This window comes from Hordeum vulgare, chromosome 1H (genome assembly GCF_904849725.1).
Source record: "Hordeum vulgare subsp. vulgare chromosome 1H, MorexV3_pseudomolecules_assembly, whole genome shotgun sequence".
NCBI classification, from domain to species: domain Eukaryota; kingdom Viridiplantae; phylum Streptophyta; class Magnoliopsida; order Poales; family Poaceae; genus Hordeum; species Hordeum vulgare.
In genome coordinates, this window is record NC_058518.1 from 177,292,826 (window position 1) to 177,364,914 (window position 72,089).

The window sequence follows — 72,089 nt, forward strand, 5'->3', positions numbered from 1 at the left end:
CGCACAATAGACCTCACAGCGACGAGACAACTGTCACATGTAAATCCACCCGATCAACACAAATATGCTAATTATGTCTTTTTGTAGCTAAAGGGGCTAATTATGTCATTTTAGAGGAAAACAAGCTAAGAATATAATATTCATGAGCTAACCAAGGTTCTTATGATGTTTTTACCCTAGCTAAGCTAATTATGTCATTTTGGAGGATGATTAGCTAAGTATGTCTTTGTTGGGGGAAATAAGCTACGTAGAAGAAGAAAGATAAGAAGCAAGAAGAGAAGAAGAAGGAGAAGGAGGACAAGGAGAAGGAGGAGGAGATGAATGAGAAGGAGGAGGAGGAGAAGAAGAAGGATAAGAAGAAGGAGAAGAAGGAGGAGAGAATAAGGAGAAGAAGGAGGGAGAAGAAGAAGGTGAAGAAGGAGGAGAGAAGAAGGAGAAGAAGGAGGGCTCCTTCTCCGCCTCCTCCTTGTCCTTTTTCTTCTCTTCTTCTTTTCATTTTTCCTCTTTCTTCTCCTCTTCTCCTCTTCTTCTTCTTCTTCTTCTTCTCCTCCTCCTCCTCCTCCTCCTCTTCTCCTCTTCTTCCTCCTCCTCTTCTTCTTCTTCCTCTTATTTCTATTTCTATTTTTCTTTATCCTCTTCTTCTACTTATTCTTCTTTTCTTCTTTTTTCTCTTCTTCTCCTTCTTATTTTTTTATTCTTCTCTTCTTCTTCTCTTCTTCTTTTCTTCTTCTCCTTCTTATTTTTTCCTTCTCCTCCTCTTCTTCTTCTTCTTCTTCTTCTCCTTCTCCTTCTTATTTTTTTCTTCTCCTCTTCTTCTTCTTCTTCTTCTTCTCCTCCTCCTCCTCCTCCTTCAACCATTACAACTACTACTACTACAACAACTACTACAACAACTACAATAACAACAACAACTACTACAACAACAATAAAAAATCAACTTTGTAGTTATAATCCAATTCGAAAAAACTAAATAACAACAAGTTAATTTTCCCATGGGGGTGGGGGTGTGGGGGTGTGGGGGCTCGCAGGTAGGGGCGGCTATGTCGTCGTGGCCGTCGGAGCCGGCGGTGTTGGGGCTGCGGGGCGGCGCCGGGGGCGGTGGGGCGGCGCTGCCAGAGGGCTGTGGGGCTCCGGGGCAGCGCCGGGGGCGGTGGGGAGGCGGCGGCAGGGCTGTGGGGCACCGGGGCGACGCGACGATGGTGGCGGCGGTGGGCGTCGGGGGAGATGAGTGAAAGAGAGTGGCCGTTGAGGGAGAGATAGGGCCGGGGTGGATCGGGACGGCCGTTACAGAAGTCCGGCGCTTTGCCGTCTGCTGGCGGACGACAAATGCTCTATACTCTTTGTCGTCTGCCTCCGGACTCTTTGCCATCTGCTAGCAGACGGCAAAGAAGCGACTGTAGTTTGACCTAACATTGCCTCGGCCAGGTGGGCCCAGTCCAAAGCTTTGCCGTCTGTTGTCCTAATCTTTGCCGTCCGCGGCTGACGGCAAAGAAGTGACAGATGGCAAAGACATTCTATGCCACCAGCCAGTTCTTTGCCGTCAGCTTTTTGCCAGCTGACGGCAAATACTCTCTTTGCCATCAGCCAGCAAACGACACAGATTTGGCAGACGGCAAAAAACTCAATTCCAATAGTGCTACCAAGTACCCATCACAAACATACCTCTTGCATTTACTTTATTTGCCATTTGCCTCTGATTTTGCTCTCCCCCACTTCACCAATTTTCCGTTTGATTCGCCATTTTCTTGCCGGATCTCTTTTTGTCTACATGTGTTACCATTTGCCTTCTATTTGCTTGCATCTTTGCTTGCTAAAAATCTATTGATATGGATCCTCATCCACTTGATAATCTTTTCAAAAGGCCAAATTATGATGAACCAATTGCTAGTGAGTTGAGTGCACTTGATTATCTCTATGAAGTTTTGTTTGAAGACCATGAATCTGATAATTTTGATAAAGTGTGGAAAGAAAAAATTTACAAAGTGATTCATGATAGCTCCTTGATTGAAAAGCATGATTGCAATGACGTTACTCTAAATTCTATTAATGTCAGTTATGTTAAAGATATGCAAAACTACAAGCTTGTGGATGATAATTTTCTCATGTCCATTACTCATTGTAATGATCATAATTGGGGTGATAATGCTTCTTCTGATCTTGATAATTTATTTAATACTCTTATTGAAAGTGGGTTTGGAAGAGTGTCAACTCTAGGCATTATTGATCCCACTATTTTGGAGAGTGTTCAATCTTAGGAATTTTTTGATAGAAGTGGGTTTGGAGAGGTCATGACTTTAGTTAATGATAATCCCCCTATTTTGGAAGAGTGTCAAATTTGCATGCATGTGGACCATGAAGAGAAAAATTTATTTGATAGTTATATTGTTGAATTCCTCTCTGTGAGGGAGGAACATATTCTTGTAGGGATTGCAATAATATCAAGTTTCCTCTCTATGTGTTTAAAGTTTTGATGTTATGCTTGTTTTGCCTTCCTATGCTAGTTGATGCTTGTTCCCATAACTTGTTTTCTCAAAAAATACCTTTTCATAGGAAGTGGGTTGGACTTAAATATGCTTGCCATGTGATTCATGATGCTCTTTTTCATATCTCAATTACTACATTTTATGCAAGCATCATTGAAATCATCATGCATAGCTAGGGGCGTTAAACAATAGCGCTTGTTGGGAGGCTACCCAAATTTTTTTTTTGCTTCTGTTTTTGAGTCCTGCACACATTATTTCCTCTGTAATAATTGTGTTTTATTATTTTAATTAGTGTTTGAGCGAAGTAAGTCCTTTGGGATGGTCTACGGTGTTTGCATGTTGACTTTCCTGAAAAACAGAAACTTTCATTCGAAGTCCAGGAATTTCATAAATTCAATGGAACGTGCATTTGATCTAAACATTTTACGCAATATTGGTTTAAAAATTTCCCAGATCTTTCTATTTTTTCATAATTTTTGCTGTTAGATAAGTGTTCGGAGTAAACAGATTCCTACAACCTGTTCTGTTTTTGACAGATTCTGTTTTCTTTGTGGTGTTTGCTTATTTTGATGAATCTATGGGTTGTATCGGGGGGTATGAACCATGAATAAGTTAGAATACAGTAAATATTACATCAATATAAATAAATAATGAGTTCACAACAGTACCTAAGTGGTGATTCATTTTCTTATACTAACGGATCTCATGATTTTTCTGGTGAGTTTTGTGTTGTGAAGTTTTCACGTTTTGGGTAAAGATTTGATGGACTACGGAATAAGGAGTGGCAAGAGCCTAAGCTTGAGGATGCCCAAGGAACCCCAAGACATATTCAAGGATACCAAAGAGCCTAAGCTTTGGAACCCCTCTTTCGTCTTCAAGCCATCGGTAAATTCACTTGATGCTATATTTTTATTCACCACATGATATGTGTTTTGCTTTGAGCGTCTTGTATGATATGGGTCTTTACATTTTAGTTTGCCACAATCATCCTTGCTGCACACATATTTGAGAGAGAGAAACGCCGAATCCTGAATTTATTAGAATACTCTTTGTGCTTCACTTATATCTTTTGAGCTAGGCCATGTTGCTCTAGTACTTCACTTTTATATTTTAGAGCACGGCGGTGTTTAGTTTTATAGGAATTATTAAACTCTTGTACTTCACTTATAATATTTTGAGAGTTCTTTAAACATCATGGTAATTGGTTTAGGTTATGAATTTAGTCCTAATATAATAGGCATCCAAGAGGGGTATAATAAAACCTTCCATATTAAGTGCATTGAATATGATGAGAAGTTTGATTCCTTGCATATAGTTTTTAGATATGAAGATGGTAATATGAGAGTCATGCTAGTAAGTAATTGCGAATTAGAAGAAATACTTGTGTTAAAGCTTGTGATTCATATAGCATGCACGTATGGTGAACCGATATGTGATGAAGTCGGAGCTTGATTTGTTTAATGATTATCAACCTTTGTGAGGAGGTCGGGATCACGCGATGGTTAATTCCTACCAACCCTCCCCCTAGGAGCATGCATCTAATACTTTGCTCCGATAGCTAATATGCTTTTTCAATAAGTATGTGAGTTCTTTATGACTAATGTTAAGTTCATGGATTATACACACTCTCACCCTTCCAACTTTGCTAGCCTCTCTAGTACCGCGCAACTTTCGCCGGTACATTAAACCCACCTTCCTCAAAATAGTCACCATACATTTTCCTCAGAACAGTCACCATATCTACCTATTATGGCATTTGCATAGCCATTCCGAGAAATATTGTCATGCAACACCACCGTCTTGTTTTTATGACACACACATCACTTCCATATTGCTTATAGAGTCATACATTGTTATAGATATGGAGTTGTAATCTTTGAGTTGTGAGTAAATAAAAGTGTGATGATTTGCATTATTAGAGCATCGTCCCGTGTGGGAAAAAAGGATGATGGAAGCTATGATTCCCTCACAAGTTGGGATGAGTCTCCCGACTTCATAAAAAATTAAAAGAGGCCAGCGAAGCCCATAAAAAATAAAAGAGGCCATAGAAGCCCATTCAAAAAAAGAAAAAAAAGGAACAAAAAAAAAGAGAGAAAGAGAGAAAGGACAATGCTGCTATCTTTTTCTACACTTGTGCTTCAAAGTAGCACCATGTTCTTCATAGAGAGTCTCCTATTTTATCACTTTCATATAACTAGTGGCATTACATATTTTGCACAACCATTTAGTTTTCTTTTTGTGATTTTTACACTTATAGCTCTAGTGCATTTGTTGCATGACAATCTCTACTCACTCACATTAATATCTATTGATGGGCATCTCCATAGCTCATTGATATGCCTAGTTGATGTGAGACTATCTTCTTTCTTTCTTTTTGCAAACTCCACCACACTCTATTCCACCTATAGTGCTATATCCATGGCTCACACTCATGTATTGCGTGAGAGTTGAAAAGGTTTGAGAACATAAAAGGTATGAAATAATTGCTTGATTTTCACCGGGGTTGTGCATGATTTAGATACTTTGTGTGGTGAAGATGGAGCATAGCCAAACCATATGATTTTGTAGGGATAATGTTCTAAGACCATGTTATTTTGAAAGGAAGCAATTACCTTATTAGTATGCTTGAAGTATTATTGTTTTTGAGTCTTACGGATCTGAATATTCATGCCACATTAGAGAATATTATATGGATAAATATGTTAGGTAGCATTCCACATCAAAAAATCTGTTTTTACCATTTATCTACTTGAGGACGAGTAGGAATTAAGCTTGGGGATGCTTGATACGTCTCCAACGTATCTATAATTTTTTATTGTTCCATGCTATTATATTATATATTTTGGATGTTTCATATGCATTAATATGTTGTTTATATTATTTTTGGGACTAACCTATTAATCTAGAGCCTAGTGCAAGTTTCTGTTTTTTTTCCACGTTTTTGAATATTGTAGATAAGGAATATTAAACGAAGTCCAAATGGAACAAAATCTCTGGAAAGATTTTTCTTGGTCCAGAAGACACCCAGGAGACTTGGATTATGGGGCAAGGCACTTGTCGGGAAGCCACAAGCCTGCGGGGCGCGGCCTAGGGGGGTGGTCGCACCCCTGGCTTGTAGGGAAACAAGGACCCATTTCTTGGCCTATATCACCAAAAAGGACCCATGAACATACTTTTACGCCGCCGGGAGCCTCTGTTCCCGAGAGATCCAATCTAGGAGCCTTTTCCAGTAATCTGCTAGAGAGGGAATTTATCATGGAGGGCATCTACATCAACTCCATTGCCCCTCCGATGATGTGTGAGTAGTTCACCACAGACCTACGGGTCCATAGCTAGTAGCTAGATGGCTTCTTCTCTCTCTTTGATATTCAATACCGTGTTGTTCATGATCTTCATGGAGATCTATCAAATGTAATACTCTTTTGCGGTGTGTTTGTCGAGATCCGATGAATTGTGAGTTTATGTTCAGATTATCTATGAATATTATTTGAGTCTCATCTGAATTCTTATATGCATGATTTCATATATTTGCAAGTCTCTTAAAATTATTGGTTTGGTTTGCCAACTAGATTGGTAATTCTTGCAATGGGAGAAGTGCTTAGTTTTGGGTTCAATCTTGCGGTGTCCTCACCTAGTGACAGTAGGGGTAGCGAGGCACGTATTGTATTGTTGCCATCAAGGGTAAAAATATGGGGGTTTCATCATATTGCCTGAATTTATCCGTTTACATCATGTCATCGTACTTTATGCATTACTCTGTTCTTCATGAAGTTAATACTCTAGATGCAGGCAGGAGTCGGTCAATGTGTGGAGTAATAGTAGTAGAGGAGAATCATTTCTGTCTACTTGTTACGGACGTGATGCCTATATGCATAATCATTGCCTTAGATATCTTCATAATTATTTTCTTTTCTATCAATTGCTCGACAGTAATTTGTTCACCAACCGTATTATTTTCCTTTATGAGAGAAGTATCTAGTGAAACCTATGTCCCCCGGGTGTATTTTCCATATTATATTTTCAGATCTATAAACCAAAAATCAAAAATATTTTACTGCAATTTATTTACTTTTGTTTCCTCAATATTTTATATCTATCTTCATCAGATCTCATCCTTGCAAATAACCATGAAGGAATTGACAACCCCTTTATAGCGTTGGATGCAAGAGTTTGATTATTTTTGTAGGTACTACTATTGGGGCCTTGCTTGTTCCTCCTACTGGATTTATACTTTAGTTCTCAACAAATTGAGGAAAATATACTTATCTACTTCGCTGCATCACCCTTTCCTCTTCAAGGAAAAACCAACGCAAGATCAAGAGGTAGAAGAAGGCGCATGAGCTTGGCGAAGACATGGCCGGACGAACAGCTTGAACCGGCCGTGATCCACGGTGCCCGCTGCCAACGCCATGTTACGATACTCCGACGAAGAGAAGACCACCAGAAAGTCCTCCGGGTGAAACTTGTGGATAGAGAAGCTGTGATCAAGAATGTGCAGCTCCACAGCAATTGCTTCTGCCGCCTCGGCGCAGGACACCATAGGCCAAGAGCCACCGACATAAGCAACTACCGCCAGCTATAGGCACCGCGCCAGGTCCTTCATCTCAAGAGACTAACCCAAAACGCAGATGCCTCCCATGGCCACGGACGGAGCCATAGCCTGTCTAGACCCCACATGTACGATGATCACCAGAACCGGCGAGGGGCCCTCCCTCGAAGAGACCTGTCTAGTAGCCGGCGACAGCCTGTACGCAAGTCCGGCAGACACCGACGTAGAGAAAGTCCACACCATGTTGCCAACTACCTCGCGCCTGAGGTCCTCCTCTGATATTGGGCTTCTTGGCCGCTTCTGGTCCGACGAGATGTGACCTTCCAGCCCACACCGAATGCAAAGCGGCTTGAACTTGTAGTCATCCCTGTGGTGTCCCTCACGAAAGCACTTGAAGCATAGCCTAACGAGATCTGTAGGGATTTCCTTGCGTCCTGGCGAGAACGCTGGCGAGTGCTACCATGAACCAGCCGCCGTCGCTTGCTTGTGAAGCGCCTTGTGCTTGTGCCACAGAGCCCTGCGCGAAGGGTCACGATTCCTCCAAGGCGCCGCCGCACCCGCCGCTGTCTCAGGGGCATGAACCGAAGGCGCGCCGCTGGCCACGGTCGAGGAACAAGCCGAACCAGACGAGCCTAAGAGGCCGAGCCCTGACACAACGGGATGGAGGCGCGAGAAGATCGACACTATGCTGTCAGGGTCGGACGCCATGGCCGCAGGGACCAGAGGTCGGCTGAACCGTGAGGTGGGCGCCGGGGCCTGGGTTGTTAGTTGTGTAAACCTGCGCATGTTTAGTCGTCAGGTTAGCTTTCAGTTAGAGCAAATAAAACGCCTGCTGCACGAGCTTGTTTGTGCACTGGCCGGTCCGTTGCTTTTGCTAGGTTAGTTAGTTGTTAGTCAGCTTGTTTTCCAAGTTAGTTAGTTAGGGCAGCAGCCGTGCACGCATCATGGGATGGCACGAGTTCATGCGAGCATGGTGGCATCATGGGAAGTGGCGAGCGGGCGTGGGATGGCACGCCGTGAAGCTCGGATCACTACCCCGTTTTCCCTGTAATTAGTACCTTAAATAACGAAGAAGAAGAACAGAAAAGTACCAAGTTTTTCACAACGCAAACCACCTCTCTCTATCTGAATTCAGTGCAAGTTGTTGTCGCCGGCTGACAATTGGCATCACAGCTAGTGTTCGCGCAGCCCCGGGAGTGCCATGGACGGCAGCAACAAGGATGGAGAGGCAGTGGAGAAGGGGGGCGCAAGTCGCCAACGAGGTCGCCGTCACGAATGTTGTCGACGCGACCATGCGGAAGGAGCGTGATTCGGAGGGGCGGCAAGGAGGTCGTCGTCCACGAGCCCGTGATCCGCAACGCCGGCGCAAGCTCCCACATCGTCTACCCCACACTAACATCGACAAACTACATCGATCCCACATCACCTTGTGGGCGCAGGTGATGAAAATCAACCTGCGCGCACAAGGCCTCTCGGAGGCCATGTCCGGCATGGGAGAGCCGGGAGATCACGAGGACATGGCGGCCCTGTCGGCATTGATCTGAGCAGTGCCACCGGAGCTGGTCCCCATCCTCACCTCCAAGGCCACCTCCGCAGAGGCGTGGGAGGGTGTCAAGCTGATGAAGATGGGGGTGCACCGTGCGCGCAACGTGACGACGCAGCGCCTCCGCAGGGAGTTCGAAGCACTGGCATTGAAGGACGGCGAGATGCTCGAAAGCTTTGCCATCCGCGCCACGAATGTCGCCAACAATCTGTGATCCCTGGGAGACAAGTGGAGGAGGTAAAAATAGTAGAAAAAATCCTCAATGCAGTACCCCCTAAATACTCGCAGATAGCCTGCTCGATCGAGACGTTGCTCGATCTCGAGGAGCAGTCTGCAGAGGAGCTGATCGGCCGTCTCACCTCTGCTGAAAAGCGGTACGGGGACGGCTCGTCGGAGGGAATAGGATCCCAGCTCCTCCTCATGGAGGAAGAATGGATCGCGCGCGGGAGGAGGATGAAGGAGCAGGGCTCTAACTCCGGCGGCGGCAGCGGGAAGAAGGGCCGGGGCAAGCAGCAGAACGGCAAGGGTAGCTCAGACCGTGATATGTCACAGGTCAAGTGCTACAACTGCAACAAGTATGCAGGGCACATCGTGCGGGACTGCAAAGAGCCACGGCGAGAACGCAAAGGGCAGCAGCAGCAGCCATGTGCACAAGCACACCTCGTTCTGGTCGGCGAAGAGGAGAAAGCCGCCCTCCTCATCCGCACCTACAACATCAGCGATGACAACGGACCGTCACTGATGATGGCGCAAGTGAACGCACCAACGACGCAGCTGAACGGGGACGGCACGCATGGTGAACAGGTGGACAAGCCCGCCCTCCTCGCTAACGATCCACGCCATGACGACGCCTGGTTCCTCGACACAGGGGCGAGCAACCACATGATAGGGCATCTCTTTGCCTTCTCGGAGCTGGACACCACCATCACGGGCACGGTGAAGTTCGGGGACGGGTCGTTGGTGGAGATAAAAGGGCACGGGACCATGCTCTTCGGCTGCGTGAACGGTGATCACCTCGCCCTGGCCGACATCTACCACATCCCTCGTCTTCGCAGCGGCATCATCAGCCTCAGGCAGCTTGAGGAAAGCGGCTGCAAGATCACGATCCATGGCGGGTACTGCTACTGCAACAAAAGACCTTCCAACGGCGCAAGAAATAGGATTGTTGCTTGATACTCCTCAGCAACGGCACCAGGAATCCTTATGCTACGGCTATGCATTAAGGGACTTCCTAGGCAAATATGCAAATGATTTCACCTGTGGCCTTGGAGCCTTGCGTTGGTGTTCCCTCGAAGCGGAAAGGGTGATTTAGCACAACAGTGGTAAGTATTTCCCTTAGTTTGACAACCAAGGTATCGATCCAGTGAAAGAGTATCTCAAGAGCCTGCATAAACACAAAAATCTTGCTCCCAACGCTATGAAGGGGTTGTCAATCCCTTATAGATTGTTCGCCAAGTGAGAACTGAAAGCAGCAAAGTAACAAAGCAAAGTAAAAGCGAAAGTGTTAACGATAGATGTGAATAGAACCGGGGGCCGTAGTGTTTGTTGGAAATATGCCCTAGAGGCAATAATAAAATGGTTATGATCATATTTCCTTGTTCATGATAATCGTCTATCGTTCATGCTATAATTGTATTAACAGGAAACAGTAATACATGTGTGAATGAATAGATCACAATGTGTCCCTAGCAAGCCTCTAGTTGGCTAGCTCGTTCGTCAATAGATGATCATGGTTTCCTGATCATGGGCATTAGATGTCATTGATAACGGGATCACATCATTGGGAGAATGATGTGATGGACAAGACCCAATCCTAAGCCTAGCACTAGATCGTATTGTTCGTATGCTAATGCTTTTCTAAGGTCAAGTATCTTTTCCTTCGACCGTGAGATTGTGCAACTCCCGGATACCGTAGGAGTGCTTTGGGTGTATCAAACGTCACAACGTAACTGGGTGACTATAAAGGTGCACTACGGGTACCTCCGAAAGTGTCTATTGGGTTGGCACGAATCGAGATCGGGATTTGTCACTCCGTGTGACGGAGAGGTATCTCTGGGCCCACTCGGTAGAACATCATCATGAGCTCAATGTGACTAAGGAGCTAGTCACTCGATGATGTGCTACGGAACAAGTAAAGAGACTTACCCGTAACGAGATTGAACAAGGTATAGGTATACCGACGATCGAATCTCGGGCAAGTTCTATACCGACAGACAAAGGGAATCGTATACGGGATTGATTGAATCCTTGACATCGTGGTTCATCCGATGAGATCATCGTGGAGCTAGTGGGAGCCACCATGGGTATCCAGACCCTGCTGATGGTTATTGGCCAGAGAGGTGTCTCCGTCATGTCTGCCTGTCTCCCGAACACGTAGGGTCTACACACTTAAGGTTCGATGACGCTAGGGTTATAGGGAATTGTTGTACGAGGTTACCGAAATTTGTTCGGAGTCTCGGATGAGATCCCGGACGTCACGAGGAGCTCTGGAATGGTCCGGAGGTAAAGATTGATATATAGGACGGATGGTTTTGGACACCGGAAGTGTTTCGGGCGTCACCAGTAATGTACCGGGACCACCGGGACCACCGGAGGTGGCCTCGGGGGACCACCGAAGGGGGGCAACGACCCCGGGAGGCTATATGGGCTAAGTGGGGGAAGGGAACCAGCCCCTAGGTGGTCTGGTGCGCCCCCCACCCAGCCCATGCGCACCAGAGAAGGGGGGAGGGGGAAACCCTAAGCGCAGATGAGGCCCAAGGCCCACCTAGGGCACGCCCCCCTCTTTCCCTGCCCTGGCCGCCGCCCCCTCCCATCTGGTGGCTGCTGCACCCCCTAGGGGGGAACCCTAGGGGTGGCGCACCCCCCTCCCCCTCCTCCTATAAATATAGAGGGGTTTTGGCCTTTGGAGAACAGACTTTTCCCTCTCCTCGGCGCAGCCTTGCTCTTCTTCCTCCTCCTCTCCACCGGTGCTTGGCGAAGCCCTGCCGGGAGACCTCGTCTCTCCACCGACACCATGCCGTCGTGTTGCTGGACTTCTTCCCCAACCTCTCCCGCCTCCTTGCTGGATCAAGGTGCGGGAGACGTCTCCGGGCTGCACGTGTGTTGAACGCGGAGGTGCCGTTGTTCGGCACTAGATCGGAATCGCTCCGAGTACGACTCCATCAACCGTGTTCTAGCAACGCTTCCGCTTAGCGATCTTCAAAGGTACGAAGATGCTCTTACCCCTATGTCGTTGCTGGTCACTCCATGGGAAGATCTGAACATGCGTAGGAAAATTTTGAATTTATGCTACGTTACCCAAAAGTGGCATCCGAGCCAGGTTTTCTATGCGTAGATTCTATGCACGAGTAGAACACAAAAGTTGTGGGCGATGGTTTGTCAATTTGCTTGCCGTTACTAGTATTATTCTTTTCCGGCGGTATTGTGGGATGAAGCGGCCCGGACCGACCTTACACGTACGCTTACGTGAGACTGGTTCCACCGACACACATGCACATCGTGCATAAAGGTGGCTAGCGGGTGTCTGTCTCTCCTACTCTAGTCGGATTGGATTTGATGAAAAGGGTCCTTATGAAGGGTAAATAGCTTTGGCATATCATTGTTGTGGCTGTCACGTAGGTAAGAAGGCGTTCTTGCTAGAAACCCAAATCAGCCACGTAAAACTTGCAACAACAATTAGAGGACGTCTAACTTGTTTTTGCAGGGTTTGACATGTGATGTGATATGGCCAAAGTTGTGATGTTGCATGTATGATGTATGAGATGATCATGTTATTGTAATAGGTTTCACGACTTGCATGTCGATGAGTATGACAACTGGCAGGAGCCATAGGAGTTGTCTTAATTTATTGTATGAGATGCAACGCCATGTGCTTACTACTTTTACTTCATTGCTAAAGGTTAGCCATAGTAGTAGTGATAGTAGTAGTTGGCGTGACGACTTCACGGAGACACGATGATGGAGATCATGATGATGGAGATCATGGTGTCACGCCGGTGACGATGATGATCATGCGATGCCTGAAGATGGAGATCGAAAGAGCAAAGATGATAATGGCCATATCATGTCACTATGATTGCATTGTGATGTTTATCATGTTTTACATCTTATTGCTTAAAACGATGGTAGCATAATAAGATGATCCCTCTTAAAATTTCGAGAACGTATTCCCCTAAGTGTGCACCGTTGCGAAGGTTCGTTGTCTCGAAGCACCACGTGATGATCGGGTGTGATAGATTCTAACGTTCGCATACAATGGGTGTAAGCCAGATTTACACACGCGAAACACCTAGGTTGACTCGACGAGCTTAGCATGTACAGACATGACCTCAAATACAAGAGACCGAAAGGTCGAACATGAGTCGTATGGTTGAATACGATCAGCATGAAGTTGCTCACCATGGTGACTAGTCCGTCTCACGTGATGATCGGACACGGGTTAGTCAACATGGATCATGTATCACTTAGATGACTAGAGGGATGTCGATTTAAGTGGGAGTTCCTACTTAATTTGATTACATGAACTTAATTGTCATGAACTTAGTCTAAAAGTTGTCTTTACAAATATTGTAGATGTCCAACGTCAACCTCAACTTCAACGCTTTCCTAGAGAAAAACAAGCTGAAAGATGATGGTAGCAACTATGCGGACTGGGTTCGCAACCTGAAGCTCATCCTTGAAGCAGCTAAAAAGGCTTATGTCCTTAATGCGCTGCTAGGTGACCCTCCCGCTCCCGCAGCAGCCCAGGACATTCTAAATGTCTGGCAAGCGCGGAGTGATGACTACTCTCTGGTCAGGTGTGGCATGTTATACAGTTTATAAACGGGGCTCCAAAGACGTTTTGAGCAACACGGGGCATATGAGATGTTCCAAGAGCTGAAGCTAGTTTTTCAAGCTCATGCCCGTGTCGAGAGATATGAAGTCTCCGACATGTTCTTCAGCTGTAAGATGGAGGAGAACAGTTCTGTCAGTGAGCACATACTCAAAATGTCTGGGTTACACGGTCGTCTGACTTCACTTGGAGTCGAACTTCCGGATGATGCTATCATTGACAGAATCCTCCAGTCTCTCCCACCAAGCTACAAAGGCTTTGTGCTTAACTACAACATGCAAGGGATGGAGAAGACCATTCCCGAGTTGTACTCGATGCTCAAGACTGCAGAAGTAGAAATCAAGAAGGAGCATCAAGTGTTGATGGTCAACAAGACCACTAGTTTCAAGATAGGCAGGGGTAAGAAGAACTTCAAGAAAGACTGCAAAGCTGTTGCCGTGCCCGGTAAGCCAGATGCCGGGAAGAATAAAAAGAACGGACCCAAGCCTGAGACTGAGTGCTTCTATTGCAAGGGAAAGGGTCACTGGAAGCGGAACTGCCCCAAATACTTAGCGGACAAGAAGGCCGACAACGTTAAAGGTATATGTGATATACATGTTATTGATGTGTACTTTACTAGCGCTCGTAGTAGCTCCTGGGTATTTGATACCGGTGCTGTTGCTCACATTTGCAACTCAAAGAAGGAACTGCGGAATAAGCAGAGACTGGCCAAGGACGAGGTGACGATGCGCGTCGGGAATGGTTCAAAAGTCGATGTGATCGCCGTCGGCACGCTACCTCTACATCTACCATCGGTATTAGTTTTAAACCTTAATAATTGTTATTCAGTACCAGCTTTAAGCATGAACATTGTATCAGGGTCTTGCTTAATGCGAGACGGCTACTCATTTAAGTCAGAGAATAATGGTTATTCTATTTATATGAGTGATATGTTTTATGGTCATGCTCCGCTGGTGAATGGTTTATTCTTGATGAATCTCGATCGTAATGTTACACATATTCATAGTGTGAGTACCAAAAGATGCAAAGTTGATAATGATAGTCCCACATACTTGTGGCACTGCCGCCTTGGTCATATCGGCGTTAAGCGCATGAAGAAGCTCCATACTGATGGACTATTAGAGTCTCTTGACTTTGAATCATTTGACACATGCGAACCGTGCCTCATGGGCAAGATGACTAAGACTCCATTCTCAGGAATAATGGAGAGAGCAACCGACTTATTGGAAATAATACATATTGATGTGTGTGGTCCAATGAACGTTGAAGCTCGCGGTGGTTATCGTTATGTTCTCACTCTCACCGATGATTTGAGTAGGTATGGGTATATCTACTTGATGAAGCACAAATCTGAGACGTTTGAAAAGTTCAAGGAATTTCAGAGTGAGGTTGAGAATCAACGTGACAGAAAAATTAAATGTCTACGATCTGATCGTGGAGGAGAATATTTGAGTCACGAGTTTGGCACACGCCTAAGAAAGTGTGGAATCGTTTCACAACTGACGCCGCCTGACACACCGCAGCGCAACGGCGTGTCTGAACGTCGTAATCACACTTTATTAGATATGGTGCGATATATGGTGTCTCTCACCGACTTACCGCTATCATTTTGGGGATACGCATTAGAAACTGCAGCATTCACTTTAAATAGGGCACCGTCTAAATCCGTTGAGACGACACCGTATGAACTATGGTTTGGCAAGAAACCTAAGTTGTCGTTTCTTAAAGTTTGGGGCTGCGATGCTTATGTGAAGAAACTTCAACCAGAAAAGCTCGGACCCAAAGCGGAGAAATGCGTATTCATAGGATACCCTAAGGAAACTATTGGGTATACCTTCTATCTTCGATCCGAAGGTAAAACCTTTGTTTCCAAGAACGGATCCTTTCTAGAGAAAGAGTTTCTCTCGAAAGAAGTAAGTGGGAGGAAGGTCGAACTTGATGAGGTGATTACACCCCCTCTCGAACAGGAAAGTAGCGCAGCGCAGGAAGTTGTTCATGTGGCGCCTACACCGACTGAAGAGGAAGTTAATGATGATAATCATGAAGCTTTGGATCAAGTTACTACTGAACCGCGAAGGTCCACAAGGGTACGCTCCGCACCAGAGTGGTACGGCAACCCTGTGATGGAAATCATGTTGTTAGACAACGGTGAACCTTCGAACTATGAAGAAGCGATGGCGGGCCCAGATTCCAACAAATGGCTTGAGGCCATGAAATCCGAGATAGGATCCATCTATGAGAACAAAGTATGGACTTTGGTGGACTTGCCCGATGACCGGCGAGCCATAGAAAATAAATGGATCTTCAAGAAGAAGACTGATGCAAACGGTAATGTAACCGTTTAGAAAGGTCGACTTGTCGCAAAGGGTTTTCGACAAATTCAAGGAGTTGACTATGAAGAGACTTTCTCTCCCGTAGCGAAGCTGAAATCAGTCCGAATCATGTTAGCAATTGCGGCCTTTTATGATTATGAAATTTGGCAAATGGACGTCAAAATAGCGTTTCTTAACGGGAACCTTAAGGAAGAGTTGTATATGATGCAACCAGAAGGTTTTGTCGACCCTAAGGGTGCTAACAAAGTGTGCAAGCTCTAGTGCTTCATCTATGGGCTGGTGCAAGCATCTCGGAGTTGGAACATTTGCTTTAATGAGGTGATTAAAGCGTTTGGGTTCATACAGGTTTACGGAGAAGCCTGTCTGTACAAGAAGTGAGTGGGAGCTCTATAGCTTTCCTCGTACTATATGTGGATGACATATTATTGATGGGGAATAATATAGAGATGTTGGAGAGCATAAAGGCCTATTTGAACAAGAGTTGTTCAATGAAGGACCTTGGAGAAGCTGCATACATATTAGGCATCAAGATCTATAGAGATAGATGGAGACGCCTCATAGGTCTTTCGCAAAGTACATACCTTGACAAGATATTGAAGAAGCTCAATATGCAAAACTCAAAGAAAGGGTTCTTGCCAGTTTTGCAAGGAATGAGATTGAGTAAGACTCAGTCACTGACCACGGCAGCAGATAGAGACAAGATGAGTTATGTCCCCTACGCTTCAACAGTGGGCTCTCTAATGTATGCCATGCTGTGTACCAGACCTGATATAAACCCTGCCATAAGTTTGGTAGGGAGGTACCAAAGTGATCCCGGTACGGAACACTGGACAGCGGTCAAGAATATCCTTAAGTACCTGAAAAGGACTAAGGAAATGTTTCTCGTTTACGGAGGTGACGAAGAGCTCGTCGTAAAGGGTTACATCGACACTAGCTTCGACACAGATCCGGATGACTCTAAGTCTAAGACCGGATACGTATATGTGTTGAATGGTGGGGCAGTGAGCTGGTGCAGCAGCAAGCAAGAAGTCGTGGCAGCATCTACATGTGAAGCGGAGTACATAGCTGCTTCAGAAGCGGCTCATGAAGGAATATGGATGAAGGAGCTCATCACCGACCTTGGAGTGGTTCCAAGCGCGTCGGGTCCTATGACACTCTTCTGTGATAACACTGGAGCCATTGCCATAGCCAAGGAGCCCAGATTTCACCGGAAGATGAAGCACATCAAGCGCCGCTACAACTCCATCCAGGACCATGTCCAGAGTGGAGTGATAGATATTTGTAAAGTACACACGGATCTGAATATTGCAGACCCGTTGACTAAACCTCTTCCACGAGAAAAACATGATCAGCACCATAATGCTATGGGTGTTCGATACATCACAATGTAACTAGATTATTGACTCTAGTGCAAGTGGGAGACTGTTGGAAATATGCCCTAGAGGCAATAATAAAATGGTTATTATCATATTTCCTTGTTCATGATAATCGTCTATCATTCATGCTATAATTGTATTAACAGGAAACAGTAATACATGTGTGAATGAATAGATCACAATGTGTCCCTAGCAAGACTCTAGTTGGCTAGCTAGTTAGTCAATAGATGATCATGCTTTCCTGATCATGGGCATTAGATGTCATTGATAACGGGATCACATCATTGAGAGAATGATGTGATGGACAAGACCCAATCCTAAGCCTAGCACTAGATCGTATTGTTCGTATGCTAATGCTTTTCTAATGTCAAGTATCTTTTCCTTCGACCGTGAGATTGTGCAACTCCCGGATACCGTAGGAGTGCTTTGGGTGTATCAAACATCACAACGTAACTGGGTGACTATAAAGGTGCACTACGGGTACCTCCGAAAGTGTCTGTTGGGTTGGCACGAATCGAGATCGGGATTTGTCACTCCGTGTCACGGAGAGGTATCTCTGGGCCCACTCGGTAGAAGATCATCATGAGCTCAATTTGACTAAGGAGTTAGTCACACGATGACATGCTACGGAACGAGTAAAGGGACTTACCGGTAACGAGATTGAACAAGGTATAGGTATACCGACGATCGAATCTCGGGCAACTTCTATACCGACAGACAAAGGGAATCGTATACGGGATTGATTGAATCCTTGACATCGTGGTTCATCCGATGAGATCATCGTGGAGCTAGTGGGAGCCACCATGGGTATCCAGACCCCGCTGATGGTTATTGGCCAGAGAGGTGTCTCGGTCATGTCTGCCTGTCTCCCGAACCCGTAGGGTCTACACACTTAAGGTTCGATGACGCTAGGGTTATAGGGAATTGTTGTACGAGGTTACCGAAAGTTGTTCGGAGTCCCGGATGAGATCCCGGACGTCACGAGGAGCTCCGGAATGGTCCGGAGGTAAATATTGATATATAGGACGGATGGTTTTGGACACCGGAAGTGTTTCGGGCGTCACCGGTAATGTACCAGGACCACCGGGACCACCCGAGGTGGCCCCGGGGGACCACCGAAGGGGGTAACGACCCCGGGAGGCTAGATGGGCTAAGTGGGGAAGGGAACCAGCCCCTAGGTGGGCTGGTGCGCCCCCCACCCAGCCCATGCGCACCAGAGAAGGGGGGAGGGGGAAACCCTAGGCGCAGATGAGGCCCAAGGCCCACCTAGGGCGCGCCCCCCTCTTTCCCTGCCCTGGCCGCCGCCCCCTCCCATCTGGTGGCTGCCGCACCCCCTAGGGGGGAGGGGGGTGGTGCACCCCCTCCCCCTCCTCCTATGAATATAGAGGGGTTTTGGCCTTTGGAGAACAAACTTTTCCCTCTCCCTCGGCGCAGCCCTGCTCTTCTTCCTTCTCCTCTCCGCCGGTGCTTGGCGAAGCCCTGCCGGGAGACCTCGTCTCTCCACCGACACCACGCCGTCGTGTTGCTGGACTTCTTCCCCAACCTTTCCATCCTCCTTGCTGGATCAAGGTGCGGGAGACGTCTCCGGGCTGCACGTGTGTTGAACGCGGAGGTGCCGTTGTTCGGCACTAGATCGGAATTGCTGCGAGTACGACTCCATCAACCGCGTTCTAGCAACGCTTCCGCTTAGCGATCTTCAAAGGTACGAAGATGCTCTTACCCCTCTCTCGTTGCTGGTCTCTCCATAGGAAGATCTGAACATGCGTAGCAAATTTTTTAATTTATGCTACGTTACCCAACAGTGTTTACTAGTGGCTTCTCTCATGAAAGCAAGTAGACGGTGGGTGAACAAATTACTATCGAGCAATTGATAGAACCGCGCAAAGTCGTGACGATATGTATGACAATGATTATATCTATAGGCATCACGTCCAAAACAAGTAGACCGATACTTTCTGCATCTACTACTATTACTCCACACGTCGACCGCTATCCAGCATCCATCTAGTTTATGAAGTCCAAAAGAACAGAGTAACGCCTTAAGCAAGATGACATGATGTAGATGGACAATCTCACACTACAAGAAAAACACTCGTTTATGACAAAAAAAAGTGATGGCGGTTTAATTGGTCATAGATCTATGACCAAAATTCAGAAATAGGTCATCGAGTACCTGCGAGGGTCTAAACTCAATAATATCATGACCATTTGTGCCCATAAGGTCATAATCTTATTTGAAAAATGGTCATTAAGCTAAGTAATATTGTTTATGATCTTATCCTTACTCATCATGACCAAATTACAAGGTCATAATCATGTGGGTGGAGGTGACTGGATGACACATCAACAATTTTGTCCATGCGTCGTGCCTTCTTGTCATTTTTTTCCTATGTATCTGCACTTCAAAGTGCAAGTGTAGTAATGTATGCTTAGTAATATATCCTAAGTAGGTGATGGGATCCACGTACCACATGAGGGCCAACAAATAAAAGATTAATTTATATTTATTTTCTTTTATGGTGGGTGGACGAATGGGTGGTGGGAGAAAACATAGTAAAAGATGAAACCTTAGGTTATTTTTGAAAATAGCATGGATAAATAGATGGATAAAGATAAATTCATTCAATTTTGAAACCTTTTAATTTTTTGAGTATTCAAAAATTGTTTCATACTTCTATAAACTTTTGTGAGGTATACCGAGATTATTCCATCCAAATAAAATGACGCCCTCGAGCTCATCACTAGTGCGCGCGAGGGCGGTGAAGGGTCCGGGGACACGATGAGATAATGCGTCCCGGATTGGACGACATCTCCTCTTTTATTGTACATAATTTTTTTGAATGTTTTAAAAAACCAGCACACAAGTTTTGATGTTTCTCATCATCCATCCGTGCATGCTCTTTTCTTTCAAGTGGTCGAGCAATGTTTGCGATTTTTGTCCTTTGCCGAGTTTCACCTACACTAGGCATAATCGTCAATTTTGTTAGTGTTAATACCTTGCTAATTTTGGGTTCATATATTTAGTTGTTAGAAGATTTATATTGGTTTTTTCCTAAAAAAATATGACATATAGATCAGCCTCACCGGACGATGATGGGTCGAAGCCCACCAAACCAACTAGGGTTCTAAACCGAAGGCACACATACATAACCTGCTCCTACCACTTCTCCCTCTGCCCTAGCCGCCACTGCTTCTTCTGTCCTCTGGCACTCCAACTCCATGTTCTTCCCCACCTCACGACTACGGCCATGTTGGCGAATCCACCCCATCACAGGACCTCAATCCCACAACCCTCGCCTCAGATCTCTACTTCCTCACGGGCAAGCTTCCTCCCCTCGCCTCAGATCTTGACTTCCTCACCTGAAGGCTTGCTCCACTCGCCTCGTCATCTCGGCGTATAGCTGCATAGCCTCGCCTTCGACTTCGAGAGGGCTTTCAAGATCAACGGCAAGCTAAACATCGGTCTGAAGCCCTCCCTTTTGTCACTATTTTTTCATGGTGGTTTTAGGGTTTCTGTGTGTCGACACTCAGGTAACATCAGGCGACGAGCTGCTCAATTAGCGCCGAAGAAGGAGGCCATCACAAGGGAGCACACCGTCATCCTGCACATGAGCCTGCATCATCAACTCCACTGACCCGCATCCCGCACCTGTGGCTGGCCGATGGGGTACGATACCTTGGTTTTTGAATTAGCATGTGGTGGTGGTGCTGTTACCGGCTATTCCAATTGGTCTCCTAGGACGGTGGTGGCTAGATCTTAGATTCAGGCATAGGTAAGAAACTCGATTCCCAGCTCCATGTGATGTGGCCATTTTTTTCTCCCTGAGTGCATGGTGCCAACGCTGCCCCTCGCTCCTCTGATGGAGATGGAGCCGTTGCAGATGGAATAACAGGTGTAGGCGGAGGCACCCGAGATGGAGCGGCAACAGATTGAGAAGCAACAAATGGAGCAACAGCTGATGGAGCATCAGATACAACATGAGATGGAAGTGGAGACACGCACAAGCAGCACAAGGAAGAAAAATCAGCTCCACATCATGGGGCCAGTTTGCCGATCTCTACATCTTCTGAAGCTCGGCAAGTGCCATAGGAAGAGTGAGTCTGTTGCAACACTATCCTTTTTTATTTCTGCAGCAATATCTGAACCAAATATATGGGTTCATTTAATTTGTGAACTTAGTGTTTGAAGTACATTTTTTCTGAACTGAATCTATGCAGCAGCTCGGCAGATCACAATGTGTGGTGCTTTCTGAACTCATGTATCTATGATGCATGTCTATCTATCTATGTCATTAATCTATCTATCTATCTATCTATCTATATATGATGCCTATATGTCTGAATCTTTGTGGTCATGGTTTCTGGCTGTTTGTTCTCATAGTAGCTGAATCTTTGATCTCGTAGTATCAGAAATTTTGTGCTCACTGTGATGTTGCAGGTTCCAATGACAAGAACTGCATTGCAAGTTCTCTTCTAGCCAGGGACAGTTTGAACATTAAATTTAGCACAACTACTCATACTTAACATCAGTCAAATCACTTGAACCCCTGTTACAAAGACTCTCTCTTTCTGTGGTGATCTTGTCCACTGCATCTTTCAACACAAAATTAAATCATGTACAGTGCACAACACCCTGCAAAATTGAGTAGTGGCATTTAGTTTTAATTTCCTTCAGTCCACAAGAATATTTCAACTACATCTATGTGTTTTGATGTATGGATTCAGTTTTCCTGGTCTGCTTTTTGATCTTGACCATCCTATTTTCTCTTGGAGCCGACGGAGAGAGTTGGAGTGCCACGTGGAGGAACAAGATGAGAAAGGAAAAGGATTGGGCATGAGTGGGCTCTTGGTGGTGGTGTCCTTTCATTACCAGCCCTTCACACCTCATTTTGTTGCGGTAGCATTACTATGTGAAGGTATTTACTCTACTTACTTGCACTATCCTCTCATTCATTTTTGTTGAATAGAGATTTCAAATGTGTTGTTATTATGCTGGAGAGTGAGTCTAGTTAGACCAGCAACAATGGGGAGCTACAAATTAACTTTCCTAATATGAATTATTAGCACTTCCCTAATCTGAATTATTAGCACTAAAAGAGTCAACGATATGTACAAAAAGATAATATAATTTATATTCTGGCTAACAAAAATTTAGTTTGGCCGTGATATATTATTCCTGGGATATACATTTACAAAAGGGATTCATGATGATCCAGACCCTAATCAAGACATAGTGGCTCACATGGGTTTGTTTTTTCTCCAAAGATGATGCATATACAAACCTTGGGAATATTAAATAAACTGAAATTATCAGAAGAAGTACAACATGTTTTGAAAATATTATTCTACCGACTACTTTTGGGTGAAGGTGTGTTCCATTTTGTGTTCAATTCGTTTGTCTAAGATTGTAATGGTTTGTTGTGCTCTGTGTAAATATAGCACAACCACAATTCGACTACATTCACATCGAAAAAAATTACTCAGAAAAAGAAAAACAAAGCTGTTTCTGCATTTTACACAATCTCCGCAATCATGCATTAACTCTCTCTTCCCCATAACGTGATGCTTGATGATTTTTTACGTGTCTTCTTTCATTTTTGAGGGGAACATGCACGTGTTTTTCAGGAAATTGGGACATAGGCTCTATTTATCATGTGATTTGAACATTGCGTACAATTCATTGTGTGTGCTGCTGAAAAACAATTTCGGAAAAATAAGTGTATTGTTTTTTTCATTTTTGAATGGAACATGCACGTGTTTTTTCTCGGAATTGGGATGTGGACACTTTTTATCCTTGGTCTTAAACGCTTGATAACTGGTCACTATATGTTTACCTTTTTGTGGGCAGATAGAGGCAGGTGTAATGTTAGTGCTTAGAACTTGAACATGATCATGGATTACTCTTACATGTACACGTTGGTTAAGTCATTCTATATGTACGTGCTGTTTTTTCTTTAAAAACTATAGCAAAATGTTTACGTGTTGGTGTAGTCCTTCTATATGTACGTGCTGTTTTTTCTATAAAAACTGTAGCGGAATGTTTACGTGTTGGTTTAGTCCTTCTATATGTACGTGTTCTTTTTTCTATAAAAACTGTAGTGGAATGCTTCACATGTCAGATGCCAATTTTTTGTGGCATGGGACCATCTGCATTACGTACGTATTCTTTTTATCCTGAACGTTAATTCCACAATCCAACGGTATAATTAATTTTGATGATGTGGATTAATGAGAGATCTTAAAAGGTGCCTCCAATTAGTAAATAAGAGATGTGATGATCTTGTTGGTGCAAATAAATGTAAGTCAATGCCACTATTCCTTCGCATGTATGCATGTCGCATTTAGACAAAAATCATTGTTTTCCCCTAGGATGCTATGCGATTCTGTAATAAAGTACTACCAAATACATCTTGTTCTAGTCAATATTGTCTAGAAGATATGGCTTCGTTTTAGTAATTTGCTAATTATATTTTGCTCAAAGGATCCCCATCATTCCTCTTCTTTTATTGGTTAATCTACATGTGTTTGCTAGTCTAGTTACTAGATCGATTTAGAATGTTCATTTAAAATTTTCTAATCTAAGCTAAATTGTGCTTTGCATGTCATATGGTATCCTTAACCATCTATGCTGCTACGACTATATTGATTTCATTTAATATTGTGGTTAAAAGAATCTTGTTAGATGACTTAACATATGTATGTTATCAAAATCAATTAATGTGTGGTGGTTTAGTTGCTCGTGTTCCTCCATTTTTGTTGTATTAGTATCCTTTGTTGCTCTAGATCGATTAATTTATTAAATGTCAGCAGTACCAAAAAGATGGTGCTTTGTTGTTTGATTGCTCATTGGATGTGTTGTTATTTGCATGAGTGAACTGACTGGACATTTTTACATAGCTTCTAATTTCTTCCTGCCATAATCCGTATCACTTTGATTCACTAAAATTTTGTATTGTGCAATTCCAAATTCCAAGCACTTCATAATTTTAAATGATTTTGCCATTTCGAATTTGGCTTTTAATGTCTTTATCTTGTAATATATTTGCATGTACATAAAGAGTACAAGGTGCATGGTTGACTAACAGCTTCTACGGGTGGTGTGGACGTCCAAGTAGAACAGCTCCAACCGAAAGTTGGAAGAAGCATACTTCAAGTGGAACAAAACGGATGTTTCCTCTCGTGTGATGTTGTTTGTTATGTTTTGTTGGGTTGTGAATTGATGAAAATTAGACTATTGCAAGCTATTATATGCCCATTTAATTTGTTACAAGTATTATCTATTGTAATGTGAATATCTTTTTGTTGGATAGAAGATGAGTTGAAGTGTGCCATGACCTGTTCTAATTAGGCCATGCAACTTGGTAGAAAATGGTAAGGTGGTTTTGATAAAAATGCACAAAAGCAAACAAAATTCTCGTGGAAAAATACTCAATAATATTGGGATGCAAAATAATTACAGCCCAACTAAAAACAGTCCCTTGAGAGAAATAAATGGGTTGTATTTATGGGCTTGGCCCATTGGGCCATGAATAATACCAGGCCAGATTATATGATGTCATGTCAGAATATAGGTGGTGTCCATGTCATCGCATGTGCCATGTCACCTCAGCCACCTCACACCATACGTGGATCAGGAGCATCGGTCATGACCAACTTTTTGGTCAAGAATTCTTTGACCTATTGTTTTTGGTCATTAGGGTTATGACCAAATTCCAGGAAAGGTCAAGTTCGTTCATTCTTGACGGCCAACTGTTGACGTTCGCATTTTGGTCATAAGAAGGTCATAAATTAAAGATAATGACGATTCAATGACCAAAATGCTGGTCATTATCGACCATATTTCTTGTAGTGTCATATCTACGACAGAGCCCACCTTGTTACCCCTGATGGCAACTACACAATGTGTTCCTTGCTACCCCTACTGTCATTCGGAAAGGTCACCACATAGTAAGAACCCAAAACCAAACACTTCTCCCATTGCAAGAATCATAGATCTAGTTGGCCAAACAAAACCCAAGACTCGGAGAGACTTACAAGGATATCAAATCATGCATATAAGAAATCAACAAAGACTCAAATATATATCATAGATAATCTGATCACAAATCCACAATTCTTTGAATCTCGACAAACACACCGCCAAAGAAGATTACATCGGATAGATCTCCATGAAGATCATGGAGAACTTTGTATTGAAGATCCAAGCGAGAGAAGAAGCCATCTAGCTAGTAACTACTGACCCGTACGTCAAAAATGAACTACTCACGAGTCATTGGAGGGGCGATGATGATGATGAAGAAGACCTCCAACTCCAAAGTCCCCTCCGGCAGGGCGCCGGGAAGGGTCTCCAGATGAGATCTCGCGGAAACGGAAGCTTGCGGCGGTGGAAAAGTATTTTCGTGGCTCCCTTTATTTTTTTGTGATTTTTAGGGAATATATAGGCGCAAGATCTAGGTCAGGGGGGTGCCAGGGAGGCCACAAGCCTGCCCACCGCCCCCCTGGTGGCGGAGTGGGGGCTTGTGGGCTCCCTGTAGCCCTCCTGGCTTGGCCCAAAAGCCCCCTGATCTTCTTTCGTTCGGGAAAAATCATTTCGGGGATTTTATTCCGTTTGGACTCCGTTCCAAAATCAGATCTGAAAAGAGCCAAAAACACAGAAAAAACAGGAACTGGCACGTGGCACTGTATTTATAAGTTAGTCCCAAAAAAGATATAAAAGGTACGTAAAACATCCAAAGATGACAAGATAACCACATGAAACCAGCAAAAATTATAGATACGTTTGAGACGTATCAGGTACCTGAAGCTCCATGATCGGCACGAGCGCCTTCTCGCCACGGTGCCCAGTGCGCGGAATCGGCTGTACATTGTCACGCTCGTCATCGCCAAGCCGGCCTGCCTCGCAGCAGTTCGCGGTGACGAATCCTGGAGGTGGCACGAGCGCTACGGCCCATTGGGGAACGTCACATGGGAAACAAAAAATTTCCTACGCGCACGAAGACCTATCATGGTGATGTCCATCTATGAGAGGAGATTTGGATCTACGTACCCTTGTAGATTACACAGCAGGAAGCGTTAAGAAACGCGGTTGATGTAGTGGAACGTCTTCACGTCCCTCGAACCATCCCGTGCTCCGTCCCACGATCCGTCCCGTGATTCGTCCCACGAACCGTCTTGCGATCAATTGCACGAACTGTCCCGCAATCCGTCCCACGAACCGTCTCACGAGCCGTATCCGAGGATGAATCCTCCTATGGTTGAGTTCAAACTTTATGATATTCCTTAGCTCATGTCACTCTAGGATTTTTGCAATGTTTGCAAATTACCTTATGTTGGGGATATTCACGAACCTCGTCCACGGGACTTGGAAGCTTTCATCGGTACAATTGTTGTAGGAGAGGAGAGAGGAGTGTCTTGCGCTAGAGCTGCTAGCATTCATTTTCCCGTGCTTCGGTACTTCTCATTATTTGTGGGAAAATGTTTGATTGGCCTTGGGAAGGCTGGGTCACTTAGTTCCCAGATCTTGCGATCTTATAGTAGCTCAACGGTTGAACCTTACCCGTTCTAAAGGTGTTGTCTATGAAGGTATCTATGCTACCCGGCTTGCCAGACACTTTGAGATACCCATTAGACTGGATGAGTAAGAAGAGGATCTTCTTCCCGAGAGATATCTAGATTACGATAGCATGGTTCGCCATTACTTTCTTGATAGAGATATAAGTGGAATGATGATTTATAACCTGGTATTTAGTCAAGGTACTTGTGAGACTATTACTTTGCTTGCTCCTTCTTTGTTCAATCTTCATGCAGTCAGGTACACTATTATGCCCTCGGACATCTACGCATATTGGGGCTTGGCCCGTGCCCGAGCCGCCAGTCGAGTACCAGACGCCAGTTTATCAGTGGGAGCCGGAGGAGCTCACACAACAGTGGCATCCTCAGTCCACTCCGGAGTACCCCAGAGCTGGTTATTTCCCTCCTTGGGAGGAGGCCAAGTTAGGCCAAATGCCTAAGCTTGGGGGAGTACGTGTTCTCACCGAATTTACATTCTTGCTTATGCTTTCACTTTGTTAGCCGGTGTTCACACTTTGCCACTGTATCATCCATGCTAGTTTATTTTCTTTTTCTTGTTTTCTTTTCGTGTGTATGTCTAGTTTGAGGAAACCCAAAAAGATTTTATGTTTCGTCTTTTGCTTGTTGGGAGCTTTCCCGTGTAGATAGTTTTCTATTTCTTTTGGGTCAAGGTAGAAGATATTGGTTACAATGTTTAGTGTCTCTTGCATGCATACCTAATTAGCTTTCAAAGAGCCATATTACTTTGTCTTCTCCTTTGTGTTTGCCTACAGATTCCAGCGTAGTCCAATGCACGAGCACTCTTATCATTGTTCACATCATTCGGTCGTGCAAGTGAAAGGCAATAATGACGATATATGATGAAGTGACTGAGCCTGGAAAAGCTGGTATGAACTCGATTTATTTTGTTTTTGTAATTATGACTAGCTCATCATGCCTGATTCAGCTTTGTTGTGAGAGAAACATGTTGGCAATGACAACTTAGAGATCATAGTTGCTTATGCCATGCTTATTTAGCTAGGAGCTTATAATGGTTTGTCTTGGTTGCCAACATGAATGTTGAGATGACTATGATGTAGTATCATAGGATGGTATCCTCCTTTGAATGTTTCAAGTGGCTTGACTTGGCGCATGTTCACGCATGTAGTTGAAACAAAATCAACATAGCCTCTATGATGTTCATGTTCATGGTGATTTATGTCCTACTCATGCTTGCACTCAATGTTAGTTAATCTCAATGCATTTTGATAACTGTTGTCGCTCTCTAGTTGGTCGCTTCCCAGTCTTTTGCTAGCCTTCACTTGTACTAAGCGGGAATACTGCTTGTGCATCCACCTCCATGAACCCAAAGAGTTGCCATATGAGTCCACCATACCTACCTATGTGCGGTATCTACCTGCCGTTCCAAGTAAATTTGCATGTGCCATTCTCTAAACCTTCAAGAAATAATCTGTTTTACATGCCCGAACCGCTCATGTGGTGACAGGGGGCTATTGGTATCTTCCATGCTAGGCGTGTTATCCTCGATATGTGTTTATTCACTATCATTCACGATAAAGGGGTCGGTAATTGGAATTCCCAATTCCATGCTCAAATCAAAAAGATAATTGCAAACAAAACTCCCCCAGGATTGATGTTGGTATGGACGGTACCCGAGGATTCGGCTAGCCGTGGAGTGTGATTGATTGGTGGTGGGGGAGTCAAAACTTTAATTTTCTGTTTGGGAACCGCCTATAGCATGTGTAGCGTGGAAGATGTTGAGAACTCTTAGTCATTGCGTTGACAATGAAAGCATGCCACCCAAAATTATTATCTCTGTTTTAAAAGCTTGAGCTCTGGCACCTCTGCAAATCAATGCTTCCCTCTGCGAATGGCCTGTCTATTTATGTTCCTGTTGAGTCATCCTCCTCTTACAAAAGCACCAATTAGAGAGCACCTCTGTCATTTTTATGCTTTGCTTTTAACTGTATTGAGTATGACTATGACTGGATCTTCATTGCCTTGAATTACAATGTTTAGTCAGCCCTTGGTCTTTTAAGGTGCTCTGCATTTATGTTTTGCAGTCTCAGAAAGAGCTAGCGAGATACCATTTATGTTTTGAATTACCATTTATGTTTTGCAGTCTCAGAAGTGTTGACATTTGAGGCTTATTATTATTTGCTCGCTAGTTGATTATGCCATTGATATGAGTTTACTGTGAGACCTAGATGTCATTTGCTTATGTAGTTTGATTGTGATCTTGCTGAAATTCGGGTTATGAGTTAGACATAGTTGCAACAACAAGATATAATAGAGTTCGTCAAAGTTTTTCTGTTGTCTCTTCCAGTTTGTCAACTGAATAGCTTGAAGACAAGCAAGGCTTTAAGCTTGGGGGAGTTGATACGTCTCCGTCGTATCTACTTTTCCGAACTCTTTTGCCCTTGTTCTGGACTCTAATTTGCATGATTTGAATGGAACAAATCCGGACTGACGGTGTTTTCAGCAGAATTGCCATGGTGTTGTTTTTGTGCAGAAATGAAAGTTCTCGAAACGTCCTGAAAATTTACGGAGATTTTTTCTAGAATAAAAGAAAAATACATGTGCAAAGATCCACCGGAGGGGGCGTGCCAGTGGGCCACAAGCCCAGAGGCCGAGGCCACCCCCTATGGCCGCGCCATGCAGGCTTGTGGGGCCCACGTGGCACCACCGCCCCCAATCTCACCTCTATATCTTCCGTTTCGCCTGGAAAAAATATCAGAGAGGAGGTTTCATCGCGTTTTGTGATACGGAGGCGCCGCCACATCCTGTTCTTCATCTGGAGGGCAGATTTGGAGTCCGTTTCGGGCTCCGGAGAGGGGAAATCTTCGCCATCGTCATCATCAACCTTTCTCCGTCGACAATTCCATGATGCTCTTCATCGTTCATGAGTAATCTCATCGTAGGCTTGTTGGACGGTGATGAGTTGGATGAGATCTATCATGTAATCGAGTTAGTTCTTGACGGGGATTGATCCCTAGTATCCACTATGTTGTAGATTGATGTTGCTACTACTTGGCTATGCTTAATGCTTGCTACTAGGGCCCGAGTGCCATGATTTCAGATCTGAACCTATTTTGTTGTCGCCAATATATGTGTGTTTTAGATCCTATCTTGCAAGTTGTAGTCACCTACTACGTGTTATGACCCGGCAACCCCGGAATGACAATAGCCGGAACCACTCCCGGAGATGACCATAGTATGAGGAGTTCATGTATTCACCGCGTGTTAATGCGTTGGTCCGGTTCTTTATCAAAAGGAGAACCTTAATATCCCGTAGTTTCTTTTAGGACCCCGCTGCCACGGGAGAGGTGGACAATAGATGTCATGCAAGTTCTTTTTCCTAAGCACGTATGACTACATACGGAATACATGCCTACATTACATTGAAGAACGAGAGCTAGCCACATATCTCTCCGTGTTATAGCCGTTACATGATGAATCACATCCATCATACTCATCCATCACCGATCCACTGCCTACGAGTCTTTTAGTACTGGTTCTCGCTACGTTACTTTGCCTAGGCTTGTCCCTTGCTACAAAAGGGATTTGGCCACTTTGCTGCTACTGTTGCTACTACTGTCACTTTGCTGCTGCTGTCACTACTGCTGTTACTTGTTACTTTGCTGCTGCTACTACTACTGTTCCTTACTACTCCGCTGTTACTTGTTGCAATACTTTGTTGGCGCCGTTGCCGAGGTTAGGTAACCGGCACTAACATCCCGTCAACAAGGATTTTTCTGGCGCCATTGATACAACAGTTAGGAATAGTCTGCCTTGTCAACAAATCGTTTCTGGCACCGTTGCTATCATACTACTTTGCTACTGATACTTTTCTTGCACACACTAATCTTTAAGGTGTGGTTGAATCTGACACATTCAACTGCTAATACTTGAGAATATTCTTTCACTTCCCATCGTGCGAACCAAGAAATTTGGGTTGAATACTCTACCCTCGAAAACTGCTGCGATCCCATACGCTTGTGGGACATCAAGACCCAAGGCCCCGGCAAGCTCCCTTGAGGGGATGACGGGGCTAGGCATTGAAGGGCAACCGCCCTTGCCACGGTGCCACTGCTCCCCAAGTTCCAGCGCATTCCGCATGCGCTAGCACGGCGTCCAGGTGTCGAAACGCGTGGATACATGTCTTCACCAGCACATAGCTGACAATGACAAGACGTGCATTTAATGCACCTGACAGCGGTAGATGGATAAGCACCGCCTTAGGTTCACTATAACTTCTCGTGAACCTACCACTGAGCACTGTAGGTGACCCCTTTGCCTTTAAAAGGAGACCCTTAGCTCATTCATAAGGGGGGAGACTCTCTTGACATTGGCCCAGAAGAAGGTTATCAACAGTCACTATAACAATCAACAACAAAACGCTTAATATAACAAGACAAGCAGAACATAGGGTATTACGTGTAAGCAGCCCAAACCTTGGTAAAAGGCTTTCTTGGTGCTGATCGTTAGTTGTGCTCTTGCCATCACCTTTCCCCGCCCTACGATCACAAGGGTTTCATGTTCATTCTCGTAGGAGTTGAGCTAGCATCACCGACATCTTTGGCGCGCCAGGTAGGGGGTGCAGAGTTGTGCGTGAATCAGAGCAAACTCAGCACCGGATTCTTCGAAGTTTGGGCAGTACACCGTGTTCCCCCGGAAACGGGGTACCACGGCGAACGCTCTGTTCTACTACGACTTGCCAAGGCCTGCGCGAGCGCGTTTCTACACGATCACGGGGCAGGTAGGCGGAGGCTCCAATGGCGGCGCCGTCAGGCCGATGCGTCGCTCGGGGCCAACGCGTAGCTATCGAGAGCGTGCATGGGCGCTTCACAGAGGCCTCGGTGCATACTCCGGCGGACGCACCTCTGCGGAGTGATGCATAGTCACAGAAGCCCCAGCGCACACTCCAGTGCGAGTGTGGCGCCCCTGAGAGCGTCGCATCATCGCCCAAGGACGCACTCGGGGGCTCCGCAAGCACAGCCTAGGAAGAGAAAAGCAAAGGGGTTACACCCTGGCCATCTTTTCCTCCAAACGACGGTCGCGGACCGTCCGCAAGAACACTTTGCTAGAGGAAAAAGCCACCGGGAGTGGTGATATCCTGGTTGCCGAGGGCTCCGATGCCCTAGCAAAAGACTCAAGCGCCATGCAACCGCGGTGTGAGCAGATAAGTTTTTAAGTTTAAGATTCAGATCTGAAGTAGATAGATTCTCTGCTTCCCCTTTGAAAGTTTCAAATCTTTCTGTGTGGAGTTTGCGCATAACGGGATCTTTCCAAAGATCAGTGCACCTTGACTTTGTTTTGAACTCGTTCAAACGACCAGAATGGCCAGAGAGCGCCTTCAAACAGTTGTGAACCTGATTAACAGAGCAAGCGGTTACGTAGCACCCGACTTTGTCTCAAGCTGCGCTTGGCGATTTCCATGGTTGCACTGAACGCGGCAAGGAGCCTTGCCGGTAGTCGCCGGAAAGCTCCCAGATTATGCAAGGGCAAATCATACAAATAACGGAATCAGAAAAAGAGAAAACGGTCTTTCCATTCATTTGAATGGATGCATCCGGCTTCACTTACAAAGTGTCGTTATCCTAACCTAAAGACTCTGTCTTTTGACGTGGATCGACCTACGCAGAGGAGTGAAATTCAAAAAGGCAAAAAGCAGGCCATCCCCCGTCGCAACCCAGGCTGGCCCCTCCTGGACCAGCATTGCACGGTCCAGAGCAGCGCCAGAGGACAGGGCAGCAGGAAGAGATGAAGGGGTCGGGTCCAATGGTCGCGCCGCCTCAAAGACGAGGCGCAGATGCGGGCTCTGGCAAGGAGGGGGAGACGCGTGAGCTGGCGCCGGTGGCAGGGCGAGTAGTCAGTCGGAGCTCGAGGAATCGTACTCCGACTTGACCCCCCGGGCTCCCGACCTGCTAAGAGCGCCACTGGCGCCGCTGCTCCCCTCGCTGCCATCGCTCAAAGCGGAGCTCTCAATCCCGCTCGAGCGACCTTCGTAGCAGCCGAGAAGAACACGTGGGCGCCCCTAAAGCAACATGGAGGACCTCCTCAGGAGCAAGCCCCAGGGAAGGTGAAGGTGTCGGAGTAGCTCTCCGCCTCCCCCGGCCTCGACATCCACGACGACCACGGACCCTCGCCCTTCCTCCACCATGGGCGCTCGGGCCGTCTTCCGCCTTGGCGCCCCCAGAAGTTGTGGCATGATCATAACGGGATACTCTCGCCGACCTCGCGGCTGATGGTGGCCGACCCCGTCCCCTAACCATGGTTAGGGGCGAGCGCCACCTACAAACAAAAGAAGATCCTGAAGACCAAGGCTAAGGAGTTGGTGGATTCACAAGGAGTTGGGTGAGCAAAACCCCTCGCAAACCATCCCAATTTATAGGACGGGGCGCGGGGGCTAGCCTCCCTTACTCCAGAAGCCACCACCCTTCTCGCCCAATCGCTCATGCTCACGGGCAAACAGGGAACTACCGTACTGCAGCAATGCATCCACGGGCGTGCCAAGCCACTATTGCGCCTTTTAAGGCCACATCTGCCACCTGTCCATCCATAATTGTGCATGCCACGCGCGTGGCAGAGGCGTTTCAGGAGGCGGAGAGGCCACTCCGTGCGCGACCTCCCACTTCATGCATCCGATGCACTAGCGCAGCATCCAGGTGTCGAAACGCCTGGATACGTGTCTTCACAAGCACATCGCTGACAAGGACAAGACATGCATTTAATGCACCTAACAGCGGTAGATGGATAAGCACCGCCCTAGGTTCACTATAACTTCTCGTGAACCTACCACCGAGCACTGTAGGTGACCCCTTTGCCTATAAAAGGAGGCCCTTAGCTCATTCGTAAGGGGGGAGACTCTTTGGAGATTGGTCCAGAAAAAGGTTATCAACATTCACTGTAACAATCAACAACAAAACGCTTAATATAACTAGACAAGCAGGACGTAGGGTTTTATGGGTAAGCGGCCCAAACCTAGGTAAAAAGGCTTGCCGGGTGCTGATCGTTAGCTCTACTCTTGACGTCACCTTTCCCCGCCCTATGATCACAAGGGTTTCACGTTGATTCCCATAGGTGTTGACCTAGCATCGCCGACAGAAGCTTGTCAGGATCAGTGCACCTTGGTTCTGTTTCGAACTCGTTCAGTGACCTGAAAGGCACAGAGCGCCATCACACTATTTTGAACCTGTTCAACACACCAAGCGGCTACGTAACACCTTATTTTGCCTCGAGCCGCGCTCGATCATCTAATGGTTGCACTGAGTGCGGCAAGGAGCCTTCTGGTAATAACCCCTCTGGCGAACTCCTAAGGACCCGTTCCTCAAAGCACTAGCGGCAGGACAAGTCACGCCGGCAAGCTTCCAGAAAATGCAAAGGGTGTATCATGCAAAGAGAAGGATGAGTCACAAGGTAAACAACATTTCATTCATCTGTTGGAGACAAACTCAGACATATTACATGGATGATTTTTACTACTCTAAGCTATGATATTGTGTTTTGGAGAGGAGCGTCCTTGCCGGAGAGAAGTTCAAGAAGACAAAAATTAGGGAGGCCCCCGGCGCAACCCCAGCTGGTTCCTCCTGGAGTAGCACTACGCAGAGGAGAAAAGTGGCGGAGGACAGGGTGACCAGAAGGGATGAAGAAGCGCGAACCCGTAATCGCGCCTCCTCAAAGATGAGGCGTCGATGCCAGCTCCGGCAAGGTAACCTCGCCGGACGGGGGAGAGGCGTGAGCGAGCCACGGCAACATGTCCGGCAGTCAGACAGAGCTCGGGGAGTCATACTCCGACTTGACCCCCCGAGATCCTGACCCGCCAAGAGCGCCACTGCTGCGGCTGTCCTCCTCGTCGTTATCGCTCGAGGAGGGACATTCTGCGCCACTCGAGCTTTCTTCGCAGCAGCCGAGACGCACACCTGAGCGCCCATCAAACTTGACGGATAACATATTATCCTCGCTAACTTGAAGCGGAGGACATGCCTATCCTTGAGGCTGTGGGTGTGGGCGAAAGCTTTCCAGCCCTTCCCTAGCAACATGGAGCGGTGTTTCGGGTACTCCACGTGCACCTGCATAGCGTCGTGGGAGCAACCGTACGCCCGCAATCACAAGACGGGAGGCTTGGCGGCCTCCATCGCCCTAGCAAAAGGGTGAGGGAGGTGCAAATGGCCCCGAGGGACGTCGTGCAGTTCCATGATGAACTCCAGTGTCGTCCCGTCCGAGTGCCCGCCCTATAAAGGAGAAGTTGGCGCTGGGGGAGAAGACGGAGGTGCTGGAGTAGCACTTCGCCTTGCCCGGCCACGGCCTCCGCGGCGACCGCGGCACCTCGCCCCTCCGCCACCTCGGGCACTAGGGCCGCCCTCCGCACCTGCGGCCCCTGAAGCTGTGGCATGATCCGAATGGGATCCTCTTGCCGCCCTGGTGGCCGATGGTGGCCGCCCTAGCCATGGTTAGGGGCGAGCGCCACCTGGAACTATAGAAGACTCCATAGACGCAAGCCGGGGATGCTAAATGTTTTAGGAGTTGGATGGATGAGCAAACCCCCCTCGCAAACTTCCTAATTTATATGGTGAGGCGCAGGGGCTAGATCTCCTCACTCCAGAAAACGCCGCCCCTCTCACCCAATCACCCATGATCACGGGAGAACAGGGAATTGCCCTGCTGCACCAATGCATGCGGGGGTGGGCCCTGCCACGACTGCGGCCTTTAAGGCCATGAACGCCACTTGCCTGGCCGTTACTGCGCATGCCTCACGTGTGGTAGTAATGCTTCGGGAGGTGGGGTGGCCACTGTGCGCACACTAGTCCACCTCGCGCGCTCAATGCGCGATGTGGGGATGTGCCGCTCACAACGGCTCCAAAGCTACAGAGTAACCTATCATGGAAGCCCGTGCACCACTTTGGGCCTGACCCAACAACGCCCCGTGCGTGGGCATGGCCCAGGCCCGGGGGATTCTGTCGGTGCACAAGAGGTTGGGGTCCCTTGTGCCCCACACTGGTGCACGGGCATCGGCAACGCCCCTGGCGGTAGCGCCCAAGGAAGACTGGCAGGAAGACAAACCAAAACCCTCCGAGGCCACGCCGCCTCTCCGAGGACGTAGAGTACAAAACTGCAGATACAAGGCCCCAGCAAGTCCTCCTTGCCAGGAAGATTGGCAAGGTCCCGGCAAGCCCTCCTTGCCGGGAAGACTCGAAAATATTGGCAAGGCCCCAGCAAGCCTCCTTGTTGGGAATACGTTCAAGCCCCCGGCAAGCCCTCCTTCCCGGGAAGATAATCAAGTCTTCCGACACGGACGCCAGGCCAGCAAGCCCCTTTCGCTCGCCAGGTGTCCTCCCCTATTTCTACCACAGTCCCACCGCTCCAGCGCATCCCACATGCGCCAACACAAGACCCATGTGTCGATCCACCTGGGTACGTGTCGCGACCACCTCGCTGCAGGCCAGGGGTTAGACAAGGCATTTACTACCGCTGACACAACCATAGATGATAAGCGATGAACCACGTTCACTATGCAACCTGTGAGCACACTGTTGGTGACCCCTTGCCTATAAAAGCAGGCTCAAGGCTCATTCTCTAGGGGTTAGACTATTTGGGATTTGAGACTCCCTAATAACCAGCAAATTTACTGTAGCAAATCACCCTACAGCAAGCCGGTAAATGACCATGTCGGTGTTGATCGCTAGCTCCGCTCTCAGCGCCACCTCTTTCCCTCCGCCGAACGATCAAGGGACCCTTCGAGCTTCCCATAAGTGTCGGTTTCCCCGATGCACTTGGTGTAGATGCATTATTAGACGATTAGAACATTCCCACAAAGTTTGAGATCAATTAGTGGCAGTTGGCAATCAAAAGTTGTTCAAAACTGGATCTGAACAGAAAGGGTTTTGGGACACTTTTGTAAACCAAAACTATTTGGATTGAGATAAAACTTTGGAAGATCATCACATGTGGCATATGCGACTTTTCAATTTTTCAAGGATTTATTTGAAAATATTTCTTATAGAAATATATTAAATACTTGAAATATTCAAAAAGGATTTTGGAGGGTTTTGTCCAATATTTTGAACACGACCATGTGTTGAAACTCATGTTAATGGAAAACATATGTCAAGTGAATTTCCCGAAATTTTCTCAAATATTTTTGAAACATTAAAATATTATTTCCCAATAAAGTACCATTTGTAGCCTCTAAAAAGGCATTTAAATAAAATACAAAAATAACCTCTTAATACTATTTTTCTGTTTTGTGGAAGTCTTATACATAATAGGTTCCAAATAAAATCTTTGGGGCAAAACGTTTAACCTAATTTGAGGACTTGTAGTACAAACCATAATTTAGGGGTTTCGAAAAGCCTAAATGAAATAAATGTTTTTGTGCAAAATAATATTTAAAAAATAGATTTATGTCCAATACACATGGCATGATCACTAGGCATTGTTCTGGATCAAGGAGATGAGTTTTGAGAGTGGGAGGATTCTTGTGAATTAAAGAACAAACAAGAAAATGGAAAATCATTCAAGCATCACATGCACACTAATTTTTTTTTTCCTCAAAAATATTAATCTTTATTTATATAGTGATGTGATACAAAACACGGGGGGTGAAAGACCTACGCCCCTTCAAGTACTAAGAAGTTAAGGGAATTCCGATCTGAGTTAGACTTCACGTTCCTAGGTTTCTTGTACTTAGGAGTGGTTGCTCCACTGGACCTTCAAGTACTTGATGGTGCAACTTTGGGTACCACGCATGGATAAGATGAGGACTGGTCTCTCGTGATAACTGAGGTATGGCTGAAAGTCAATGGCTTGATGATCGAGGTCCTTGTAGAGGTCAGGGCAGTTGGGAACTTGCAGACAATTCTGAGGTTGTGAAACATGGAAAAAGTTGTGCACATTGGATAACTCGGAAGGTATCTCTAGATGATAAGCAACTTCTCCTCATCTATCACTAAACTGGAAGGTGTCGATGTATCTTGGCGTTAGCTTTCCATTGACGTGTGATACGTCCAAAATGCATCACTATTTTGTATCATAATTTGTCTCTATTCATTGATATATATCACAATATGATGTTGTTCTTATAGCGTTTTGGCTTATTTTACACAGTTTACAACTTTCTGGTGCCGAAACAGGAGACGCATGATTCAGCGGAGAAAAGAGCATGAAGAGTTTCCATATCAGAACATCTCCAATTGAGCTGGAATTTATGGGGAAGAAATTTCTGAACAAGTCATGAAGACATGCCGAAGAAGGGACGGAAGGGGGCCACCAGTCACCCAGGCGCCCTGGTGGCGCGGCCTGCCTCCTCGCCGCGCAGGGAGACCGCCTGGGCGGTGGGTCCCACCTCCGGTGCCCCTCTTTGGCCTATATGACCCGCGTGACCTAAAAATCTGGAGGATAGAAAACTTTTCGTAGTTTCGCCGCCGCTCCACGGCTGAAACCTACAAAGAAGAGAAGACCTTTCTGGTGGGCAGATTCCGTCGGGGAGAACTCCTCCCGGAGGGTGAGATCATCACCATCGTCACGGGAATCATCGAGATCATCATCACCATCATCATCATCACCAGCACCATCTCCATCTTCTCCCCATCTCCCTTTACCATTGCAATCGGAGTTGTACCTTGTACTATTCATCCCCTTTACTCTACCGGTGTTGATTACTCTATTGTGGTGAATGCTATTGAGTATTTTTGGAGAATTATTGTTATGGCCTGATTGTTCATCATATTTTCATCCCCTCTGGTCATGATCTCTTTTATGTCTTGTGAGTAGTTCCTTTAGTTCTTGAGGACATGGGAGAAGTCTAGTTGATAGTAGTAATATGAAGTTGAAGTAATATGTGCTGATTGATATTTAAGTTGTGGTGTTATTCTTCTAGTGGAGTTATGTGAACGTAGACTACATAACACTTCTCCTTTTTAAGGACCTAGGGGAATGCATCGTGTATAAAGAATGCTTATGGTGGGTTGCCGGAGTGACAGAAACCTGAACCCCAGTTCGCATGCTTTTGCACGAGGGAGTATTGGATCCTAAAGTTTATTGCTGTGGTTAGGCTTTGCCTCAATTTATATCTTGTATTTGCGGATGGTTGCAAGGGGTTTAACCATAAGAGTGTACTTGTCTTAGCCTAGACGATGCACTAACAAAGATCCACCCACATAACACTTATCAATACAAGACATAGTACTAGACGGAATATGGCGAAATCACTTGACTATCTTTCCCGTATGTCCTCAGGAACGCCTTAATATTTATCAGTTTAGTCCCTAGGATTATCCTTTTTGTTCAAAAGGATTGGGCCACTTTCTACACCTCAGCACCATTTACTTTCCTTGCATTTATTTCCTTGTTGCTTATACCAGAAAACCCATAGAAAGTTACCTTTCAGTGCTTGAAGTTATTCCTTGCTCAAGATCGCTTGTCTGTACCTTCTGCTCCTTGTTGGGTTCGACACTCTTACTTATCCAGAAGGCTACGATATATCCCCTACACTTGTGGGTCATCAAGACCATTTTGTGGCGCCGTTGTCGCAGATTGTAGCGCTATTGGTAAGTGAAATTGGTAAGGAAACCTTTACGCTATACGTGCTGTTTTTATTTTGTTGTTTCCGCTTTTTGTCCCTATGGACAACTCTGCTCTTGGTTTGTTGCTTATGTGTAACTGTGCCACCGCTATTCTGGTGGACAAGCCTCCCCCACCAATGGAAATTGTGCCCTTTAAAATACCAACTGGTATTATTGATTGTGTCTTGGCTAATCGATATGCAGGAGATACACATCCAGGCGAAGACTTGCTATATATTTCACAACCATGCTCCTTATTTAAGCTTTCAGGTATACCGATGGATTTTATTATGAGAAAGCTATTCTCTCTATCATTAAAAGATAAGGCTCTTATGCTAAATTGGCAAGATCTTATGCCTCTCTTTTGCTAAATGTCAATCACTCTCATTTGCTAAATTGGCAAGATCTTATGCCTCTCTTCTATGCAAAGTTATATCCTCTTCGTGAAATACTTCAAGACAGGAATTATATTTATAACTTTTGGTCTTGTGATGGAGAAAGCATCTCTCAAGCTTGGGGGAGATTGAAGTCCCTAATGCTCAAATGTCCCAATCATGAGATCCCCAAGAAAATTATTCTTACAAATTTTTATGCAAGGTTTTCTCGTCAAGATAAAGAGATGCTTGATGCCTCCTCTAGTGGGGCATTCTCCAACAAAAGCACTGACACTAGGTGTGATCTTATTGAAAGGATCCAAAAGAACACTAAAGATTAGGATATTGATAAAGGTATTGAACCCGTTATAAATTATGACCATCATTACATTCAGAGCTATGTGAAAACTGATTACTTTAATACCTTTTGTGCTAAGATTGGTCTTGATTCCCAGCTTCTAATTGATTTTTGCAAAGACCTTGCCTCTCATATTGATTCCTCTAAGAAGAAGGAGGATCTGCAACATAAACCTTTTAAGGAATTACCTGTTGATATCAATGTTGTTGACCCTATCTTGCGTGCTATTTTATATGAAAAGCCCCCTTTTCCCAAAAGGATGAGGGAGCATTCTTAAGTCACACGCATACTGAATAATAGTGAAAGAACGACTGATGAGCATGAGGACCTGATTAAGGTCAATACTCAAGTTGCATTAGTCAAGGATCTTGTTACTAATAATATTGAGGATTCCAATATAATTTTTTTTTGTTTCTACTAACCTTGTTACAACCAAGAATAAAGGCCCAATTTCAGGTAGTCTAGTTATATCTGTTAAAATAGGATATCATAATTATTACGGGCTATGTGATTTGAGATCCAGTGCTAGTGTTATTCCTTTTTCATTTTATCAAGAGATCATGAATGAGATTCTACCATGTGAAATTGAAGACGTTGATGTTACTATTCATCTTGCAAACAAAGAAACTATCTCTCCTATCGGAATTGTGCGAGATGTTGAAGTCCTATGTGGAAAGGTAAAATATCCTATCGACTTTCTAGTACTCAGTTCAGTGCAAGATAGTTTTTGACCTACTATCTTTGGTAGGCCTTTTCTCAAAACTTGTGGAGCTATTATAGATTGCAGGAAAGGAAAAGTATTTGTTGAATTTAATGGTGAGCCATATGAATTTAACTTTTCTAAATTCTTGAAGCAAACTCGTGGTACTGATTTGCCTAGTAATGATAAAATTATTGAAGAGATGGCTTCTATTGATATTCCTCCTAACGATCCTTTGCAACAAATAATGGAGGACCACGATAATGATATACATATGGAGGAAATGAATGATCTAGACGATATATTCTTGAGACAACCTGCTATCCTGAAGCACAACCTTTCAGTTGAGCCTTTGGGAATTCTATCGAAACCAAAAGAAGACCCGCTGTTTGATCTTAAGCCTCTTCCCAATACGCTCAACTATGCTTATTTAGATGAAAAGAAAGTATATCCTGTTATTATCAATGCTAACGTTTCAGGATATGAAGAAGAGCGATTATTGGAAGTCCTTCGTAAACACTGATGCGCTATTGGCTACACCCTTCATGATCTTAAGGGGATTGGTCCATCTATTTGTTAGCATACTATCAATCTTGAGCCTGATGCTAAACCGGTTGTTGATCATCAACGACGGTTGAACCCGAAGATGAAGGATATTGTGAGGACCGAAATCCTCAAGCTTCTAGCCACAGGTATTGTCTACCCTATAGCTGATAGTAAGTGGATAGGTCCGGTACGTTCTGTTCCCAAGAAAGGAGGTATGACTGTGGTTCCTAATGATAAGAATGAACTAATACCTCAAAGAATTATTATTGGATATAGAATGTGTATTGATTACAGGAAGCTGAACAAAGCAATCAAGAAGGACCACTACCTGCTACCGTTCATCAAATTCTTGAAAGGTTATCCAAAAACAGTCACTTTTGCTATCTTGATGGGTATTACGGCTTCTCTCAAATTCATGTTAACACTGCCGATCAAGAGAAGACCACTTTTACTTGTCCCTTTGGTACTTATGCTTATAGATGTATGCCTTTTAGTTTATGCAATGCTCCTGCTACTTCTCAAAGGTGTATGCCTGCTATCTTTCATGGTTTTTGTGAGGAAATTGTGGAGGTTTTCATGGACCATTTCTCGGTCTATGGAACCTCTTTTGACCATTGTCTCCACAAACTTAATAAAGTTTTGCGCAGATGTGAGGAGACGAACTTGGTAGTCAACTAGGAGAAGTGACACTTCATGGTCAACGAGGGAATTGTTGTTGGCCACAAGATTTCTGAAAAAGGAATTGAGGTAGATAGGGAAAAGGTCGAAGGAATCGAGAGGATGCCTTATCCAAAGGACATCAAAGGTATTTGTAGTTTCCTCGGTCATGCTGGCTTCTATATAAGATTTATTAAAGAATTTTCTAAGACTTTGAACCCCCTCACTAGCCTTCTCCAGAAGGATACTCCTTTTGTGATTCATGACGATTGTAAGGAAGCCTTGGAAGTTCTTAAGAAAGCTTTGATAACCGCCCCTCTAGTCCAACCACCTGATTGGAATTTGCCTTTTGAAATCATCTGTGATGCTAGTGATTTTGCTGTTGGAGCTGTGTTAGGACAATGGATTGATAAGAAAATGAATGTTATACATTATGCTAGCAAAACCCTTAATAGTGCTCAAAAGAATTACACTACTACTAAGGAAGAGTTTTTAGCGGTAGTGTTTGCTTGTGATAAGTTTAGGCCTTACATTGTTGATTCCAAAGTCATCATTCATACTGCTCGTTCTACTATTAAGTATCATATGGAAAAGAAGGATGCCAAACCAAGGCATATCAGATGGGTCCTTCTTCTTCAAGAATTTGATTTGCAGATTGTCGATAGGAAGGGAGCAGACAACCCTGTAGCAGACAACCTTTCCAGGCTGGAGGACATACCACATGATCCTATTCCGGTCAACGATAGTTTTCCTGATGAACAGTTAGTTGTTTTGAGGGTACAATCTAATTCCGATCCATGGTATGCAGATTACGCTAACTTTATTGTTGCAAAGTTTTTGCCTCCAGGTTTAACATTCCAGCAAAGGAATGAATTCTTCGACGACTTGAGGTATTACTTTTGGGATGACCCACATCTTTTTAGAGAAGGTGCGTATGGGATCGTGAGGAGATGTGTACCAGAGCATGAACAGAAGGATATCTTGAGACAATGGCATAACAGTCCTTATGGAGGACATTATGACGGTGAGAGGACCGCACACAAGTTTTTATTGGCCTACTCTCTTTAAAGACGCTAGATATTATGTTTTATCTTGTGATAAGTGTGAAAGAGTTGGTAATATTAGCAGGAGAAATGAGATGCCTATGAATTATTCTCTAGTCATTGAGCCTTTTGATTGCTGGGGTTTTCATTTTATGGGTCCTTTTCCTCCTTCACACAAGTACACGCACATCTTAGTGGTTGTCGATTATGTGACCAAGTGGGTTGAAGCAATCCCCACTGAGAGTGATGATCGCAAGACATCTTTGAAAATGCTCAAGGATGTAATCTTCCCTAGGTTTGGTGTACCTAGGTACCTCATGAACGACGGAGGATCACATTTTACACATGGTGCATTTAGAAAAGTTCTAGCCAAATATGATGTTAGTCGTAGAATTGCTTCACCTTACCACCCTCAAACAAGCGAGCAAGTTGAGCTCACAAATAGAGAGATCAAGTTGATCTTGCAAAAGACAGTGAACAGTTCTAGAAAGGATTGGTCCAAAAAGTTTGGAGATGCCTTGTGGCCGTATAGAACTGCTTACAAAAATCCGATGGGAATGTCTCTATATAAGATGGTCTATGGCAAGGCATGCCATCTATCTTTAGAGTTAGAGCGCAAAGCTTTATAGGCTGTTAGAGAGATTATTGCTCACCCAAAGCTTGATGGTGAAAAGCGTCTGATGAACTTAACTTCTCTAGATGAGTGGAGAAGTGAAGCTTACGAGAGTGCATAAATGTTAAAAGAAAAGGTAAAGAAGTGGAATGACAAGAGAATTTTGAAACGTGAATTGAATGTTGGTGATAAAGTTTTGTTGTATAGATCTCATTTCCGGTTTTCTCCACGTAAATTACTTTCCAAGTGGGAAGGACCGTACCATATCGAAGAAGTCTACCGCTCCGGTGCAATCAACATTAACAATTTTGAAGGCACCAAACCACATGCTGTGAATGGGCAAAGACTCAAGCATTACATGGCAGGAGACCCCAACAATGTATAGGTGGATGTCATACAGGTAGCTACTTATGAAGAACATATTGCAATATTGTGTCAGACACCAGCAGGAGCAGAGAGGATCTCTAGGGGATCCAGGCACCCTGGTGGCGCGGGATACCTCCTAGCCGCGCCAGGAGGCCGCCTAGGCCATCCGGAGTCCGTCTTTCGACCCCACTTTGGCTTGTTACCTTCCTTTCGGTCCAGAAAATTTTGCTATATATTTTCCCGGATCGTCCCGGTTTTTTATCTTGCAATTTCGTGCGTTTTCTCTTTTGATCTTTTTCTGCCAGGCTAAGAAGATATTGTTCAAGATGTCTTCTTGCGACTCAAGCGGAGAAGACTACACGGGTCGTCGTCTCCGTAGTGTCGAGCAAGATATCAACCAAGGGAAGGTCACTAGATGGGCTACTAATGAAGAAATTTCCGCAAGACAAGCAGATATTGAGCGCTTCGTGAGAGAGGAAGTGAAGATGGTCACCATCCAGCAAGAAGGAGATCCTTCGTCACGAGGATCCAGCTCCAACAACCCCATCCTCGTGGGGTTTATTAACCCTCAACATGATCTTTCTTTGAACCTTTCAGGAAGTATCCCTCCAATGAAAGCTCCACACGTGTCATCTGCTATATCCAAAGCTCACAAAATCAAACGAATTGTGTGAAGACTTTCGTGTGCTTAAAGTACAGGTGGCCATACTGGAAGCTGAAAACCAAACCCTTCGGTGCATAATAGAGGACTCGAAGAACAACAAGTAGGATGAAGAGTGAAATCTTCATGGGAAATAGAATTCCCTTAGCTTGTCCCAAGCTTGGGGGAGTGCCTCGTATCTTTATCTTTATCCTTTATCTTTTATGGTCAAGTCAAGTGTCGTATCATGTCTAGGGAAGTTATCTTATGAAATAGGTGTTTGCACTGAGGTCTATCACTCCTTTGTGGAGAGTCCTCTATCCGTGAGTGTGCAGTTGTCTACGATGGAATATTAATTAGAAGTCTATTGGTTCTCTCCGCTGCACCTGGTATTCTCTTCATGCAATCGATCTTATATGATGATTCTTATGGGAGTATTGATCTTATATATGAGGTATGGCTTCGAAAACTTTATTTAATCTTGGCAAACATAGCATTGGTCATAAGAACAAGCACGAGTTTTTCTAGTAGTGACATAAACAAGACCTTTATGTTCTTATGCTCGAAATATTATGCTGACAAGGAAGACAACTTGCTGTTTCATGCCAATTCCTTATGTTAAACTTTATATTGTTTTGCATCCAAGTCAACATCACTTGTCTGCTTTCAAAATCCTTTGCTAGCCAACCCTTGTACTAAGCGAGAATACTGCTTGTGCACCCATACCTTGAAACCTCAACCTTCCCAAGAGTCCACCATACCTTCCCTATATGTGGTATTTCACCGCCACTCCTAAAGTATATTACTCATGTGCTATATTTACACCTTTAATATATTATTCCCTGTTTTGTTCCTCTGTTTTAGCTCATGAGGAAGTAGTAGATAATCCATGATCTTCTCATACTGGACAAGCTTTATACTGGGTTTACATGTCTAATCTACGAACCTCTAATAGAACGAGGAACTGGCATGAGTGCGCCCAACTCGTAAAAGATAATAGCAACAAACAAAACCTCCTTCACACTTTGTTTATGAGAAATCAGAAAACATTGGTACTGATAAAAAAAGGAGACTAAGGGGATGTGACTATCCCCACGTTGGGAGCCGTTCCTCAAAACTTGTCCAACATGAGAAGTATTTGGCTATCTACTAGCATTCGTTGAAAAATTATGCACCTCCCAAAAGCTTGTTTTACAATCTTATTGATTTCAAAATTTCTAAAAGCTCTAGCACATGAGTTTTCCCTACTTCCCTCTGCGAAGGGCTAATCCTTTACTTTTACGTTGAGTCAGTAAACCTACTTCTTTCTATCCTATAAAAGAGCGGACACCTTATGTTGACAAAGTTGCATGCATTTATGTTGTTTCATTGAGAATTGACATATCACAACTTTGGTGACATTATCATTAAGATAAGTAAGTTGTTTGTTAAGCCTAGCTAAATCAAACATCTTCCTTTATGTTAGCATTTTCACTTCTTTACTAATAACGTGTTCTTTCAAAAAGCTTCAATTGATCTCATCAAAACATAAGAGGAAGAGTAAAAGTTAAAAGTTATTACTTGTTCTTTAACCAAGGACATGTTTTCCATGGTTTGATGAGTTTCCTTAGCCCTACTTTTACTCTTTCATATGGGCCTGATGAGTTGAGATTGCTGGTGAGGATGGTTGAGTTTAGTAGAGAAATTATGATGGTTCTTGTCCGTATTCTTATTTATTGACACTTTACTCTCTAAACTTGTGGACAGGTTTACCGAGCTCAGTATTTGCTTGGGGATAAGCGAGCTCTAAGCTTGGGAGAGTTGATATGTCCAAAATGCATCACTATTTTGTATCATAATTTGTCTCTATTCATTGAGATATTTCACAATATGATGTTATTCTTATAGTGTTTTCACTTATTTTACACAGTTTTCAACTTTCCTGTGCTGAAACAGCAGATGCATGATTTAGCGGAGAAAAGAGCATGAAGAATTGCCATATCAGAACATCTCCAACTCATCTGGAATTTATGGGGAAGCAGTTTCCGAACAAATCATGAAGATAGGCCGAAGAAGGGTCAGAGGGGGGCCACCAGGCACCCAGGCGCCCTGGTGGCGCGGCCTGCCTCCTGGCCGTGCACGGAGATTGCCTGGGTCGTGGGTCCCACCTCTGGTGCCCCTCTTTGGCCTATATGAACCTCGTGACCAAAAAATCCCGAGGATAGAAGAGTTTTTGCAGTTTCGCCGCTGTTCCGCGATGAAAACCAACAGAGAAGAAAATACCTTTCCGACGGGCAGATTCTGCCGGGGAGAACTCCTCCTGGAGGGGCAGATCGTCCTCATTGCCATCACCATCATCACGGGAATCATCGAGATCATCATCATCATGAGCACCATCTCCATCTTCACCCCATCTAACTTTACCATTGCAATCGGAGTTGTACCTTGCACTATTCATCCCCTTTACTCAACCGGTGTTGATTAATCTATTGTGGTGAATTCTATTGAGTATTGTTGGAGAATTATTGTTATGACTAAATTGTTCATCATATTTGCATCCCCTCTGATCATGCTCTCTTTTATGTCTTGTGTGTAGTTCCTTTAGCTCTTGAGGACATGCGAGAAGTCTAGTTGATAGTAGTCATATGATGTTGAAGTAATATGTGTTGATGGATATTTAAGTTGTGGTTTATTCTTCTAGTGGTATTATGTGAACGTCGACTACATAACACTACGCCTTTTTAAGGACCTAGGGGAATGCATCGTGTATAAAGAATTCTTATTGTGGGTTGCCAGAGTGACAGAAACCTGAACCCCAGTTCACATGCTTTTCCACAAGGGAGTATTGGATCCTAAAGTTTATTGCTATGGTTAGGCTTTGCCTTAATTTATCAGTTGTATTTTTGGATGCTTGCAAGGGGCTTAACCATAAGAGTGTACTTGTCTTAGCCTAGACGGTGCACAAACAAAGATCCACCCACATAACACTTATCAATACAAAACGTAGTACTATACGGAATATGGCGAAATTACTTGACTATCTTAGTCTTTATAAGTTTAGTACCCTGGCTTATCCTTTGTGTTCAAAAGGATTGGGCCACTTGCTGCACCTCGGCACTATTTAATTTCATTGCATTTATTTACTTGTTTCTTACTAGAATACCCATAAAAGTTACCTTGCTCAAGATTGCTTGTTAGTACCTTCTGCTCCTCGTTGGGTTCGACACTCTTACTTATTGAAAATGCTACGATAGATTGCCTACACTTGTGTCGGCGATGCTAGGTCGACACCTATGGGGATCAACATGATACCCTTGTGATCGTAGGGCGGGGAAAAACTGCGTCAAGAGCAGACCGAACGATCAACACCCGACAAGCCTTTTTACCCAGGTTCGGGCCGCTTATACGTAAAACCCTATGTCCTGCTCGTCTTATCCTATTAAGCGTTGTTTTGTTGTTCGTTTACAACGATGATAATCGTCTTCTTGGCCAATATCCAAAAGGTCTAATCCCTTGTGAATGAGCTAAGGGCCTCCTTTTATATGCAAAGGGGTCACCTACAGTGCACAATGGTAGGTTCACGAGATGTCACAGTGAACCTACAGCGGTGCTTATCCATCTACCGCTGTTAGGTGCATTAAATGCATGCCTTGTTCATGTCAGCTAAGCGCTGGTGAAGACACGTGTCCACGTGTTCGACACCTGGACGCCCCAGTGGCGCATGCGGAATGCACTAGAACACAGGGAGCGGTGCTACTGTGGCAAGGGTGGTCGCCCTCTCGCACGCTGCCACGTCATCTTGGCAAAAGGGGGCTTGCTGGGGCCTTGGTGCTTCATCCCGGCAAGGAAGCTTGCCAGGGGCTTCAGCTGTCTTCCCAGCGAGGGGGGCCTCAACGGGGTCTTGTGCTAGGTGTGTTCACCACGTCCGTTGGGCGGACGTGGCCTTGGGTGTCTCCCCGGCAAGACAGGCTTGTCGGGGCCTTGGATATCTCAGGGGCGAGTCTTTTCTGGATTCCGCCGTGCCTTGCCGTCAGGGGCTCTTTGCACCCGTGCACAAGTGTGGGGCACTAGAGACCCCAATCTTTAGTGCACCGATAGGATCCCCCGGGCCTGGGCCAAACTCGCACGCGGGGCGTTGTTGGGCCAGGCCCAAAGAGGTATACGGGCTCTTGCGTCTGGATCTGCCGGCCGTTGCATTTCCCCACGCCGCGCATCAGATGCGCGAAGTGTGAGGTCGTGCGTGGAGTGGCCCCTCCGCCTCCTGAAATGCCTCTGCCACGCGCGTGGCATGCGCAACCACTCATGGACAGGTGGCAGATGAGGCCTTGAAAGGCGTAGTAGTGGTTGGGCCCGCCCGTGCATTGGCGCTTCAGGATGGTTCTCTGTTTGCCCATGAGCTCGACCATTTGGTCGTGGAGGGTTTATCAAACTCCATCTAATTCCACCAACTCCTCGACCTTGGTCTTCTATATCTCCCTCTACCTGTTGGTGGCGCTCGTTCCTAACCATGGTCAGTGGACGAGGTCGGCCATCGTCTGCCATGAGGGAAGCAAGGGGATCCTGCTTGGATCATGCCACAGCTTCTAGGGGTGCCGTGGCTGAAGACGGCCTGGACGCCCGTAGTGGAGGAAGGGCGAGGGGTCGAGGCCGGGGGAGGCGGAGCGCTACTCCAACGACTCCGCCTTCTCGGGGCTTGCTTCTGTGGCGGCCCTCCATGTTGCTTTAGAGTTCCCCACGTGTGCTTCTCGACTACTGCAAAGGTCGCTCGAGCGGCATTGGGAGCTCCGCCTCGAGCGACGGTGATGAGGGGGGCAGCGACGACGGTGGTGCCGGGCCTAGTCCCAAGCCCGGGGGGATTGAATCGGATGGCGATTCCCCCGATTGGGACTGAGTGCTTCCTGCACTCATGCGTCCCGGTCACGCCCCGCCCTCGCCTCGGAGGGGGATCTCGACCGGATCCGTCGCCCCCTCCTCGCGGCTTGATGAGGCCGAACCCGCTTCCGTCGGTACAGTGCTGGGAGAGCCAGCATGGATGTACCGCGGGCCTTGCCGCGCCTTGTCTTCATGAACTGCAATTCCTCCGCGTGGGTCAATCCTCGTCCAAAGACAGGGTCTTTAGGTTAAGATGACCACGCTTTGTAAGTGGAACTATATGTGTCTATCCATATGAATGAAAAAGTCTTGTTTTTTCCTTTTTCTATTCTATTATTTGTGCGATTCGTCCTTGCATATCTAGGAGCTTGCCGGCGACTACCGTCAAGACTCCTTGCCGCGTTCGGTGCAACCATTGAAATCGCTAAGCGCAGCTTGAGACGAAATAGGGAGCTACGTAGCCGCTTGCTCTGTTGATCAGGTTCGCAACTGTTTGAAGGTGCTCTACGGCCGTTCAGGTCGTTTGAACGAGTTCGGAACAAAGGCAAGGTGCATCGAGCTTTGGGAAGGTCCCAGTACGCGCGAACTCCTCACAGAAAGACTCGAAACTTCCGAAGGGAAAAAGCAAAGGATCTCTCTATTTCAAATCTGAACCTCAAACTCAAAAACTTATCCGTCTGCGCCGTGATCCGGCGTTTGAGTCTTTTGCTGGGGCGTCGAAGCCTTCAGCAAGCAAGGAATCACCGCTCCTAGTTGTCTCTTCTCTGGCAAGGGATTCTTGCCGACGGTCCGGACCGTCCCTTGGAGGAAGAGCCAGCCAGGGTGTAACCCTTTTTCTTTTCTCTTGCCAGGCCGTGCTTGCAGAGCCCCCGAGCACGTCTTTGGGCGATGATGCGATGCTCTTAGGGACGCAATGTTCCCACTAGAGTGCGTGTTGGGGCTTCATGACTGTATGCCACACCCTCAACGACTATGCATCGCTCCGCGGAGGTGCGTCCGTCGGAGTATGCGTCGGGACGTCTATAAAGCGCCCAGGCACGCCCTCGACAGCTACGCGTTGGCCCCCTCGAGCGACGCATCGCCCTAATGATGCTGCCCTTGGAGTCTCCGCCTCCCTCCCCGCTCGTGTGTGTAGCAACACGCTCGCGTAGGCCTCGGGAAGCCATAGGAGAACAGGACGCTCGTCGTGGCCTTCCGTTTCCGGAGGAGCGCGGCATAGCGCCCAAACTTCGATGGAGCCGGCGTTGAGCCTGCTCCGATCCACGCATCTCTGCCCGCCCCCTACCTGGCGCGCCAAAGATGTCAGCGATGCTAGGTCGACACCTATGGGGATCAACGTGATACCGTTGAGATCGTAGGCCGGGAAAAAACAGCTTCAAGAGCAGACCAAACGATCAACACCCGGCAAGTCTTTTTACCTAGGTTCGGGCCGCTTATGCGTAAAACCCTATGTCCTGCTCGTCTCATCCTATTAAGCGTTCTTTTGTTGTGCGTTTACAGCGATGATAATCGTCTTCTTGGCCAATCTCCAAAAGGTCTAACCCCTCGTGAATGAGCTAAGGGCCTCCTTTTATAGGCAAAGGGTCACATACAATGCTCAATGGTAGGTTCACGAGATGTTACAATGAACCTACAGCGGTGCTTATCCATCTACCGCTGTGAGGTGCATTAAATGCACGTCTTGTTCATGTCAGCTAAGTGCTAGTGAAGACACGTGTCCAGGTGTTTCGACACCTGGACGCCCCGCTGGCGCATGCGGAATACACTGGAACACGGGGGAGAGGTGGTACTGTGGCAAGGTCGGTCGCCCTGTGGCGCGCTGCCACGTCATCTCGACAAAAGGGGGCTTGTCGGGGCCTTGGTGCTTCGTCCCCGCAAGGAAGCTTGCTGGGGGCTTCGGGTGTGTTCATGGCGTGTGGGGCCTCATCGGGGCCTTGTGCTAGGTGTGTTCACCATGTCCGTTGGGCGGACGTGGCCTTGGGTGTCTTCCCGACAAGACAAGCTTGTCGGGGCCTTGGATATCTCAGGGCCGAGTCTTGTCGGGATTCCGCTGTGCCCTGCCGTCAGGGGCTCTTTGCGCCCGTGCACAAGTCTGGGGCACTAGAGACCCCAGTATTTAGTGAACCGACAACTTGTGGGTCATCAACTTCGAAACACTTGGTCCCTATGAGAGGTGTTACTCGGAGATAAACATGATCTCCGACACGGAAAATCATGCCTCGACGATGTGAGTCGGCATAGCTCTTCTATCTTGGCTTGGCGGTCTCTAGACGCTCTTTGACATGTTGAACTTGCTATTTTGCTTCACACAGAATATATGGTCCAAATATTAGTCCTTCTCCAGTCTCTGACCAATTGAGGGGAGTGCAGCATTTATGTCCATACAACACCTCAAAGGGTGTCGTCTGAGGCTCAACTTGTAGCTATTCTTGTAGGAGAGCTCGGTGAAAGGTAAGAAATCTTCCTACTTGGATCTATAAGCCAAAACACAAGCACGAAGCATGTACAGAAGTATCTGGTTTACTTACTCTGTTTGTCCTCTGGTCTGAAGGTGGAAAGCGGTGCTGAAAAATAACTGGGTTCCCAAGGCTTCTTGGAATGTATTTTGGAATCTCAAGGTAAATTGTGTACCTCGGTCTGACACAATCTCCTTAGGAACTCCATGATGGCTCACAGTCCGGTTGATGTAAATAGTGGCTAGTTGCTTCCCTTTGTAGGTTGTCTTGACATGAATGAAGTGGGCTACCTTGGTCAAATGATCAACTGTGGCCCATATGGTGTCATGTCCTTTATTTGACCCAGGCAAACCAGTTATGAAGTCCATCCCGACTTTCTCCCACTTCCATTCAGCTACTTTGAGAGGTTGTATCAATCCAACGGGTCACTGATGCTCAACTTTGACTCTCTGGCTTATGTCCAACTTAGTGACAAATGTGGGTATCTCTCTCTTCATACCATGCCACTTTGTTGGGTACGCAGCTGCAGTTCCCAAACCGTACGACTCCTTGTTCATCCACTGTGAATCTTGGGCCTTGACCACTTCCACCTTTGTCATGCCCAAGATGCGATCCTATCCTCAATTTGGCACGAGGGCCTCGTCAGGGATAGCAGCGCATCTCGTCGTGTCGCAAGAATGGATATCGTTACAAGTACATGTACTGAAAAGAAGAGATATGTAAAGAGTTGGCTTAGACTCGCCACTAGCTACATCAGAGTCACATCAGAACATTACACAATCATCAAGAGTAAGAGTAGGGTCCGACTACGGACGAAAACAAACGATAAAAGAAGAACGACGTCCATCCTTGCTATCCCAGGCTGCCGGCCTGGAACCCATCCTAGATCGATGAAGAAGAAGAAGAAGAAGAAGCAACTCCGAATGAACAATCAACGCGCTCGCGTCAAGTAATCTTAACCTGTACCTGCAACTGGTGTTGTAGTAATCGGTGAGCCACAGGGGACTCAGCAATCTCATCTCCAAAGGTATCAAGACTAGGAAAGCTTAATGGGTGAGGCATGGTTAAATGGTGAGGTTGCAGCAGCGGCTAAGCATATATTTGCTGGCTAACTTACGAGTACAAGAAGTAGAGGGGGAAGATCTACGCATAGCGGACGGGCACTACGGATGATCAAATGAATGATCCTGAACACCTACCTACGTCAGACATAACCCCACCGTGTCCTCGATCGGAGAAGGAAATCACGAGAGAGACAGTCACGGTTACGCACACAGTTGGCAAGTTTTATTTAAGTTAACTTCAAGTTATCTAGAACCAGTGTTAAACAAAGCTTCCACGTTGCCACATAACCGCGGGCACGGCTTTTCGAAAGATTTAACCCTGCAGGGGTGCTCCAACTAGTCCATCACAAATTACCACAAGCCGCATAGAAATCCTCAATCACGAAGCTCGCGATCTCGTCGGATTCCCTAGTGGAAAACCTCAACTCTGAGATTACCCAAAGCATCACCGGAATCCCGATGCACAAGATATCTCGTCAAAGGTAAAACTAATCCAGCAAGGCCGCCCGACGTGTCGACGATCCCGATAGGAGTCGCATACCTCGTTCTCAGGACACGACGGCTGGGTCACACTAGGAGTACCAAACCTCGGGTTGCCCCGCGGTGGCCCCGTAGTCTACCAATTTGGACCAACACTCATGAGGAGCACTGGCCCGGGGGTTGATTAAATTATCCTCGGGGTCCAGAAAGTCCCTATGCAATTTTATTAGGTGTTTACGCGATTGTAGTACCAAAGTTGGGCCTTGCCAGACCAGTCTTAATCGAAAACGAATTATCAAGGGGGTCCCCATAACAACCCCGATCGTGTTAGGAGCGCTCAAATATGGAACATAACACCGGTAGCCGGTAACTAAGGGGGCAAAGGTGGAACAAAACACAGGCTAGAAAGGCCGAGCCTTCCACCTTTTACCAAGTATATAAGAGCATTAAATTAAACAGCATTTAAATATGGTGATATAACAAGGAACCCATGCTTTCACATGGAAGCAATGCACCTGCAACTAGCAACGCTATCAACAGGGTTAAGCAAGCAGTAACATAGCCAATCAGTGGTTTGCTAGGTTGAACGGGTTGAAGGTTAACATGGCATTGATGAGAGGCTGAAATTTAACAGGTGGTAGGGAACGAGACATAATCGATAGAAGCGATAACACTAGCATGGCAATGGTAGTAATGGTATCTGGGGAAATAATCATCTTGCCTGAGATCCCGCTTGGAAGAAGAATGCCTCCGTGAAGCAGACGAACCGACGTAGTCGAACGGGACCTCACATCCGACATGCTTGCGGAACTCTATCGAGACGGGGAAAACCGGAAACAAGCATCAACACACGATATTCACCACACGATGCACAACACATATGATGCATGAGCTACGGAATACATGCAAGTCACGGCATGACAATTCACGCAATCAAACACTACACATTAAGTGAAGTTCAATATGCAAAGAGTTGCATATTGACGATACTCCACGTCTATTTATTTAGTGCTATCCCGATTAGGTACACAGCAATATTAAATGTGATTAAGCATGGCAAGAGGTGAAGCGTAATTAAACTACTTATATAGGCATTTTAAGTGAGGTCGGAAATGACTTATAGCACCTCCGAAATGACCCCACGTGTTAATTTACAATTCTGTCCAGAACTGAATTAATGCATTTAATTGGTTGTTAAACAGCAAAACAAATAGGTTCACGTGATTCTACGCGTCAAGGCAAGCAATCTACACATAAAGAACATCTCCAACGGAGCTACGGAACAAAAGATACAAGCACCGCAAGATATGATGGCATGAATGCAATATGTGTGCAACGGTGGCTACGAGCACTTCAAAACATACGGACAGCAAGAGAAAAAGAAACTACACGAGATTCTAAGCAAGTTTCATGTAGGACACGATCAAAACGGAGCTACGGTTCGAAAACTACGAGCAAAACAAGAAAACACTGCAATCTGCCAAAAACAGCCACATAGCAACTTCTACGCCTCACAACTACGGCTACACAACTCCGGTATGCTCAAGCCAGGCATGGCGTGGAAGAGGGTAAGAAGCTCTACTACTACAAACAACTAACAACTACTAGCATGGCGGCAAGGAGCACCAGGAAAAGAATACACTAAAAGGGCATCTCACACGCTATTTCAGACTTAGTGAAAATAACACCTCCTGAAGGTGCAGTTTTCAATCTGAAGGCATATTGACAGCAGCAAAACCTATAGCTACAGGACTCCAAATGGCATGAAACTTCACAGCATGCTAAAGAAACACAAGGGGTACAATTAACTCCATTGTACCAACCTCATAAGAGCTACAGATCTCAAGGTGCAAGCAAGACAAGACAGCAACAAAATATAACAGTTCCCACACTTAGAAATATTTCAGCTCTTCCAAAACAACACTATTTCTAGCAACTTGGGAGCAAGCAAATCACACCTAAACATGCATTTCTATTGCAACTAAAAATACCAGGGACTACACAAAAAATCCAAGATCAACTCTCTAGTTGACAACTAATTCGAACGGGGCTCGGAATAAATCCTACGAATTAGACAAAAGGGCTTCACGGCAATATATCTCGCGAACTAACTCACTCGAAAGCCAAAACTAATTGCACAGAAAAATCCCTGGGATTTTTCTACCCCGGAAACATATATAATATGTGGGGTTTGCAACACCAAATAACGCCACACAATAATGCGGGAGAAATAGACCTAGACACGGAAAATAATCTAACGGGCAATCCCTACACGCAAAAATACACTTGACCGCTCTAAACTACATGGAATATAGCTCCCTAGAGCATGGACATTTTATCTACGACGTACGAGCAAAACAAACACGCGAGGAAAATAAATGCGGGCACCTACTTATGGAGACAGCACGTAAATCCACGCATTAGGCATTCTAAACAGCGTTAAACAAATATGCTAGTTTCAAAAACATATTCTACGCGCGAAACTACCACAAAAACATATACTACATGCCTCGTTCCGACTTACGGGTAAAAAGATACGGTCGTTTGAAAAACGTCTATTCCCTGAAATAGACTTAAATTCTAAAACCTGAAAAAAAAGGTTATTGGGCCGAATTCGAATCAGAGCCGGTTCGGTCATTGAGCGCAATTTAGAAGCAGTCGCCTAGGGCGGGGAATGGCTCACCTTGGGGGGCTCTCGGGCCGCTGGTGGAGCTGGGCCAGGCGCCTCCGTGGGGGAGCAGGCCGGGCGAGGCCTATTGGGCCGGGGCGACCGGCTGCGGTGGCCACCTGGGCCGGGAAGCGAGGCGGTGGCCGTCCCGGCTGGGCCAGCTCGGGCCCACGCGGGAGGAGGAGGCGCTCCCGTCTCCACTCTCGATCCCGAGCAGCGGCGCGACGGCTCCTGCCGCGGCGGCCGGCGAGGGGGAGGACCACCACGGGGCGCAGCGAGGCGGGGCTTGCCGGAGGGGAGGCCGTGGAACGGCGGCGCTGCGGGATCCGGTGAGGAGGCAAGGTGCGGCCGGCGACGAGGCTCGATCTGGCGCGGGGAAACTCGCAGCGGGCGGCGCGACGGCGCTAGGGCGCGGGTAGGGGAGCAGGAGGCCGGCGCGGCAACGCAGGCGACGGCGACTTGCGGGGCGCGGCTCGGGCGGCAGGAAGGGCGACGAGGCCTCGGCAGCATGGGGCGACGCGGCGACGCGGGCTTGGTGGGGAGCTCGGGGCAGGGAGCTCGAACAGGGGCGGCGGCGGCGCGATTCGGGCTCGGGCGGGCCTGCGATGGGCTTCGCGGGCCCGGCGGCGCTGGCAGAGGAGAGAGAGTGGGGCGGCGCGGCTAGGGTTAGGGTTAGGGCGCGGATCCCGAGGAGGATTAGGGGGCGCCCAAAATAGGCAGGGAGGGGTGCTTAAGTAGGGAAATGGGCTAGGGTGCAGGGTATCTAGGGGTTTTTCGACCCTCCGGACGCGTTCGTGCAATCCGTTCGGGGAGGCGGGATAGGGTTAGGTGTGTAGAGTGGCGTTGGCTAAGATGAGAGGGAATTGGTGCGGCGCGGCATCGACTATTAAAACACCGACAGACGTCCGACGAATAACCGAAGACGGTGCCGCTACGGTCTACCGTTCGGGTACCAGTCGGTCTCCGATCGCGACGAAATTCGACAGGCGGCCTAGCTACATCTAATCGCGACCGCGTGCCAAATCTCACCTCGATCAGAGAGAGTTTTAAACAAACTTTAAAAAACAGGGTTTCGACGGTGCCGCGGGCGCGTGCGTGTGCGGTCGGACTCAGAACGGACAACGACGAGGACCGGCAACTACTAGCGGATGCAAGTTTGAAAACTGGCGGCAACGGAGATGCCGATGCAATGCAGATGATGCGAATGATGCGATGATGACGCGACAAATCAAATTAGACACACGACGAAAACGGAAAGAGAGGGGAATCTTCTGGAACGTCGGTCTCGGGCCGTCACAATCTTCCTCTTGATACCTTCAATACTCTTGTCTTCCTTCTAAGCTTCCTTAATATCATCCATCAACATAGGCTTTGCTTCGAGGTTGGCCAGAAATCCTGGTGTAACCAGTCCCAAGCCAAAGCTCTCAAGCTCTTCGTACAAGGTGGGTAGCCTTTCCCTAGTCATAGCATTCAAGGAACAAACCTTTTTCCTTAAGGCATATGCTGCCACGTTAGCCGTTCTAGGTTGGTATTTAACACCGAGGACGTAGTCCTTGATAAACTCCAACCATTTTTGCTACCTCATGCTTAATTCCGTTTGAGTGCAAATATACTTCACACTCTTGTGGTCTCTATATGTCTCACATCGCTTGTGTAGAAGGTAATGTCACCATGTCTTCAAAGAATGAACTACAGTTGCTAAGTCAATATTATGAGTAGCGTAGTTCTCTTCGTGAGGAAATAGTTGTCTAGTAGTTATGCCACGACTCTGCCTTCCTACATGAGAACTCCTCCAAGCATTGTTCTCAGTGCACCACAATATATCACAAACTCTCTTGGATCTTCAATACAAATTTCTCCATGATCTTCATGGAGATCTATCCGATGTAATCTTCTTTGGCGGTGTGTTTGTCGACATCCGATGAATTGTGGACTTGTGATAAGATTATCTATGATATATATTTGAGTCTTTGCTGATTTCTTATATGCATGATTTGATATCCTTGTAAGTCTCTCCGAGTCTTGGGTTTTGTTTGGCCAACTAGATCTATGATTCTTGCAATGGGAGAAGTGCTTGGTTTTGGGTTCTGCCATGTGGTGACCTTTCCCAGTGACAGTAGGGGTAGCAAGGCACACATTAAGAAGTTGTCATCAAGGGTAAAAATATGGGGTTTTTATCATTGGTTTGAGATTATCCCTCTACATCATGTCATCTTGCTTAAGGCGTTACTCTGTTCTTATGGACTTAATACACTAGATGCATGCTAGATAGCGGTCGACGTGTGGAGTAATAGTAGTAGATGCAGACAGTATCGGTCTACTTGTTTCGGACGTGATGCCTATAGAAATAATCATTGCATAGATATCGTCACGACTCTGCACAGTTCTATCAATTTCTCGACGGTAATTTGTTTACCCTCCGTCTACTTGCTTTCATGAGAGAAGCCACTAGTAAACACTACGGCCCCCGGGTCTATTCACATCCATCGTTTACAACTCTGCTTTTACTTTGCTTTGTTACTTTGTTGCTTTCAGTTCTCACTTGGAAAACAATCTATAAGGAATTGAAAACCCCTTCATAGCGTTGGGTGCAAGCTTTTGTGTTTGTGCAGCATCTTGAGATACTCTTACGCCGGATTGATACCTTGGTTCTCAAACTGAGGGAAATACTTACCGTCGCTGTGCTACATCACCCTTTCCTCTTCGAGGGAACACCAACGCAAAGCTCCAAGGCTACGGGAGAAATCCTTTGCATACTTGCCTAGGTAGTCCCTTAAGGCGTAGCCGTAGCTGAAGGATTCCTGGTGCCGTCGACACAACAATTTCCGGTGCCGTTGCCGGAGATCGTTTTGAGGTAGAAGAAGTATACCTGGCACCGTTGCAAGGGATACACAACAAACGTTAGAAGTATTTCTGGCGCCGTTGCCGGGGATGAGGATCGTCAAGAATATTCTCCCGGCAACGTGCCTATTTCTGGCGCCGTTGCCGGGGAGGAAAAATCAAGATCTATCCAAGTAGGTCTCAGAAACTCTTCTCTTGCATTTACTTTTGTTGCCAGTTGCCTCTCGTTTTCCTCTCCCCCACTTCACATTTGCCGTTTTCATTTGCCTTTCTCCTTTTCCGTTTCCCTATGCCGGTTTTCTCACTTGCTTGTGTGCTTGTTTGTTTGTTGAAGTCATCATGGCTGAAAACACCAAACTTTGCGACTAAAAAATCTTTTTGTTTCTTGTTGTTTTGCTGAAAATTACAAAAAAAAAATGGAATTGAGGATGCCTCATATGCTCCATCTTTTCAATGTCTTTCGTGAGCATGATGGGAAGGAAAATTGTGCTCAAGTGCTGAAAGAAGAATTACATAGAATGCTTGGCATATAATATGTGAATGATGAACATGATTGCAATGTTCTTAGCATGAATTCTTTGAATACCCATGATGCTAATGATATGCAAAGCCACAAGCTTGGGGATGCTATATTTGATGAAGATGATCTTTTTAGTTCTTCCACTTCGAATGATCGAAATTATTTTGATGAAAGCATGCCCCCTATCTATGATGATTATTGTGAGGATACTTATGGTTTAAAGTAGAGGGATGATAAAACTTGTCATACTCTCGAGAACCCCTTTGCTAAACCTTGCTTTTTCATTGTGGACACAATTTGTAGTGCTCAAGTCTTTTACGATACTCCCACTACTATTCTTGAGAATAGATTTCCTTATGTGGATAGTAGTAAAATTTCTATGCTTGTAGATCATGAAAAGAATGCTTTAGGTGCTGGTTCTATTCTTGAATTCATTCATGATGCTACTGAAAATTACTATGAGAGAGGATCATATTCTTCTAGTTATTGCAATAGTATCAAGCTTCCTCTCCATATGTTGAATTTTTTGAAGCTATGCTTGTTTGGCCTTCCTATGCTAGTTGATTCTTGCTCCAACAAGTTGTTTGTTCACAAAATCCCAATGCATAGGAAGTGGGTTAGACTTAAAAGTGCTAGCCATATGCTCCATGATGCTCGCATTGTGTATCAATCCTTACCTTTTATGTGAGCATCATTGAAACTTATTGCCTAGCTAAGGGCGTTAAACAAAAGCGCTTGTTGGGAGGCAACCCAACGAATGTATCCTTTTTCTTTCTGCTTTGTGTTTTCCACACTTTCATAATTCTGTCATGATTGTGTTTTTTGTGTTTCTTTTTGCGTTTGTGCCAAGCAAAACCGTTATGATTAGTCTTGAGGATGATCGTTTGGTCATGCTGGGAAAGGCACAAACTTTTTTCTCAAGAAAAGAATGTTTACTTGTTTTTTGTAAGAGATTGTGAGTTGATTCTTTTTTCTGCTGGTTGCTACGCAAATTCTTCAGACTCTCGTAATTTTTCAGAATTTTTGAAGTATCAGAGGTATACGAAACATAGAGATTGCTACAGACTGGTCTGCTGTTAACAGATTTTGTTTTTGTTGTGTTGGTTTCTTATTTTGATGAAACTATGGATAGTATCGGGGGGTATTAGCCATGGCAGATTCAAAGTACAGTAACCCAACATCAGCACAAGTAGAATTTAAGTTTTCTACAGTACCTAAGGAAGTGCTGGTTTGCTTTCTTGTACTAATGTTATCATGAGTTTCTGTTTAAGTTTCGTGTTGTGAAGTTTTCAAGTTTTGGGTGAAGTTCTTCTGGACAAAAAGATAAAGAGTGGCAAGAGCTCAAGCTTGGGGATGCCCAAGGCACCCCAATAGATTCAAGGATGCCGTAAAAGCCTAAGCTTGGGGATGCCCCGGGAAGGCATCCCCTCTCTCGTCTTCAATCCATCGGTAACGTTACTTGGGGCTATATTTTTATTCACCACATGTTATGTGTTTTTCCTTGGAGCGTCTTGTATCGTACGAGTCTTTTATTTTTTTTGTGTCACAATCATCCTTGCTGCACACCTAGAGAGAGCTACATGCACACACCGTGATTTTGTCGAGCTTCACTTATATCTTTTGGTAGACAATTCAGCTCACATGTGCTTCACTTATATCTTTTGAGATAGATACTTTTGCTCTATGTGCTTCACTTATATCTTTTAGAGCGCAGCGGTGCGTGGCTTGGTAGTTGATCTATGCTTTGAAAGTAGTCTTAAAAGGGGTAGTTATCCAAAGGGATACGAAAACTTCCTCCTTCGTGTGCATGGAATAGCTAGAGAAGTTTGATTCATCTCAATTAGTTTTGAGTTGTGGTTATGGTAATATTGAAATCATGCTAGTAAGATGTTGTGGATCTAGAAATACTTGTGTTGAAGTTAGTGATGCCCGTAGCATGAACGTATGGTGAACCACTATGTGATGAAATCTGAGCATGATTAGTCTATTGATTGTCATCCTTTGCGTGGCGGTCGGGATCGCGCGATGGTTTATACCTACCAACCCTTCCCCTAGGAGTATGCGTTGAATGATTTGTTTCGATTACTAATAAAACTTTTGCAACAAGTATATGAGTTCTTCATGACTAATGCTGAGTCCATGGTTTAGATGCACTTTTACCTTCCACCATCACTATCTTCTTAGTGCCGTGCAACTTTCTCCTGTGCACAAAACCCACCATTAGCCTCCCTCAAAACAGCCACCATACCTACCTACTATGGCTTTTTCAAAAGTCATTTTGAGATATATTGCCATGCAACTACCACTATGACATGTGCCACCACGTCTACAGTACCTTTGCATGACCGTAAGATAGCTAGCATGATGTTTCCATTGATGTCTATGCCGTGCTAGATCATTGCCACGGTACACTACCGAAGGCATTCCATATAGAGTCATAATTGCTCTATCTTTTGAGTTGAAAGTGTGATGATCATCATTATTGGAGCATTGTACCATGTGAGGAAACAAAAGAGGCCAAAGAAGCCCATAAAAAAGAGGCCAAAGAGCCCACCAAAAAAAAGAGAGAAAAAGAGAGAAGGGACAATGCTACCAGTTTTTCCACACTTCTGCATTTTGAGCACCATGATCTTCATAATTGAGAGTCTCTCGTTTTGTCACCACCATATAGCTAGTGGGAAATTCTCATTATATAACTTGGCTTGTATATTCCAATGACAGGCTTCCTCAAAATTGCCTTAGGTCTTCGTGAGCAAGCAAGTTCGATGCACACCCACTAGTTTTCTTTAAGAGCTTTCACATACTTGTAGCTCTAGTGCATCATTTGTATGGCAATCCCTACTCATTCACATTGATATCTATTGATGAGCATGCCACAACTCATTAATATGCCTAGTTAATATGACTTTCTTCTGCTTTTTGTCTTGCAAACTCCACCACATTCCACACCATCTATAGTGCTATAACCATGGCTCACGCTCATGTATTGCATGAGAGTTGAAAATGTTTGAGAAAGTAAAGGTGTGAAACAATTACTTGGCCAATACCGGGGTTGTGCATGATTTAAATTCGTTGTGCAATGATGATAGAGCATAGCCAGACTATATGCTTTTGTAGGGATAACTTTCTTTTGGCCTTGTTATTTTGAAAGTTCATGATTACTTTGCTAGTTTGCTTGAATTATTATTGTTTCCACGTCAATAGAAAACTATTGTTTTGAATCTAATGGATCTGAACATTCACGTCACATAAGAGGAATTCCAAAGGACACCTATGCTAGGTAGCATGAAAGCATAACAAATTCATTGTTATCACTTCCCTACTCGAGGACGAGCATGAGTTAAGCTTGGGGATGCTTGATACGTCTCAAACGTATCTATAATTTTTGATGGTTTCACGTTGTTATCTTGCCTTCTTTGTATGTCTTATGTATCTTTTTATACCTTTTTTGGGATAACTTATTGATTCAGTGCCAAGTGCCGGTTCCTATTTTTCTGTGTTTTTGACTCTTTTCAGATCTGATTTTGGAACGGAGTCCAAACGGATAAAAACCCCAAAATGATTTTTTCCAGAACGAAAGAAGACCAGGGAGCCTTTCGGCCAGGCCGGGTGGGCCCCAGGGAGCCCAAAAGCTCCCACCACGCCACCAGGGGGGAGGCGGCGGTGGGCAAGCTCGTGGCTTCCCTGGCCGCCTCCAGACCTAGGTCTTGCGCCTATATATTCCCAAATATTCCCTAAAAAATCGGTGGAGCCTCGAAAATACTTTTCCGCCGCCACAAGCTTCCGTTTCCGCGAGATCTCATCTGGAGACCCTTCCCGGCACCCTGCCGGATGGGACTTTGGAGGTGGAGGGCTTCTTCTTCATCATCATCGCCCCTCCAATGACTCGTGAGTAGTTCACTTCAGACCTACGGGTCCGTAGTTAGTATCTAGATGGCTTCTTCTCTCTCTTGGATCTTTAATATAAAGTTCTCCATGATCTTCATGGAGATCTATCCGATGTAATCTTCTTTGGCATTGCGTTTGTCGAGATCCGATGAATTGTGGACTTGTGATCAGATTATCTATGATATATATTTGAGTCTTTGCTGATTTCTTATATGCATGATTTGATATCCTTGTAAGTCTCCCCGAGTCTTGGGTTTTGTTTGGCCAACTAGATCTATGATTCTTGCAATGGGAGAAGTGCTTGGTTTTGGGTTCTGCCATGTGGTGACCTTTCCCAGTGACAGTAGGGGCAGCAAGGCACACATCAAGCAGTTGCCATCAAGGGTAAAAAGATGGGGTTTTTACCATTGGTTTGAGATTATCCCTCTACATCATGTCATCTTGCTTAAGGCGTTACTCTGTTCTTATGGACTTAATAGACTAGATGCATGCTGGATAGCGGTCGACGTGTGGAGTACTAGTAGTAGATGCAGACAGTATTCGTCTAGTTGTTTCAGACGTGATGCCTATAGAAATAATCATTTCATACATATTGTCACTACTCTGCACAGTTCTATCAATTGCTCGACAGTAATTTTTTTACCCTCTGTCTACTTGCTTTCATGAGAGAAGCCACTAGTAAACACTACGGCCCCCGGGTCTATTCACATCCATCGTTTACAACTCCGCTTTTACTTTGCTTTGTTACTTTGTTGCTTTCAGTTATCACTTGGCAAACAATCTATAAGGGTTTGACAACCCATTCATAGCGTTGGGTGCAAGCTTTTGTGTTTGTGTAGGATCTTGAGATACTCTTCCGCCAGATTGATACCTTGGTTCTCAAACTGAGGGAAATACTTACCGTCGCTATGCTACATCACCCTTTCCGCTTCGAGGAAACACCAATGCAAAGCTCCCGTGCGTATTCTTGATCAAGCTGAGCGTACCACTCGATGTCGAAACCTCAAGTTTCTTAAAGTTCAATGGTCAAATCATTCTGAAAAGGAGGTAACTTGGGAAAGAGAGGATCGTCTCCGACTTGAGTATCCTGCGTTATTCCCGACGACTTCTAAATCTCGGGACGAGATTCTTTTGAGTGGGGGTGTGTTGTCACATCCCTGACACCTTAAGAAAGTTAGCTTGTGCACATGTCTTCTTTGCATTGCATCTAAGAAACTTTCAACAAGAACAAAGAAAGATGTGAAGGAAAAAAAAACTCAAACCCTAGCCATTTCATTAAATAAAGGAAATCTCAAACTAGTTAAAATCAATGAATCCAAAATGGCCTCAAGAAAAGTTAAGCATTTTAAATAAAGTAAATGAGCAATGAAGTAAACCTTTTCCTTGACAAGTTAAGCATTTTAAATAAATGCAAAAAGCTACTGGTTTCAAGTTTTAAATTTGAAAACAGAAACTTTAAACTTCCAAAAATGTTGAAAACTTTAGGAATGGTTGGAATTATTCCAACAAATATTCTAGGGTGCTCAACATAGTTTTTACAATTTATTTGGGAGTTGAAATAAATAGAAAATCAGAGAAATAGCAGAACAGAAACAAAAAAAACAAAAAGAAAATGAAAACCCTTACCTGTCGCCTAGCCGGCCGAGCCCATCTCCTCCAGTCGTCTCCCACCTCGCCAGTAGGAGCAGGAGGTGGCCGCCGCGTACTCCGACGCGGCCACGCACCTGTGCGCGTGCCTGGCCACCGCCTCGCGCTGGCAAGGCCGGGGATAAGCTCCCCAAGCCCGTGGCTATCCATTCCCAGCGCCAGTTCCCCCTCCTCTCGGATCTCTCCTCCCTCCTTCTGCCGCCATTGGAGCCCGAGCAGAGCTCGAGCTCGCCGTCGATCTAGCCGCCCCTTCTCCCTTCTAAGCCACGCATTAGCTACACCGCATCCCCCGGAAGCTCCCTAGCCACGAGCCTGACACCGAGATGCAGTGAAACGACGAGCAGGTGTCGTCTTCTTCCTCGGGTCACCGAAGATCGCCGCCGACGTTCTCCCTCTCCAGGCCGTCCCCGAGCAAACTAGCGCCACCACTGCACTCCCCGTGAGCATTCGGTCATTTCCCCTAATATCTCCCCGTCGATCACCTCCTCTAGCCCTAGTTCCACCGGAGCCCGACAAGATCCGCCGCTGCAGCTCGTCGCCGGTAGCCCTCCGGTGATCAGCTCGTCCTTCCGAGGGCACCAGCAGCTTCAGGTCGTCGCGTAGATGCCATAGGAGCTATGTCCCGTGCGTAGTTCCCTCAAAATCAAAGACCCCGATGACGCCCGAACATTGGCTGCCGCCCAGCTTGTCGCCGGCGTCATCTCTCGCCAGATCAGCCCCGGCTAAGTGCAGAAATGGAACTGCGGGAGATGTGTCGTTCTTCTGGTGCTCTCCGCGCAGCGTTTGGCCCTCTGTGCGCCGTTTCCGAGCCCCTCCGCCGTTCTGGTGGTCGCCGGAGGCTCCCCGCCGGCGAGGACGACCTCGCCGCCGGTGGATCTCAGCTGGCCTGAGCCACTGACGTGTGGGGCCAGCCTCTGGGAGTTTAAGTTTAAGGAAAATAAATTTAATTAATCTGCTAAGTCACTGACATGTGGGTCCAGTGGGTTTAGTTAACTAAACAAGATTAATCCTAATCTAAAAATTGCTAGAGACAGTGACCAGTGGGTCCCACTGGTCAGGTTTGACTTTCAACGGCCAGATGGACCTGCTGATGTCATGCTGACGCAGTAAAAGGATTTTCCAGTATAAAAATAATTCCAGAAATGTTTAAAACTTCAAAAATTCATAGAAATTAATTTGTAACTCCAATGAAAATATTTTATATACGAAAAAGTATCAGAAAAATTCAAGGAATGTGAATATACTATTTTAGATCATGTTTGAAAAGGTTATAGAACCCAAACATGTAGATTAATGAATAAGTCAATTCTTATAAATACTTTATAAATGGAATTTGGAAAATATTCAAATTTCATTATGTTTGACATGATCAAACATTGTTCTAATAACAAACCAGTACCATAACATGATATCTCATGCATGCTAACATCAAGTTGATCTGAGCATCAGGTCGAATCAATTAAATCGGTATCCGAGAACACCTCGTTTGAATTGATATATGAATGTGATTCAAATCAACTTCAAACCTAATACATGTTGACCTTATTAGTATACCACCTTGCATTATCATGCCATGCTCATGCATCATCTTGTTTGCATATGATTGTTATTGATTGTTGTCCTTCATCTCGGTAGGCTCCGCACCCCCGGATTCCACCGAGTATCCGTCTGACGGATATTGTCCCTCCTCTGAGCAACAAGGCAAGCAACCCTTTTGATCATCCCGATAATTCCCATGTTCTTGCTCCTGCACTTATTTATTGCATTACGATCAAATGCTTCAAATGCTTTTGCCACGTTAGTTGAACCCACTTCCTTTGCATGACCTAACCTTGTCACAGTAAATAGCCGAACCTTGCAACCTAGCATACCTAGTAGTTGCTTGAGCTATGTTGTGCCTTATCCTGCTATGCATGCTATGCTTAGAGTGGTGTATGGTCTGTCATCTGGGAGATGAAAAGAATTGTGAGAATGTGTTCGGTAAGCAAAGGTTGTGTGTTGAACCTGATTTGGTAAAGGTACCGGTGAAAGGCTATGTAGGAGTACATGGCGGGGTGTTTCATTGGAACCGTCCTTAGGAACTTAGTTTCGTGTATGTAATCCAAGACTAGATACTACCACATGCTGGGCCCTGAAATATGACCCCGCTCAGCCTATTAATCGCTTAGTACTCGGTCCAGGAGTTGCAAGTAGTTTCTGGTGTTTATAGTCATGCTGGAGGCCGTGCATAGTGCTGACCTGAGAGGTGGGCTATGATGCGGTAGGCAGTGGCATGGTGTACCAAGTGGCACCCGGATGGTGGGCTTAGTAACCCTGCGCACATCGTTTGAGGCCGTGGCGGAAACCCCGGCCGGACTTCCGTACGGGTTACTCTCAGATAGGCGATAAACCTGGACTAGGTACTAGTGTGGTTAACGGTCGTGGCCGACTCCCTCGCTGGGCTTCCGCTTGAAGGTTGCCGAGGTGCATGACGTGCGCATGGTGATAACTGGCGAGAGCGTGTGTGACGAAGTACACCCCTGCAGGATTATGATCCGTTCGAATAGCCGCGTCCGCGGATATGGACTAGTTGGAGACATATGTTGTTCATAGATAACTTCAATGGCTACTCATAAAATTGTCAAGATAAGCGTGAGTGTCGTGGACGGCATTTCCGTATGGAGACGGAATGATTCCACGATGTGGTGTTAGTGGACTCGTGTGCGAGAAATCAAGTTGTCAAAATTATTTAAAAATGCAAGTTGTCTAGCCACGAGTCAAATGCTGGCTTTCCGCATGAAACCCCACAATACCCTTTTGATACCTTGCATGAGTAGTTAATTATCCTAAAGTCTTGCTGAGTACCTTCATACTCATGTTTGCTTAATAAATGTTGCAGAGGTGGCTAATGACCCTAATGGAGGGTTCTTCGTAGACATCGACGACGACGAGTAGCTGGTGTCCCAGCTACGATCTGGCCCTACGTTGGATCTGTAGTATAGTCAGGCCATGTGCCTTCTAGTTTCCCTGTCTTTACTCATACAGTTTAAACTCTTCCGCTGGCTTGTAACTGAATGACTGCTATTATGGGTCGTGAGACCCTTAATGTGTAATATTATGTGTGTGGCTCTTCCGAGCCTCTTAAATAAAGCTTGCATGTTTATGGTTATGTTGTGATGCCATCGATGTATCTATAGATATCGGTATGTCATGCATACGTGTGTCGTACTTGATATGTATGGGGTTCGATTACCTAGTCGTGAACTTTAGTAGCACTCCTTACAAGGAAATGCCCCATTGTGATCCAACGAGCCTTGGTAGTTCGCTACTCCTCCGGACACATTGGTTGACCGGCATGTGTCCTTCTTAGCTGTTGTGTCTGTCCCCTTTTGGGAAATGTCACGCGATGTAATGGAGTCCTTGTAGCTTGCTACGACTCGTCTACATTCGCTGATGACCGACACCTGCTTTGTTGGGTCATGTATGCCTGTCCTTGTGCGGTACTGCCACTTTGGTTTATGACTAGACATGTCGATCCGGTTTCTTTGACATTGGAATGCTAGCGACACTATTGCATACGTGAGTCAAAAGATGCAAACGGTCCCGGCTATGGTAAGGCTGCAGCCGTGGAGTTAACCGTGCGTGAGACCGCAAAGGGATGCGATGTGTTACAGGCTGGATTCCTATGGCTTAGGATCGGGGTCCCGACAGCATTGGTATCAGAGCCTAACTGACTGTAGGATTACTAAGCCAAACTGGTCGAAGTTGAGTCTAGAATTTCTCTAGTTATATATAAGGGAATAGTTTGTGGAAGGGAACGTAAGACTCTTGTTCTCTTCTCAAGTTATTCTATTCTGGTCATCCTCGTCTTTTCTGCGGGAATTAAGGACTAGGTTACTCATCCTCTTCTAGGCTCGTGTTTCTGATCGGTAGATTATAGGATTACGGGTCAAGAGATATTGAGTTTCTTTCATTCCTAGGAAAAAGGAAGTAAGTTTGATGACCATAGAATTGAACTTGATGGTTGAGTGGTTACGCTATTGCATTTTGGGTTGTCTCAAAATTTGTTTTTGAGCATTTACATCCGTTATGCTACCCAATTTTGCATTCGGAGCTCTAATGATTTTGCATTACTCTCTATTTACAAATGCCTGGCCGTCCTTCTCGTCAGGTGGTACGTCTGACCAGGTGCATTTATGTGCTGGGTCATACGACCATGCTGGTCAGGCTGATGTCGGTGTGCGGTTACCGCTGGTACCCCGAGTACACAGTGGAGGAACAGTACCAAGACTTCAACCAGAGCCAGTACATCTGCACTGTTAGGGTATTTCCAGACTACCCTAGAGCTGAGAAGCCAATCCATTGGTCCTATGGGTTGGGGGTCACCGTTGACATGGCAGTACAGGATGCTTCCTATTCAATGCTGACCATTATGAGAGCGAGACATGCACTGCTGCAGAATTCAGAGTTCTACTATGTTCCGGCCTCTCAGCCTGGTGAAGAGGGATACCTCAGTGGAGTCTATTTTGATTCTTCTATGGAGGATCCACTACTGCAGTCCACTGTTGAGATGCTAGAGAACAGAGACAGGGATGCTCGTGCTCTCCGCATGGAGCTTTATGCTACCCGTGCCCGTCTGTGGATGTCTTTTACGTAGCTGGCACCGGTAGTCCAGACAGGGTACGGAGATATGGAGATGCTGAACCCTGTTAGGACCCATCTTCCGGCCCACGTTGACTGGCCAGCTATAGGAGTAGTCACACCTCTTCGGGGACCCCTCTTACCACCAGTCAGGGGACCAAGGCCACATCCGTGTCCTTATGGATCCCAGGGATGTCAGGCTAGAGTGTTTCCTGATCCACAGGTGGAGCTTCCAGGTCATGGAGGTAATCTCTATGAGATGTTCTATGCGGATGCCTGAGCTGTGAGCGGAAGGATAGTATGGTAGTAGCCGTACATTCACAGTCCTACGTGACTTGTGAAGTATGCTTGTAATGCGAAATGAATTCCGGAGACCTAGATAAATAATGTATAGGAAGCTTGTAAGCCTCTGATGAGTAGTTTCATAACTTCAGTAGTTTGCCCTTCGGTTAAGGTTGTACTGAACTATGTAAGGGTGTGTATGAACCATGGTGTATATATAGCAGTTGCTTGTTACCATGCTGTTCGGATATTCATTTCCGCATTCCGTGTGTTCAGTACATTCTTAATCCATAGCTAGTATTGATATGATATTGGTCTAAGCTGTGAGTTTGTTTGTCAGGATGGTGTTCACCAGGTTGAACCGTGCCCCTAGTCATGAGCAAGGCGAGGGTAGTCGAGCGTCGCAGGAAGACCTGCCTCACCCGCCCTGTCTGGCGGAAGTGATGCTTGAGGCAGAGAGAAATAAAAGGGAGACCAACCGACTGTTAGAGCGTATTGAGCAGAATACGACTCGTCAGCCTAGGAATGTGGCAGTGTCCCTCAACGACTTTGTGAAGCTGAATCCTCCAAAGTTTCATCATTCTGTCGATCCCCTCGACGCTGATGACTGGCTGTGCAACATCTCACGCAAGATTCGCTCTGCGAATGTGTCTGAGGCCGACAAGGTGACCTTTGCGGCGTATTTCCTGGAGGGACCCGCCAATCTATGGTGGGAGAATTTTGAAGCAATGCGTCCCGTTGAACCAGCAGCCACATGGGCAGACTTCAGTGCAGCCTTTCGTCTGCACCATATTCCACAGGGCCTGATGGACAGAAAGAGAGAGGAGTTATGTGCCTTCACTCAGGGCAAGTTGATTGTGGATGCCTGTAGCCGCGAGTTCGGTAACCTCGCCCTCTATGCAACAGAGGAGGTGTCGTCTGACGCCAAGAAGCAAGCAAGGTTCCATAAGGGTCTAAGCCCTGAGCTCCATCGTGATCTGTGCCTCAACGAGTGTGCAAGCTTCCAAGCACTGATCAACAAGGCGATCAGTGCCGAGACTGGTCATTCTGACTTTGAAGCCACAAGGAAGCACTCCCGTGACTTTGGCTCGTCTTCTGGATCCGCGTTTCCCAAACGCAGGCTGTTGGTTCCGAACAGCTCTCTGCCGCCAAGATACACTCTGAGGCCATCCTACGTGGCGCCTCAGACGAATCAGGCCAACCCTCTAGCAAAACCTTATGGTGGTCCAGCTAGCAATGCTGCACCACGTGCCAACCAAGTGATATGCTACAAGCGTGGAGAACCAGGGCACTATTCCCGTGAGTGTCCTCAAAATGTGGGTGCCAAGCAACCCGGAAAGTCTGTCGGGCAAGCCAAGTCGGGCAAAGCTTACTATGTGAAGCCAACTCCTGCACGTGGTCGTGTGAACTATGTGTCAGCAGAAGAAGCTGCAGAGGATCCCGACGTCATGCTGGGTGCGCTTCTTGTTAATCATCACCCAGCGTCCGTTCTCTTTGACACTGGGTCTTCTCATTCCTTCATTTCAGAAAGTTATGCACAGTTGCATAACATGTCTTTTTGTGATATGCCAATCCCATTGGTTGTCCAAACCCCTGGTAGTAAATGGCAAACCTCTAGGATAACCTATGACAATGAAATTCTAGTAGACGGGCTAGTTTTTCTAGCCTCATTGATAGCCTCGAAATCTTCGGATATTAATATCATCTTGGGCATGGACTGGATGTCAGCTCACTATGCCAAGATTAATACTCATTCTAGAAATGTCCAGCTTACCCATCCCTCGGGTGAGATAGTAAATGTCTCTACTCGAGCTGCCAAATGCCAACTCTATTCCTTAAATGCCAACCCTCTTCCGGAACTTGAAGACATTCCGGTGGTCCGTGACTTTCCGGATGTCTTTCCCGAGGAACTGCCAGGAATTCCACCTGACAGAGATGTAGAGTTCGTGATAGATCTTGTTGCGGGAACTGTCCCAATAGCCAGAAGACCATATAAGATGGCACCCCTGGAGCTAGCTGAACTTAAGAAGCAATTAGATGAGGCCTTGAACAAAGGTTTCATTCGTCCTAGCTCTTCTCCTCGGGCTTGTCCCGTCCTCTTCGTTACGAAGAAAGACGGAATGGATCGTATGGTTGTAGATTACCGACCAGTTAATCTGGTCACCATAAAGAACAAGTATCCGCTCCCCAGGATCAACGACCTGTATGATCAGCTCGCTGGATCCAC

The 72,089-nt window shown here is 45.8% G+C and overlaps 1 long non-coding RNA gene across 1 annotated transcript; it reads left to right on the forward strand.

Moving 5' to 3' along the window:
* The first annotated feature begins 20,288 nt into the window (after positions 1 to 20,288).
* LOC123408473 lies at positions 20,289 to 24,446 on the forward strand. The gene is made up of 3 exons (XR_006612758.1): positions 20,289 to 20,888; positions 20,997 to 22,031; positions 24,174 to 24,446. It is a non-coding gene; the product is annotated as an uncharacterized LOC123408473 (long non-coding RNA).
* Positions 24,447 to 72,089: the final 47,643 nt, after the last annotated feature.